The 60,948-nt window shown below is 43.5% G+C and overlaps 1 protein-coding gene across 1 annotated transcript; it reads left to right on the top strand.

Annotated features, from left to right (window-relative positions):
• The first annotated feature begins 41,773 nt into the window (after nucleotides 1-41,773).
• Nucleotides 41,774-59,779, top strand: LAPTM4A (lysosomal protein transmembrane 4 alpha). The gene is made up of 7 exons (XM_061433234.1): nucleotides 41,774-42,060; nucleotides 52,235-52,355; nucleotides 55,734-55,810; nucleotides 55,906-56,028; nucleotides 56,860-56,955; nucleotides 57,788-57,886; nucleotides 59,158-59,779. The coding sequence occupies exons 1-7, from the start codon at nucleotides 41,950-41,952 to the stop codon at nucleotides 59,230-59,232; spliced, it is 702 nt and encodes a 233-aa protein (XP_061289218.1). The 5' UTR covers nucleotides 41,774-41,949; the 3' UTR covers nucleotides 59,233-59,779.
• Nucleotides 59,780-60,948: the final 1,169 nt, after the last annotated feature.

Genomic DNA, 60,948 nt, shown 5'->3' on the forward strand with positions numbered 1-60,948 from the left:
CTTTCCACTATTTTCCCATATATTTGCCATGCAGAGATGGGACTGGATGCCATGATCTTAGTTTTCTGAATGTTGAGCTTTAAGCCAACTTTTTCACTCTCCTCTTTCACTTTCATCAAGAGGCTCTTTAGTTCTTCTTCACTTTCTGCCAAAAGGGTGGTGTCATCTGCATATCTGAGGTTATGGATATTTCTCCTGGCAATCTTGATTCCAGCTTGTGCTTCCTCCAGCCCAGTGTTTCTCATGATGTAGTCTGCATATAGGTTAAATAAGCAGGGTGACAATATACAGCCTTGACGTACTCTTTTTCCTATTTGGAACCAGTCTGTTGCTCCATGTCCCGTTCTAACTGTTGCTTCCTGACCTGCATACAAATTTCTCAAGAGGCAGGTCAAGTGGTCTGGTGTTCCCATCTCTTTCAGAATTTTCCACAGTTTATTGTGATCCACACAGTCAAAGGCTTTGGAATAGTCAATAAAGCAGAAGTAGATGTTTTTCTGGAACTCTCTTGCTTTTTCGATGCTCCATTGGATTCCTCTGCCTTTTCTAAAACCAGCTTGAACATCTGGAATTTCATGGTTCACGTATCGCTGAAGCCTGGCTTGGAGAATTTTGAGCATTATTTTACTAGCATGTGAGATGAGTGCAATTGTGCGGTAGTTTGAGCATTCTTTGGCATTGCCTTTCTTTGGGATTGGAATGAAAACTGCCCTTTTCCAGTCCTGTGGCCACTGCTGAGTTTTCCCAATTTGCTGGCATATTGTGTGCAACACTTTCACAGCATCATCTTTCAGGATTTGAAATAGCTCCACTGGAATTCCATCACCTCCACTAGCTTTGTTCATAGTGATGAACAAAGGCCCACTTGACTTCACATTCCAGGATGTCTGGCTCTTGGTGAGTGATCACACCATTGTGATTATCTGGGTCGTGAAGACCTTTTTTGTACAGTTCTTCTTTGTATTCTTGCCACCTCTTCTTAATATCTTCTGGCAACCCACTCCAGTACTCTTGCCTGGAGAATCCCATGGAGGGAGGAGCCTGGTAGGCTACAGTCCCTGGGGTTGCAAAGAGTCGGACTCGACTGAGCGACTTCACTTTCACTTTCTGTTAGGTCCATACTGTTTCTGTCCTTTATCAAGCCCATCTTTGCATGGAATGTTCCCTTGGTATCTCTAATTTTCTTGAAGAGATCTCTAGTCTTTCCAATTCTGTTGTTTTCCTCTATTTCTTTGCATTGATTGCTAAGGAAGGCTTTCTTATCTCTCCTTGCTATTCTTTGGAACTCTGCATTCAGATGCTTATATCTTTCCTTTTCTTCTTTTCACAGCTATTTGTAAGTTTGAAAGTGAAAGTGAAGTTGTTCAGTCGTGTCCAACTCTTTTCGACCCTGTGGACTGTAGCCCTCCGGGCTCCTCCGTCCATGGGATTCTCCAGGCAAGAATACTGGAGTGGGTTGCCATTTCCTTCTCCAGGGGATCTTCCCGACCCAGGGATCAAACCCAGGTCTCCCGCATTGCAGGCAGACGCTTTAACCTCAAATTTGTAAGTCTGGCCCCAGATAAATAGCAGGGAGGGAACACAACTCCACCCATCAACAGAAAATTGAATTAAAGATTTACTGAGCATGGCCCCGCTCATCAGAACAAGACCCAGTTTCCCCCTCAGTAGGTCTGTCCCATCAGGAAGCTTTCATAAGCCTCTTATCCTTCTCCATCAGAGGGCAGACAGACTGAAAACCACAATCACAGAAAACTAACCAGTCTAATCACATGGACCACAACCTTGTCTAACTCAGTGAAATGATGAGCTATGCCGTGCAGGGCCACCCAAGACGGATGGGTCATGGTGGAGAGATCTGAGAAAACGTGGTCCACTGGAGAAGGGAATGGCAAACCACTTCAGTATTCCTGCCTTGAGAACCCCATGTGTTCATGAAAAGGTATGAAAAGGTATGAAAAGGCAAAAAGATAGGACACTGAAAGATGAACTCCCCAGGTCGGTAGGTGCTCAATATGCTACTGGAGATCAGTGGAGAAATAACTCCAGAAAGAATGAAGGGATGGAACCAAAGCAAAAACAGCACCCAGATGTGGATGTGACTGGTGATGGAAGCAAGGTCTGATGCTGTAAAGAGCAATATTGCATAGGAACCTGGAATGTTAGGTCCATGAATCAAGGCAAGTTGGAAGTGATTAAACAGGAAATGGCAAGAGTGAATATTGACATTTTAGGAATCCAGGAACTAAAATGGACTGGAATGGACTGGAATGTGATTTAAGGAAGAATATAAAAACTGCTGTAAGTCCCACCCGGGGGATACTCTACCAGATCTCAGGGTCTATGCTGAGAGCTTTGTACTTTAGACTCTGATGCTGGGAGGGATTGGGGGCAGGAGGAGAAGGGGACGACAGAGGATGAGATGGCTGGATGGCATCACTGACTCGATGGACGTGAGTCTGAGTAAACTCCGGGAGTTGGTGATGGACAGGGAGGCCTGGCGTGCTGCGATTCATGGGGTCGAAAGGAGTCGGACACGACTGAGCGACTGATCTGATCTGATTCGCTTGAGTGTTTGTTTGTGTGTTCATGGATTCCATTCTTTGGCTGTGGACAAGAACTCAGATTCCCCTCTCATCAGTAGCTCCAAAAACTTGGCCTTCAAGGCTAGCTGACTGTGATTTCTTCCTGTCCCACCTTCCCCTGCTGGACTGGCCAACAAGCTCCAGGCAAGATGCCCCCTACTCATTGGCCAGTCGCTGCATTCGAGCTCACAGCCCCATCCCTCCACTTCTGTAAACTTCTAAGGCAAGTTGGTACAGGAGGAGGCAGATTTACTAGAAAAAGGTGGGGGATGATTCATTGAGCTATTACTACATGTTCTCCCAGTGTTTTCTCCTCCCATTATAAGCCTGAGGGAATTTTACTAAGCAGACCTGAAATGCCTTTAACAAAAGTCCAAAGTCAAGAACAGTAAAAAATCCGCCTATAATGCAGGAGACCCGAGTTCTATCCCTGGGTTGGGAAGATCCCCTGGAGAAGGGAATGGCAACCTACTCCAATATTCTTGCCTGGAGAATCTCATGGAGAGAGCAACCTGGCGGGCTACAAATACTCGGACATTACTGCATGACTAACACTTTCACTTTCAAGCTCAAGGAAGAGCTTTGCTGGTGTCCTGCAGAGGGTGCCTTCGAGAGAAGGGCTGAAGAGAGGTTCTTCGCCCAGGCTGAAGGAGATCCCAGCCAGGCCTGTGAACACAAGGCCAGCCCCGTGGTGCACCTGGGCCTCCTGGACTCTGGGGCCTGGGCCTTTCTGCCCTGCCAGACAGTCCTGCGCTGGGAGCAGAGAACACACAGCGCCCCCCCGACCTGAAGGCTCGCTGCCTGAGCGAGTGGGTGTCCCAGCCCTCAACAGTGCCAGAAGCTTCCAGAAGTTTCCACACTTTCTCATCTCCAACAACGGAGTTAATCACATAGTAAAGTTAACACGTGGCTTCAGTACAGCTTTCCCTGGTGCTCGGATGGTAAAGGATCGGCCTGCAACATGAAGACCCAGGTTTGATCCCTGGGTCGCAAAGATCTCCTGGAGAAGGGCATGACAACCCACTCCAGTATCCTTGCCTAGCTAATTCCATGGTCAGAGGAGCCTGGTGGACTACAGTCCATGGGGTCAAAAAGAGTCAGATACGAATGAGTGACTAACTCTTTCACTTTTTCTTTCTTTCATACAGCTCTGTGTGACTGGGGCTTTGAAGCCATGTGACAATGTGTAGCAGTTTTCCCTGCATGATGTGGTTGTGAGGGTCTCAGAGAAAGCAGTGCCACGGTGTATCTCCAGAAGGAATTATCTTCTGATGGTGTATCACTCACCGTCATGGTGGTGTCCTGGTTGATGGCTATGCCTCCAGCTATGGCAGGAGGGCGCCTGCAAAGGCGGCCGAGTCCCACTGGGGTCTGACAGCACACAGTGGTGGGTATCGTTGTCCAGACTCGCTCCCCGGGGAATGTCAGCCTGGCCTTGACCAGCACACACAGTACCTTTGAGAGAATCAGAAACAGGCGCCCTGTCTGGGCAGATGAACTGTGAAAAGGCACCCCTCCCCCGCTCAGGAGCAGGGCTTGACAGATGGGACCTAGGTTGAATTTCAGCCTTGCTCCATGGCCAGGCACTTTTGAACAATGGCCCTGGATGTGAGTGAAACACTGTAGGAGAGCCAGAAGTGCAGAGAAGAGAATGGAATTGTCATGGCAAAGCAACTTGATCAGAGCAAGATGTTTTTAAAATCTAAGAAAGTATGAAGAAGAAAATTGACATCACTCATATTCTCAGGATTTGATGTTGAAGCCTTAGAAAATTTGATGCAGAGAGAAGTCAGATCCAAAGTGTGTTTTGGGCTTCCCTGGTGGCTCAGATGTTAAAAAATCTGCCTGCAATGCAGGAGACTTGGGCTTGATCCCTAGGTTGGGAAGATCCCCTGGAGAAGGGAATGGCTACCCACTCCAGTATTCTTGGGCTTCCCTGGTGGCTCAGCTGGTAAATTATCTGCCTGCAATGCGGGAGACCTGGGTTCGATTCCTGGGTTGGAGAGATCCTCTGGAGAAGGGAATGGCTACCCACTCCAGTATTCTTGCTTGAAGAATTCCATGGACAGTGGAGCCTGACAGGTTAGAGTCTGTGCGGTCACAAGAGTTGGACACAACTGAGTGACTAACACTTTCACTGTCTTCACAGCATCCTTTAACATCCTTTCATTGGATGACGACCTGATCTCAAAGTTCAAAAGAAAAAAAAAAAAAAAGACTATTTCTTGGACATCCTCTCTGCTCCATTATTACCCCTGAGGAAGAAAAGTCTCAGTGTGTAGACATGGACAGTTGTTTCTGCCCCTCTGTCCATGCAGCTGCTGCCCTAATCCCCCCGTCAGCCCTCTGCTCAGAGACCTGCCTGCCTTTGGCAGCATCCTCATGAGCTGCTTCTGCAGCTCCGATGAGAGCTGCTATATGTTATTTCTCTCTGACAGTTGCTCCTGATATAGGTCCCATGATACCCCTTCCCAGTAGCCTAACTTTTTCAACATCCTTTTGACTGGCTCAAGACTTTGAGCTCAAGACTGGCTCAGATCAGATCAGTCACTCAGTCGTGTCTGACATTTTGCGACCCCATGGACTGCAGCACGACAGGCCTCCCTGTCCATCACCAACTCCCGGAGTTTACTCAAACTCATGTACATTGAGTTGGTGATGCCATCCAACCATCTCATTCTCTGTCGACCCCTTTTCCTCCCACCTTCAACCTTTCCCAACATCAGTGTCTTTTCAAATGAGTCAGCTCTTTGCATCAGGTGGCCAAAGTATTGGAGTTTCAGCTTCAACATCAGTCCTTCCAATGAACACTCAGGACTGATCTCCTTTAGAATGGACTGGTTGGATCTCCTTGCAATCCAAGGGACTCTCAAGTGTCTTCTCCAACACCACAGTTCAAAAGCATCAATGCTTCGGCATTCAGCTTTCTTCACAGTCCAACTCTCACATCCATACAGGACTACTGGAAAAACCATAGCTTTGACTAGACAGACCTTTGTTGGCAAAGTAATGTCTCTGCTTTTGAATACGCTATCTAGGTTGATCATAACTTTCCTTCCAAGGAGTAAGTGTCTTTTAATTTCATGGCTGCAGTCACCATCTGCAGTGATTTTTGCATTACTTTAATTATCAAAAAATTAAAGTCAGCCACTGTTTCCACTGTTTCTCCATGTATTTGCCATGAAGTGATAGGACCAGATGCCATAATCTTAGTTTTCTGAATGTTGAGCTTTAAGCCAACTTTTTCACTCTCCTCTTTCCCTTTCATCAAGAGGCTCTTTAGTTCTTCTTCACTTTCTGCCATAATGAAGACTGGCTCAAGACTTTTTTTAATGGCCCTGCCATTATTTTAAAGGTCTTAGCTGATGTCAGAAAGTGATCACAATAGAGGAAGGAAAAATATCACACACGGAGGAGGGTTTGAAGGACTGTGAGGTTCTCAAGAAGTGGAAATGGCAGAAGAAGGATATTTCAGCCTGAGCAGTGGAGAGGGACCCTGGGGACAGGCTGAGGGAGCCCTGAGCAGAGGTTCAACACAGCCAGCCTCACCTGCATGCAAAGGTCACACAGCTGCTCGCCCCACCTGTGGACAGGATTGTACCTGAGGCTGGTGCCCAAGAACATTAATCCTTCCATGGTGGGGGAGTGTTTGCATGCGGCTTCTGACACCAGTGGTGACAGCTTCTACTCACCTTTAGGGGTCCTTCCTTCCGCTCTCATCCCTTTCTTCCTTGCTTCCCTTCCTCCCTCCCTCCTTTCTCTCTCCTTTCTTTCTTTCTGTCTTTCTTTCCTTCATCACCAGAAGGGGCCCTTGAATCCCACAAATATAATATGACTATTGTTCTTGGGGAAAACGGTAAAGTTATTAACTAGTAAAGGACTATGTATGGATGCGCTGAACTGTATCACCAAAGTTCCGGTGATGTGTGTATGTGTGCGTGTTGGGGGAATGAGCCCAGAAAGAAGGGGTGAGAAAAGCCTGGAAGCTTGTAGCATAGATGACAACACTGTATCTTGACTGTCTCTTGTTGTGAGGAAAAGCGTGATTGCTGAAACAGGAAATATTGCACCAGAACTTCTGTGATTTTTTTTTTTTAAAGCTTTTTCTTCAGGAAGACAAAAATTCAACATACATACAAAACCACAGCCTTGCTAACAGATAATTGCACAACTTTGCTTTGAGCTACAAGACTGATTCTGGAAAAATACAAATATTATACAAGCTACTCTATCAGCAAGCATAAATTAATTATAAATGAATAGTTGATATGTGTAAGTTGATATGTTCACTACACTGTGTCCATTTGACTACTGCCCAGGCTGGTGCTCTGCATTTGTGGGGTGACAGCTGGCCACCCCTCATGGAGAGGGCTCTTGGGGGCAGGGAAGGCAGGATGAGGGCACAGAAGAGGCTGAGGGGGCTGCTCTGAGCACCAAAGCACAACGTTCGCTACACTGTTTAAAAATTTAAAAGAATTCATAGACTTCTTGAAACTCATCCAGGGACCCCACGTTAAGAAAAACAAAAGCCAGAGAAAACTCTTTCTTCCATGGAAAACAGCATCATAAATCATTCACATCAACAAGTCTTTACAAGAAAAAAATATGAAAATGATGTTTGGTAATTTTGGTTTTAATTAAAAAATTAAACTTGGTTATGTTGAAAAGTTAATCTTTTTCAAATGCTATCACATCCTAGGAGAAGTGGTGAAGAAAGCAGGAGTTTAAACATCCATCAGAAAGGTTCTCAGGACTGCCCTGGTGGTCCAGTGTTAAGAGTCCTCCTTCCAGTGCAGGGGACTCAAGTTTGATCCCTGGTCAGGAAGCTAAGATCCCACATGCCGTGGGGCTCTACTCGACTCTGTGGAGCCTGCTGTCTCTAGAGCCCACTGTCTCTAGAGCCCATGTGCCACAACTAAGACCCAATGCAGCCAAATGAATAAATATTAAAAAAGAAAGAAATGACATTTAAAAAAACAAGAAAGGTTCTCATTCTACCAGGACAAGAGACTGGATCCCCAGTTCCGTGTTGTGTGACAGTGCCAGCTGCAATCAGAATTTTTTTCACCAGAGTAAATCAGCAAAGATTTATTGAAAAAAAAAAAAAAGTAAACAAACCCAGGTTATCTGATTCCAAAGCCTGCTTTTATATTTTTTCAGTTTACCACAAGTACCAAATTAGGCAGATCTTTTAGTTGTTTAATAACTATAATTAAATTGTTGAACTATAATCAAGGGGTATAATTTAAAAACAAAATCATTGCATTCACATTCTCAGAACTGTGCTGAAGGGAAGGCTTAGGAGGAGAAAAAAAAAACATTCTGGTCACAGAAAAGGGACACAGACAGGCAGCGAGTAGGACAGAGCGGTCTGTGATGAAAGGGAGAGAGCTGTAGCTACATGTTCAAGTGTGCAGACCTGGCAACCCTTGATGGCTTCCTGGAAGAGGCCATGATAGGACCTTAAAGGCCAAGGAGGGTTTGTTGGCTGGAAAAGAAGTGGCTTTAAGTGTGTCCTTTCTCTTTGCCAAGCCTAAGGCTTCTTGTCTGACACATAAAGGGGTGATAACAGATTCCTCTGAGGGCCATTCCAGCTCTAAACTCTAAGACTGATCAACAGAAGAATGGATAAAGAAGACGTGGTGCATATATACAATGGAATACTACTCAGCCACGAAAATGGACAAAATCACGCTACTTGCAGCAACATGGTTGGACCTAGAGATTATCATACTGAGTGAAGTAAGTCAGAGAAAGATAAAAATCATATGGTATCACTTACATGTGGAATCAAAAAAATGGTACAAAAGAATTTATTTACAAAACAGAAATAGCCACAGGTATAGAAAATGAACTTATGACTGGGGTAAACTTAAGTTGGGGGAAGGATAAATTGGGAGACTGGGACTGACATATACACACTGCTACATATAAATTAGATGACTAATAAGGGGCTACATGGGAACGTTACTCAGTACTCTGTCATGGCCTATATGGGAAAAGAAGCAAAAAAAGTGGGTCTGTGTATAACTGACTCACTTTGGTTGCACCTGAAACTAACACAGCATTGTAAATCAACTATGTGTGTGTGAGTTGCTCAGTTGTGTTTCTTGCGACCCCATGGACTGTAGCTCACCAGGCTCCTCTGTCCATGGAATTCACCAGGCAAGAGTACTGGAGTGAATAGCCATTCCCTTGTTCAGGGCATCTTCCCAACCCAAGGCTCAAACTTGGGTCTTCTACATGGCAAGCAGATTTTTTTACTGTCTGAGCCACCAGGGAAGCCTATGCTGCTGCTGCTAAGTCGCTTCAGTAGTGTCCGACTCTGTGCGACCCCATAGACGGCGGCCCACCAGGCTCCCCCGTCCCTGGGATTCTCCAGGCAAGAACACTGGAGTGGGTTGCCATTTCCTTCTCCAATGCATGAAAGGGAAAAGTGAAAGTGAAGTCGCTCAGTCGTATCCGACTCTTTGCGACCCCATGGTCTGCAGCCTACCAGGCTCCTCCGTCCGTGGGATTTTCCAGGCAAGAGTACTGGAGTGGGGTGACATTGCCTTCTCCAAGGGAAGCCTATACTTCAATAAAAATTTTAAAATTCCAAGACTGCCCAAAGGAACAGCATAAGCAGAGGCCCTGAGACTGGATTGAGCCACAATGAATTGATGGCTCACCCAGCTCAGGGCCATGGGTATGTCTCAGGAAATTAGAGGGAAGACTACGTAAATGTTAAAGCAACTGAACTCGATGCTCTAGGCAGTGGGAGCCAGTGTAGGTCCTAGAGGAGGGGGATAGTCACACGTTTAATTACTCCGCCTCTCACCACTCCTTCTGCCCATTCCTTTTTGCCTTGCTGAGCTCTGGCGCTGAGCCGGTCATGTTCATCTGCCCCTGGGCACCTCCAGCTCCACCAGGTTCCTGAGGTTTCCCCTCCTACTGTCTCTCCTATTGCCCTCCAGGTCCAGTTGCCTGCTGCAGCTAGTCTTCGGATGTCCTTAACTTTATATTGCCAGGAAAACAAAGCAAAACATGATTCCCCATTAGATTTGAGCTTTAGAGAAATAACTATTACCTGGAAACTGTGGTTTGCCTCTTGGTGGGCATCGAACCAAAAAACAACTAAGTCAAAGATCAGGAGAAGGAAAGATTTATTACTACTTGCAGCAAGCAAGGAGAATATGGAAATCTTTCCCAAAGCAATGGTTCCCTGAACAGTAAAATCGGGGAAGTTTTAAGCTAAGGGTACATGTATATTCATGAAGGAGCTTGGGCAGTAGCAAGAGTCCAAGCTTTAGTTGATTGAGGTCCTGAGGGTCAGAAAATGCCGACATCACCACCCTTTTGGTTGCTGTTGATCTGGTGGTTGAGTGACCAAGTGGGGATTGAAATTCTTCAAAACAGCTCAAGACAGTCCTTCAGGCTAGTTTTCATCATTAAAACAGAACTGAGAGTCCTTACAAATGATTTATCTTTGCTACTGTTACTTCTCTCACCTGATAAATTTGTCGTTTTGTTCTCCTCCCCTGGTGGCTCAGATGGTAAAGAATCTGCCTGCAATGTGGGAGACCCAGGTTCGATTCCTAGGTGGGGAAGATCTCCTGGAGAAGGGCCTGGCAACCCATTCCACTAGGTGGGAAATATCACTAGGTATTCTTGCCTAGGGAATCCCATGGACAGAGGAATCTGGTGGGCTACTGTCCATGGGGTCACAAAGAGTCGGACACGACTCAGAGACTGAGCATGCAGGCATACACACACGCACACTGACCTGTACACATATCCACCGGCTTTCCTGAGGTTCTGGGCGTTGCAGCAGCAGCAGGCCCTGCCCCTTACAGACAGCGAGGCTTTGCCCCCAGCCCAGGTCAGTCAGCACACACTACCTCCTGCTGCTGCTGCTTCTGGCAATACATGATCCCTGGAGGCCCCAGGGGAGCCTCATGTCAGTCAAGATGCTGGGTTACCTGCATGGGGCCAGACTCATTCAGCCTGTGCCCAAGAAGGACAGCTGAACAGACTCAGCCTCCCCATAGGCCTGGATGTCTAGGAGGAGACCTTCTTGATGCCCGAAGCATCGTGCCTAGAGGCAGCTTCGGACAGTGGAGCATCCCTGAATCCCTAGATGTGAATCTCAGCTCTGCCCACCCCTTGGCTGGGTAGCCTTAACTGCTCTGAGTTTATCTCCCCATCAGTAACTTGGAGATATTCTCAGCCCCAAACTCCCTGGGGAAGAATATGTATGTAAAAATTTTGAAGGTATTTAAAAAATAGAATTTATTTGTAAATGTTTCATCATATATGCCTGTCTCCCCCTGTGAGACTATGAATCCTTGAGGCCAGAAATTGTATCTGCCCAGGGCCCCACAGAGGGCAGGGCTCGGAAACATCAAAGGAGCAGCGGGTGTTGGGCTGCACGGGTGTTGGGCTGCGTTCACCCCCAACAAAGATTGCAGAATCAGCAAGAGTGTTCTTTCCCTGAGTTAAGCTTCTGGGAGGGAGAGGGGCCAGATGCAGACCTTTATCAGCCCTGAACCCTAAGGGTGAAGAATGAGAGAGTTAGCACCACCCTTTGGATGATCTTTTCCAGCTGTCAGTATTCCCCGCCCCTATCTTTTGTGTGGATGTGAGCCAGCTTGGGTGATGCATTAAATGTAAGCTTTATCTATGTATTACACGACCCAGTGCTGGGAGATGGGGCTGGGACAGCGCATTTCTGGGGCAGGAGAGCTCCTCCCAGACAGCAGTCAGGCCTGCCCGCAGCCCTCTGGCACTTTCTGCCCCTCGAAGAGCCAGGACTGCTCCTCCAGGGCCGCAACTTGGCAGAACCCTCCCGATTGTGGCTGGTTTCCTCTGGTCTCAGACCACTCACCAGTTCTAGGATGCCCCGGGCCAGAACCCCAGGAGTTTTAAGCTGGGTTATAGAAAGGGTAGAGGTGAAGGAGCACCCATTCAGGGAGCCCAGAGGGACAGCTCAGACACCCCTCCTCCCTGGTGACTGTGGGGCTTCTGAAGCCCCTGGTTCTACTGCTGGGCCAGCTGACTCCTGGTTTTACGTCAGGCTGGGTATGGGCTCCATCACTGGCCACCCAGCACAGGCCCCCCTGGTCTTGGCAAAATAAACATAGTCAGTGACACCTGGCCACACAAGGCCAGACCCCTCCTGGCCTCAGACCTCCGGGGCTCCCCAGGCCCACATCTCACTGAATTCAATGTCTGAAGCCAGTTCAGGCCAGGACACTGGCAAACCGGTGTAAACCAGGGAGGGTCAGAAACACCTTGAAAATCACAGGGTCCATCCCTCTGCCGCATGATCACCAGCCAGAGACAAATCCCCGTCCGTATCCCAGATAAGCTGCCCAGGTGACATCATCTAGAGGAATAACTTAAACTAATGCAACAGAGGAAGTTTCTGGAATGTATGAAAGGTGTTTTACTTTTCTTTCTATTAATATTTCACAGATAGTAGCTTATTATTGGGAAGATTGGATCTATCCTCTATGAAATTTAAAAAGCTGAATTGTGCTGTGGATCAACTCAGATCTTGCGGCAAATGGAGAAAGTGTTTCGATAAAGTCAAGAATTACGGGCATTGAGAGAGTGAAGTTTGAGTGTGTCTTCAAGCTGGAGGGGCCACCCACCACTCCATCTTGGTGGTTCCTCTAGAGTTGAGCAGCCTGACCATTACCTTGGTAAGAACAGAAGAGACTCCTCTTATTATTAATACTATAATAATGATATCCAATTTACAATGGCATCAATTTATTGTTAATACAATTTATAAGTTATGGTAATATTAATATAATAAAGATAGATGCTGAGCCAAAAAAAAAAAAAAAGAATTCTGGACTCATATAGAGGGAACCAGGGGTGTTTTGAGGACACTTCCGAGGCTGGTGTCCAGGGCAGCATACTTTCACATCTGTTGTTAAGTGGACTTGAGCCATGACATAGAGATATTCTGCATTCTCTCTGTTTGGTTGTTTTAGCAACGAGTTGTCTTTCTGCGGCCACACGTCAGGGCCCTGAGGATCTGTGCTCAGCGTGGGCCTTCAGGGGGCCATAGCTCTGAGGGCAGCTGTGTGTGGTTGTAGCCCTGCTGGAGGGCTGGAGGGGTCCCACTGACGATGGCTGAAACAGTCCCTGGAGTGTGTCATCCTGGACTCATTCAGGTGTCTGGTGGGACTTTCGAGTGACATGTCTCATAGGATGGCGAGGTCCCTCCCACAGACTCCTAGGCTTGTTTCGGGAAGGCCGCTGGGGATCACGCAGTCTTTCTTTCCCCTGAAATTTGGGGGCTCTCTCGTTCAGCAGTAGCTGCTCATCCCCGGCCCCCATTCTCTTGCATCAGGGGGGCTGGTTTTATTAGTTGACATGAAATAAACAGAGAACTACAGAGAACTGGCAGAGAACTTACAATTGGAGGTCTGCAACCAGACCAGTCATGTTCAAGTCCCCATATGTCAAGGGAAGGAGAGCGTTTTTCTAGAAGGAAAAGGAAATTGGGAGGGCTCTAGTAAGTAAGGAGTCAATGGCTTTTCATGGGCTGAGTCCTTACTAGGAAAAAAGAGCAGTCTTTCTTCTTCCTGTTCAGCTGTGCTATGGTTGCAGAACCAGAGAGCTGTCCCTTCTGGTCTCCAAACTCAGTTAATTGAAATGTCTGTTTATTAATTTTTTTTACCTATTCTGTTGCCACCCCTTCTCTACCCTCATCTTCCCCGGGGGGCTGACAGATACTGACTGCGCCGCTCATGTGTCCCTGCTCCCTGGCTTCTCCTTGCTTTGGGGCGGCGCTCACAGAAGACAGCAGAGCAGGAGGAGAGAAAGGACTAGGTATTCACCCCCATCTTTACACACACATCCACACACACACTCTTTTGCAGGTGACACAGTTCCCTGCCCTGATCCCTTCAGCCTAGAACTACTCGTACTTCCTCTGATGGTAGGTCTACGGGCTTAAAGATTTTTTTTTTTCATTAGAGTATGGTTGATTTACAATGTTGTGTTAGTTTCAGGTGTACAACAAAGTGATTCAGTTACAAGTTATACATATACAAGTATCTATTCTTTTTCAGATTCTTCTCCCATTTAGGTTATTATAGAACATCGAGTAGAGTTCCCTGCGCTATCCAGGAGGTCCTGTTGCTTATCTGTTTTATATATAGTAATTTGTATGGCTCTAGGCGCTTTGACATCCCTTTGGCTCCCTTGATTCCATCCACACTGCTGACCAGTCTTTTAATTCTTTGCTGTTAAACCTTTGTGAATTCCAGCCAGGAAGGCAGCCTCAGAGAGGCCTCACTGCCCTCATAACACACTGGACACCTCAGGGCCTCCACAGTGGTTCAGGAAAAGCCCTAGGCTGAAGGCTGGGTCTCAACTGTTGGGCAGTGTTGATGCTATCAATTGCATTTCTCAGATTTCCCTTCCCCCTGGAACTCTGGTGTCTGATAATCTGAGAAGTTTTGGAAGCTGCTTTTTCTGCCTGGGCCTGTCTGCACACAGTGGTCATCGTCCCTCTAATTCTAAGACCTTTCTAGTCACTAGATGTTTTGGCAAAATCATCATAATCTTTCCAAGAGACAAGACCACCGGATGTATGTCAGGACCCTGGGAAGTTATGGCACCACCTTGACCATCATCATCATCACCATCACTTCAAAAACATGACCAGCATAGCATGGGTGGTTTAATTTGTGTCACATGCAGCAGAGGCTGGGGTAAACTACCAATGGAACTCTAAACCTTGGGCTCCTGCAAACTGGAAGCTGAGAGTTGGCTCACTTTCCACCAGACTGAATTGTTCTAGACCCGACTCCATTCTCAAATGCCATTTTCTCTGTGAGGTGTCCCTTCCTTGGCAGAATCAATTATAGATTGTGACCCCACGGTGTCTGGGGACAGATCACACTGTGTTAGTCACTGACTTTCCTGCGGATCCCCATTCTCTCAGTCAGCACTTGGATCAGGCAAGTCCACATTTTCTAGATGTTCACTGAGTGTGTGTTACAAAACGTGCCTCAGATTTAGTTTGTTCAGGATCAAGGCCGAGAAATTCATCCAGACCGTTTCATTTGCCTTTCCTGAAGACCAGTGGGAAGCAGAAACACTGTAGAACTTTATTATCTTTCTTTCTTTTTTCCTTCTTTCCTTTCTTTCTTTCTATTTTTGGCCATGCCAGGAGGCTTGAGAGATCTCAGTTCCCTGACCAGGGGTGGAACCCATGCCTCCTACAGTTAAAAGTGTGGAGTTCTAACCACTGGACCACCAGGGAATCCCCCCCAGGATTTTCAATGGTTGGAAAACGAGCCCACGTCACAGGAATGTCCTTTGCTGAGATTAGTAAGCAAAAGAAACACCTGGCCTCAAGTCAGGGGGTGTTGGCTGAAATCCAGGCTCCACTGCTTATCGCTGGGCAACCCTCAGCAACTGACTTAAGCTCTCACCTCTCAGTCTCTTCATCTGCAATAAGAACTGAATGCAAGAATGGATGCAGAGAGCATGGCCCCACAAGGAAGTATGGTAAGAACAGGAGTCCCCTAGGTGAGTCCTAGGATTGCAAATCCTGCAGAAGCTGCACAGTTAGAAGGGATGGCGTGCCCCCCTCCCCACCCAGGAATATGTTTGGCAAAATGAGAGATGGACTGTTTGGTTGGGCTTTGGATTTTCCAAGTAAAGTACACAGACAGCCCCCAGTTTAGAAGAGGGAGGAATTGGAGAGAGAGCTCGCTGGAGCTGATTGGTTGGAGAGGCAAAGGAGGAGATTTGGGAGGCAGAGAGAAGGAAGAGGAACTGCTCTGGGGAGAAGAGCTTAGTGAGGAATAGATTTATAGCAGGCATTTCTGAGTGAGTGCAGGATAACATCTCTTCACTTTGAAAGCCTCAGTTAGACTTATTCTGGGCACCAGTGTCTTGGTGGTGGATATGCCATTTAAGGGGCTCCAGAGATGAGCTGAGACTGGCCACAAGGGAAATGAGATGAAGAACATGAGACTGTCCCCAAAGCTCTGGTCACACTGGACTACACAGGGGCTAGGCTGGACTGATTTGGCAGGCATGTAACAAAGGAGCATAACAGCCCTCATCCCCATGGATTCAAAGCCCATTTGACCCCCTCTCTCCCTGGAGCACAGGTATCGAGTAGGGGGTCAGAGCTTGAGTCTTCTTGCAGACACTTAGACTCATGTCCATGGAAGATTCCGGCCAGTCAATGAAAGAGTGAGCTTCTAAGTACTGAGTCCTAACACTTGCAATTCCTCTGTATCTGAGTGTATGGGTGGCAAAGTTTCCTACAGGAAGAAAAGCCAGTTTTAGGAAGAAAAAATAGAGCTCATCCAAGATGAAGTAGGTTTTTGTAGCTCTGAGAGAAGGAAGGATGATGAAACTCACATTCTCAGAAGGCCTTTAAAAACATGAGTTCATCATGGTTTAATAAGCCAGGTTATTAATGATCTGAGTTATAAGAAAATGGTTAATATAGATTTCATTTCCATAGGCCCTTGGGATAGTGTCTTGATGTGTGAATATAAATATACAGCGTTTGCCGTCCTGGGAATGGTCTTACCACCAATCAATAATGAAGTCACAGTGTAGGGCCAATGTAGAAGGGGCTGTTCTACATCATAGCTCCCTGTGCCCCCACTTGCCTCCATCTCTGATGGTTTGAACACTCTTTTATGGTTTCTGTTCACCTGACTCATTCCTTCCCTTTGCCTGCTGACTGCTCACCGAAGTAAGAGGAGCAGGAGTACTGGATGCCAGTGAGAACTAACATTCACTGACATTCATAGTCTTTCATAACATTCGTAGTCTTTCATGCGGCAGGCACTGTGCTAAGTGATCTGTGCACGGTCCATGCGTATTGCTTGAGGAAGGTGGTGTGTTGTCCACGGTTAGGTGCAAGGATCCACATATCAAGAATTGTGAAGGGGATCATATTTTATCCACTTGCAGTCTTGTAACTTAGCCTGCTACAGTTTCATGGATGCTGACAGGAGATATGAGACTTTTGGATTAGAGACAAAGACATTATTTCTCAGCACAGCAGGCAACCTAAGTTTTGGGCTTATACCAATTCTCCTTACCCCTCAAATCCCACGAGGCGATATGGAGGGGATCCTATGGATGCTGGACATGCATAGTTGAGGAACCACAAGTTTAAGAAGCTCTAATTCTTTATTATGGGCTGCAAGCAAACCCACTCAAATCTTGTCTTAGAGGGAGACATTTATCTTTATTGTACTAGACAGTGAACTACTCTGGAGGGAGACACTGTATTCCAAGGCTCTTCATTACATAAGCATCCTTGAACAGATGTGCAGGACAAAATCTGCACCCACAAGGCTTGTAGAAGCATGAGAGATCAATGAAGAATCCTCACCTGATGCTAGTGTGTGTGTGTTAGTGGATCAGTTGTGTCCAACTCTTTGCGATCCCATGGACTGCAGTAATCCAGGCTCTTCTGTCCATGAAATTCTCCAGGCAAGAATACTGGAGTGGGTTGCCATTCCCTTCTCTAAGGGATCTTCCTGACCTAGGGATCAAACCCAGATCTCTTGCACTGAAGGCAGATTCTTTAGCATCTGAACCACCACTTGCATGTATATCAAATCACATTTGTTAATTGCTTTTTAAAATTTATAACTTTTTTTGTGCCTGACGTATCAATACTTGACAGAGGTATGTCAAAACCCCTCACCATCAATGATGAGTTTGTTCATTTCTCCCTGTACTTCTCTCATTTTTTTCTTTATATATTTTGAGGCTAATTAAATAGATGGTATACAAATAGTGTTGAGGTATGCAGGTTTAGAACTGTTATGTCCTCCTGGTGAATTGGACATTTTGCCACTATGTTGTGATCTTCTTTATCCCTAATAATATTTTTGGTTTAAAAATTCTATTTTGTCTGATGTCAGCTTTCTTTCAGTAACAATTTGCTGAAAATTTCTTTTCCCATTCTTTGATTTTGAACTTTTTCATACTGTTTTCCCCAGACATATCCGATGTAAAGAGCATACAGCTAATTTTTTTTTTATACAAGTAGATAATCACAATCTTTTAAATGGAAAATTAAGAATAGTTAAATTTATTGTGCTTTTGATACATTTGCATTTTTTAACCATCTTACTTTGAGTTATCGGATCCATTGTTTTGATTTTTTTCCCCCTCTTCCTGTGTTACTTATGCAGGTCAAGAAGCAACAGTTAGAACTGGACATGGAACAACAGACTGGTTCCAAATTGGGAAAGGAGTATGTCAAGGCCATATATTGTCACCCTGCTTATTTAACTTATATGCAGAATTGGACACGACTGAGCGACTTCACTTTCATGCATTGGAGAAGGAAATGGCAACACACTCCAGTGTTTTTGCCTGGAGAATCCCAGGGACGGATAAGCCTGGTGGGCTGCCGTCTATGGGATTGCACAGAGTCTGACATGACTGACGTGACTTAGCAGCAGCAGCAGCAGCAGAGTATATCATGAGAAATGCTGGGCTGGATGAAGCACAAGTTGGAATCAAGATTGCCGGGAGAAATATCAATAATCTCAGACATGCAGACGACACCACCCTTATGGGAGAAAGCAAAGAAGAACTAAAGAGGCTCTTGATGAAAGTGAAAGAGGAGAGTGAGAAAGTTGGCTTAAAGCTCAACATTCAGAAACTAAGATCATGGCATCCAGTCCCATCACTTCATGGCAAATAGATGGGGAAACAATGGAAACAGTGGCTGACTTTATTTTTGGGGGCTCCAGGATCACTGCAGATGGTGATTGCAACCATGAAATTAAAAGATGCTTGCTCCTTGGAAGAAAAGTTATGACCAACTTAGACAGCATATTGAAAAGTAGAGACATTACTTTGCCAACAAAGGTCCGACTAGTCAAGGCTATGGTTTTTCCAGTAGTCATGTATGAATGTGAGAGTTGGACTATAAAGAAAGCTGAGCGCTGAAGAATTGATGCTTTTGAACTGTGGTGTTGGAGAAGAGTCCCTTGGACAGCAAGAAGATCCAACCAGTCCATCCTAAAGCAGATCAGTCTTGAATATTCACTGTAACAATTGATGCTAAAGCTGAAACTCTAATACTTTGGCCCCCTGATGCAAAGAATTGACTCATTGGGAAAGATCCTGATGCTGGGAAAGATGGAAGGTGGGAGGAGAAGGGGACAAAAGAGGATGAGATCGTTAAATGGCATCACCAACTCAATGGACATGAGTTTAAGTAAACTCCGGGAGTTGGTGATGGACAGGGAAGCCTGGTGTGCTGCAGTCCGTGGAGTCACAAAAAGTCGGACATGACTGAGCAACTGAACTGAACTCAACTGTGTTACTTTTGACGGCTTATTTATATACGTTATAGAGAATAGAAAGACAATCCCAAAGGAGTATTGAAGTAACTGAAAATAGCTTACAATGTTCGCCAGAGAAAACAATGGTTATTCTAATAAACCTAAACACTAAGGAGGATGAATGACTGGTTTTCATCTGATCCACCAAAATAAATGTTAGCTGCAACAAAATGAATCTGCTTATTTACTGCTTATGATTATGTTCTTTGCAGCCAAAGATGGAGAAGCTCCATACAGTCAACAAAAACAAGACCAGGAGCTGACTGTGGCTCAGACCATGAACTCCTTATTGCCAAATTCAGACTTAAATTGAAGAAAGTAGGGAAAACCACTAGACCATTCAGGTATGACCTAAATCAAATCCCATATGATTATGTTCTCAGTGGAAGTGAGAAATAGATTTAAGGGCCTAGATCTGATAGATAGAGTGCCTGATGAACTATGGACAGAGGTTCGTGACATTGTACAGGAGAAAGGGATCAAGACCATCTCCATGGAAAAGAAATGCAGAAAAGCAAAATGGCTGCCTGGGGAGGCCTTACAAATAGCTGTGAAAAGAAGAGAAGCCAAAAGGAGAAAAGGAAAGATATAAGCACCTGAATGCAGAGTTCCAAAGAATAGCAAGAAGAGATAAGAAAGCCTTCCTCAGTGATCAATGCAAAGAAATAGAGGAAAACAACAGAATGGAAAAGACTAGAGATCTCTTCAAGAAAATTAGAGATACCAAGGGAACATTTCATGCAAAGATGGGCTCGATAAAGGACAGAAATGGTATGGACCTAACAGAAGCAGAAGATATTAAGAAGAGGTGGCAAGAATACACAGAAGAACTGTACAAAAAAGATCTTCACAACCCAGATAATCATGATGGTGTGATCACTGACCTAGAGCCAGACATCCTGGAATGTGAAGTCAAGTGGGCCTTAGGAAGCATCACTACGAACAAAGCTAGTGGAGGTGATGGAATTCCAGTGGAGCTATTTCAAATCCTGAAAGATGATGCTGTGAAAATGCTGCACTCAATATGCCAGCACATTTGGAAAACTCAGCAGTGGCCACAGGACTGGAAAAGGTCCGTTTTCATTCCAATCCCAAAGAAAGACAATGCCAAAGAATGCTCAAACTACCACACAATTGCACTCATCTCACATGCTAGTAAAGTAATGCTCAAAATTCTGCAAGCCAGGCTTCAGCAATATGTGAACCATGAACTTCCTGATGTTCAAGCTGGTTTTAGAAAAGGCAGAGGAACCAGAGATCAAATTGCCAACATCCTCTGGATCATGGAAAAAGCAAAAGAGTTCCAGAAAAACATCTATTTCTGCTTTATTGACTATGCCAAAGCCTTTGACTGTGTGGATCACAATAAACTGTGGAAAATTCTGAAAGAGATGGGAATACCAGACCATCTGACCTGCCTCTTGAGAAATTTGTATGCAGGTCAGGAAGCAACAGTTAGAACTGGACATGGAACAACAGACTGGTTCCAAATAGGAAAAGGAGTATGTCAAGGCTGTATACTGTCACCCTGCTTATTTAACTTATATGCAGAGTACATCATGAGAAATGCTGGACGGGAAGAAGCACAAGCTGGAATCAAGATTGCCGGGAGAAATATCAATAACCTCAGATATGCAGATGACACCACCCTTATGGCAGAAAGTGAAGAAGAAGTAAAGAGCCTCTTGATGAAAGGGAAAGAGGAGAGTGAAAAAGTTGGCTTGAAGCTCAACATTCAGAAAACGAAGATCATGGCATCTGGTCCCATCACTTCATGGGAAATAGATGGGGAAACAGTGGAAACAGTGTCAGACTTTATTTTTGGGGCTCCAAAATCACTGCAGATGGTGACTGCAGCCATGAAATTAAAAGACGCTTACTCCTTGGAAGGAAAGTTATGACCAACCTAGATAGCATTGAAAAGCAGAGACATTACTTTGCCAACAAAAGTCTGTCTAGTCAAGGCTATGGTTTTTCCTGTGGTCATGTATGGATGTGAGAGTTGGACTGTGAAGAAAGCTGAGCACCAAAGAATTGATGCTTTTGAACTGTGTGTTGGAGAAGACTCTTGAGAGTCCCTTGGACTGCAAGGAGATCCAACCAGTCCATTCTGAAGGAGATCAGCCCTGGGATTTCTTTGGAAGGAATGATGCTAAAGCTGAAACTCCAGTACTTTGGCCACCTCATGCGAAGAGTTGACTCATTGGAAAGAGCTCTGATGCTGGGAGGGATTGGGGGCAGAAGGAAAAGGGGACGACAGAGGATGAGATGGCTGGATGGCATCACTGACTCGATGGACATGAATCTGAGTGAACTCCGGGAGTTGGTGATGGACAGGGAGGCCTGGCGTGCTGCAATTCATGGGGTCACAAAGAGTCGGACAGGACTGAGCAACTGAACTGAACTGAATAAAATAATAAAAAGAGAAAAAATCAAAATTGTAAAAAATTTCAGTCAGCCAGGCAACACGTATTCATTGAGCCCTGGCTATGTGTAACGCTCTGAGCCAGAGTTTGGGAGCTTTGGTGCTGAGGGGGAGATAGATAATAGACAAGGGTGCAGACCCGCTTGTTTCCACATGTGATCAGCACCATGAGTAGATTTGAGAAGGTGTGTATGCTCAGTTTTGTTTGATTCTTTCAGGCTCCCATGGACAGAGCCTGCAAGAATATTGGAGTGGGTTGCCATTTCCTCCTTCTGAGGATGTTCCCACCCAGGGACCAAACCTGCATCTCTTGCGTCTCCTGCATCGGCAGGTGGATTCTTTACCACTAGCATCACCTGGGAAGCCCAAATGAGTAGACTGAAGAGAGTGATTTAGTGAGAAGGACTGGGGCCAGGGTGGGGAAGCTTCTTGAAAGGAGATAGTGGGAAACAGTTTCTCTGGGCTGAGATATGCAGGAGGGGAGAAGGCAGCCTTAGTAAGGTCAGGAGGAAGAGGTGACGATGGTCCAGGCAGTAGGAACAACAGGTCACAGGTTGAGAAAAAAAAGTAAGCTTGGGCTGTTGAAGACAGAACAGAGGCAGGCTGGCTGATGAGAAGGAGAGGCCAGGAGCAGTCTAGGAGCGCGAGGAGACGACAAGATGACTTGGGAGGGAGGTGGTTCCCGCTCACGGAATGCTCAGAGGCTGTGGTGAGGAACCTGGATTTGAACAAGAGATGTAACATAACCTGATCTTTAAAAAGTTTACCGTTCTGTAGAAGGAGTTTTGAACAGGGTGAACAACTCATCCTAGGCTAACTTTTTGGACTAGGAACTCTGTCAGGACAGAGAGAACTGGGAAGACTGGTCACGTTAAGTATACAGTAGATGTCAATCTGGGTTCACATTCAGATCTTCAAGAATTATTGTTCCTAGTTGCCCAGCCTGATTCTGCCTTAAGGCCCTTCCATCCTAACAGGTCATTACTGACACTTCTTCCCTTTTCAGGACCATGAGGGAACCCTTATTAGGCACTCAGAAAACCGGCCAAGGGCCTCCAGTTGGCCTGGTTACAGCACATGATCGTTCAAGACAAGGATAGTCCCTTTGAAGACTCTGCCCCGAAGAAAGTCCCCCTTGGCACCTCAGGCCCCCAAGTTATCTGATCTGGTGACCCCCTCTTCCCTGGAGCCTTGTCTGGGCTGCTCACTGCTCTCAGCTGCCACCAAACTGTCTTTTACTTCCCAGTCTGGAAAAACCTCATCTCTGGCTCTGCTACTGGATCCAGACATATTCTCTAGCCTCCAGAGCCTCCAGCAAAGAAGCATCTGTGATTCAGGCTCCCACAGATACAGACATTGTCAGGCTGCTTTACAGCTTCCCTTTAATTCCAGGACCATGGGATTATAAATCCTATCTACCAGCTTGAAAAATGATACGCCAGGCAGGGGAGTGAAGCAAAGAAGGGGAACATAGAGAACTTATTGGTAAAATTTTCTGCCACGTGTGAAAACAGAGAAAGTTAGGAAGTTATCACATGTTCCAGGCAACAGAAGATGGTAGCTTCAGTTAGACTGATGGCAGTGCGGTTGGGGACCCTTGTAAGGGACCCTTATAAAACATATTTTGATGATAGGACCGACGATACATACTACTGGAGATGGAAGCTGAGGGGACAGAAGGACTTAAGGATCACAGCTTAAGTAACCCTTTTGGTTTGAGCATTTGGTATCAATCACTTCCGATTTGGAGACTCGGGGCACGTGACCACACACTAAACAAGAGTGGAGAGCAGGTCCCGTATTTCTGCCACAAGTGGGAAAGCTCTGGAAGAGGGGTGGGAAATGGAAGTCCATCCAAGGGACGGCTCTGTCACATGACGGGGGCGGTTACAGCCAAGTGAATGAGCTGCCACTGGCAATTTTCTAGCTTGGAAGCTCTAAGAGGCCTTGGTTATATTTGTCTTCTGGAATGTGTGCCGGACACATGATGCAAGATAATGAAGACACAAGCTGCACTTTTCTCAGAAACACACCAAATGCACTCAGATCTCTTCAAAGAGTTCAGGAAATAAACACGATTTTAATTACCCATTACAACAACAAAAAAGAAAGTTTCATTGTAAAAGACAGGGCAGTGGGAAACTTTCTTTTGAAATTTTTTCCTTCTGATTTTAATAGGACTTAGCCGTTGGTTCTTTACTGAGTCCTGAACCGTTGACATGCTGGTTTTCTGGAAAGAAGGGAAAGGAAAAGAAGGAAACAAAAAACCTATTAAAGAATTCCTTTCCCCCCTCCTCCCTGAAGAAAATTCAACACAACCGAACAACAGAAAAATCAAAGTTCTGTTTTAAAATGTGTCCATGGCCCTGGGGCTGGGATTCTGGTCATTGCTTGGAGAACATCCCACAGAGTTGGGCTTGGGGTCATCAGTGCGAGATGGGGAAGTAGGGAATTAAGTCAGCCAAGGGTTTGGGGGGAAATAGAGGACTTGGGAGAAGGGAATAGGGAGGGAGGAGCATGGGAAAGTGGGAAGAGGGCTGGAGGAGTCTCAAATCTCACAGCACGTGATAGCACGCATTAATCACTACCATATGCAGACCATCAGCTTGCAGCACAGGCTGGAGGCTGGCTTTTTTTTTTTTTTCCCCAGCGAAGCCCTATTATCGTGGAGTCCAAACTTCAAAGTGCTGGCAAAACAGAGGGGTGTTTATCAGTCTTTCCTGAACAAGGATTTCCTCTGCAGGGCCCCTGTCAGGAGGGAGAGTCTCTTTACAGTGATTTGTAAGCCCAAAATATCAGGGCGAGGAATTCCCTGGTGGTCCAGTGGTTAAGACGTGCTTCCACTGCAGGAGGCCCAGGGTTCAGTCCCTGGTTGGAGAGCCTCATCTTGGCTCTCACAGCGCCATGTCCCTTTCTGCTCCAAGCTCCAGCCCCATCTCCCCCAGTCCCTGGCCTGGGCTGTCCACCCCACAGCAGCCAATGGGTGAGCAGCCTTATGGATCCTGGCCACGCTACTCTGGAGCATACTCTGGTCTCCATCCCCACCCATCCCCACCTTGTCATCACTTCTGCTTTAAAGTGTCTCCCCTGTGCCTGCAGGAGAGAAGGCTGGGACGCATGTCTAATCCACGGAGCTGGACTTTAAAGTAAAGGCTCTGTACACACCATAAAATTTTAAAATATGTAAGATGTAGAGTTAAATTTAAAAACTGGTCTATTTCTTTCCTACTCCATAACCACTCAGTTCTTCTCTTTGGAGGCAACCGCCTTCTCCCCCATAATAATGTCTTGTGTGTCCCTTAAGATATATATTACATATCTACAATCATAACCACATACATTATTTTAAAATCGTTTTATAATAGTAGCATATTGTACTGTCTGTAGCTGTTGTTATTTTTCCCACTTAGTAATGTGTCTTGGAGATATACTCATTTTAGTACATATAGACCTGTGTTTTCTTTTAATGGCTTCATAGTATTCCATTCATACCTCTGATGGTTAATTTTATGTGTCAATTTGTATGGCCTATGGGGTGACCTCATATTTGGTCAAACATTATTCAGGATGTTTCTCTGAGGGTGGTTTTGGATGGGATTTATATTTAAATTGGTATACTTTGAGAAAGCAGATTGCCTTCCATAATGTGGGCGGGCCTCCTGCAATCACTTGAAGGTCTGAATAGAACAAAAAACTGACCTCTCTTGAGCAAGAGAGAATCTACCAGCAGACTGCTTTGGAACTTGAACTGCAGCATCAGCTCCTTCCTGGGTCTCCAGCCTGACCGCCTTTGGACTTGAGCTGCAACTTCCCAGTTGCAGGCAACTTTTTCAGGCGTGCCAGCCTTCTTCATCAAATTCTGGACTCATCAAACCTCCACAATCATATGAGCCAATTCCTTAAAATTTAAATCTCTTTTTATATGTATCCATATCCTATGGTTCTGCTTCTCTGGAAGACCTGACTAATATGACACTATGATCTATATAACCAGGCCTCTATTAATGTATAACTATTACGGTACACTTAGCTTTTTCATTGTTCTGCTATTACAAAGAATGCTGCAATGAATATCCTTGTATGTATGACATTATGCACATGCCACACCCATGTTTTAACCACTGTGGTATTTTGTTTCAGCATAAAGGAATTTAGAAAATCTTCCCCAAGCAATAGCCGGGCTAGCTGGAATAATATCTCACTAAAAATCTTATTCTGAATGTCATTAGTCACTCAGTTCAGTTCAGTCGCTCAGTCGTGTCTGACTCTTTGCAACCCCGTGAAGCGCAGCACGCCATGCCTCCCTGTCCATCACCAACTCCCGGAGTTCACTCAGACTCAAGTCCATCGAGTCAGTGATGCCATCCAGCCATCTCATCCTCTGGCGTCCCCTTCTCTTCCTGCCCCCAATCCCTCCCAGCATCAGAGTCTTTTCCAATGAGTCAGCTCTTGGCATGAGGTGGCCAAAGTACTGGAGTTTCAGCTTCAGCATCATTCCCTCCAAAGAAATCCCAGGGCTGATCTCCTTCAGAATGGACTGGTTGGATCTCCTTGCAGTCCAAGGGACTCTCAAGAGTCTTCTCCAACACCACAGTTCAAAAGCATCAATTCTTTGGCACTCAGCCTTCTTCACAGTCCAACTCTCACATCCATACATGACCACAGGAAAAACCATAGCCTTGACTAGACGGACCTTTGTTGGCAAAGTAATGTCTCTGCTTTTGAATATGCTATCTAGATTGGTCATAACTTTCCTTCCAAGGAGTAAGCATCTGTTAATTTCATGGCTGCAATCACCATCTGCAGTGATTTTGGAGCCCCAAAAAATAAAGTCTGACACTGTTTCCACTGTTACTCCATCTATTTCCCATGAAGTGATGGGACCGGATGCCATGATCTTCATTTTCTGAATGTTGAGCTTCAAGCCAACTTTTTCACTCTCCTCTTTCACTTTCATCAAGAGGCTTTTGAGTTCCTCTTCACTTTCTGCCATAAGGGTGGTGTCATCTGCATATCTGAGGTTATTGATATTTCTCCCGGCAATCTTGATTCCAGCTTGTGCTTCTTCCCGTCCAGCCTTTCTCATGATGTACTCTGCATATAAGTTAAAGAAGCAGGGTGACAATATACAACTTTGACATACTCCTTTTCCTATTTGGAACCAGTCTGTTGTTCCATATCCAGTTCTAACTGTTGCTTCCTGACTTGCATACAGATTTCTCAAGAGGTGGATCAGGTGGTCTGGTATTCCCATCTCTTTCAGAATTTTCCACAGTTTATTGTGATCCACACAGTCAAAGGCTTTGGCATAGTCAATAAAGCAGAAATAGATGTTTTTCTGGAACTCTCTTGCTTTTTCCATGATCCAGTGGATGTTGGCAATTTGATCTCTGGTTCCTCTGCCTTTTCTAAAACCAGCTTGAACATCAGGAAGTTCACAGTTTACATATTGCTGAAGCCTGGCTTGGAGAATTTTGAGCATACATTAGTCACCAGGGAAGTGCACATTTCAAGCGTAATTAAATATCCCCTTATACCGACTAGAATGGACTAGAATGGTTAATTTAAAATTATAAAGATTGACCAGAGTAAGTGTTGGTGAGAATGTGAAGCACTGGACCCTCCATACCCTGTCGGTAAGAACAGAAAAAATTTACAACTGCTTGGTAAAATAGTTTAGTAGTTTCTTAAAAGGATAAAAATATACTGATGATACGACCCAGCTACTCCATTCCTAGGAATTTTCCCAAGAGATAAGCAAGAATATATCTATACAAGGACTTATACACAAATGTTTGCAGAAGCTCTATTTGTAATAGCTACACACTGGAAACAATCAAATGTTCATCAGTGGGTAAATAAACATATTGTGGGATAGCCACACAATGGATATTACTGAGCAATAAAAAAGAATGCCCTACTGATTTATACAACAACAGGGATGAGTTCCCTCAAAATTATGAAGAGTGACAGCAAACAGACAAACATGTGTAAGTACTATTACCCCATGTATACAAATTTCTAGAAAATGCCAATTAATCTATACTGACTGAAAGAAATCGCTGGTTGCCTGGGACCTGGAGGGGAAGTAAGGAAACTTCTGGAAGTTATGAATAAGTTTGCTGTCTTTTCTTTTTCCTCCAGCAACATTGGGTCTTCGTTGTGGCATGTAGGACCTAGTTCCCTGACCAGGGATGGAATTCAGGGACCCCTGCATTGGGAGGTCAGAGTCTTAGCCACTGGGAAATTCCAAGTTCACTATCTTGATTGTGATGATGGTTTCACAGATGTATACAAAGGTCAAAAGTCATCAAACTGTATACTTGAATATGAACATGTATAGTTATTATATTTCAATTATATTTTAACAAAGCTATAAAAATCTGGAGTGTCAAAAGGTAAATAGTAATGTTTCCTTCCTTTCCGTATTGCTTCTAGAACTTCTTCTCTCTCATGTAAATGAATGCCTCAGGGAAACTAGAAAATGTTACATACTCAGAAAGGCAAAAGGGAAAACACATTCAGGTGTTTCCAAATGATCATGCCCAGTGCGTTCCATGTTTATACTGTGAGTAAGCCCCCAACCCACACCCTGCTCATTTCCCAAGAGACCTAAAAGTCCGGGTGAGCCACACCATGCTGTGGTCACTGTGAGCTGTCGAGCTGGCAGAGCTGAGACCAGCTGCAGAATCTCCAGAGCAGAAGCTCATTGCCAGCTGGGAGGGCAGAAAGGATGCCCGAGGAGCTGCAGCCCCTCCTTACTCCAAGCTGAGTTCTCTTTGCCTGGCTGCAAGATGTGGGAGGAGACACATGAGTCAGTGCCCCAGTGCAGGCTGCAAGAAGAGGCCAGCTGAGTGGCCGGGGCATGCCTCATGCTTGGCAGCCAGTGCGGTTGCCCTCCTGCCTGGCCCAGACAGGCCCCCAGCAGCTGCCCCAGGTACAGGGCTGGGTGCCAGCTGAGCAACTAGAAGCTCCTCTTGCGAAGCAGCTGGTCCCTCCTGCATGTCAGCACAGCCAGAAGCAAGAAGCAAACAGATGCTCTGAATGAAGGAGGAGGAGCAGCAGGCTCATCTTCGAGGCGGCACACTGGGGAGGAAAGTGTTAGTCGTTCAGTCTTGTCCGACTCTTGGCAACCCCATGGACTGTAGCCCACCAGGCTCCCCTGTCCATGGAATTCTTCAGGCAAGAATATTGGAGTGGGTTGCCATTTCCATCTCCAGGGGATCTTCCTGACCCAGGGATTGAGCCCAAGTCTGTTGCATTGCAGACAGATTCTTTACCATCTGAACCACCAGGGAAGACCCACACCAGAGAGGGCCAGGAGCTTTTTCAAAGTCTTCTGCTCACTGTAGCTCAGTAAGGCCATGCCCCCATGGCCTAGGATTGTCCGAGAGCAGAAGAAGATGCCGGGAAACTTAGCTTGTCTTATATGTAATTTTCACTGACACTCGCTGGGGACCCCTCACTGCTTATCCCGGCTCACTCCTAGCCCCTCATTCTCTAACAGAAGGATCTGCTGGGTTCACCGTGTTTCTATTGGATTTCAGAGGACAATATTCTCTGTTTCATAAACTGTACAAAAAAAGTTGACCTGTCCTGCTCACCCAACAGGGACAAACAGTAATGGAATCTGCATTGTTGGCTACTCTTTAAAATTACAGTACTTAGCAAGTTTATATTTAATCAAATAAAGAGAAAGATGCTTATAAACTCAGATCTTGAAAATAAAAAGGCAATAGACTCTGCATTCTTCAGTTTCATTTGCCCAAGACCCCTTTCCAGTCCCTGACTCCATGGTGGTGGTGGTTTAGTTGCTACATTGTGTCCAACTCTTGCAAATTGGACTCTCAAGGATGGTATAGCCCGCCAGGCACCTCTGTCCTTGGGATTTTCCAGGCAAGAATACTGGAGTGGATTGCTTTTTCCTTCTCCAGGGGATCTTCCTGACCCAGGAATCTAACCTGGGTCTCCCGCATTGCAGGCAGATTCTTTACCGACTGGTCTATGCGGGAACTCCCTAGATTTCATAGATTCTCCTAATTTGCCGGATTGTTTTAGCTCACAGACCCAGGAGCCTTGTGTTCGCTGGAGCCTCACATACTTGGCTTGTTGTTGCTGTTTAGTCACTAAATTGTGTCTGACTCTTTGAGACTCCATTGACTGTAGCTGGCCAGGCTGCTCTGTCCATGGGATTTCCCAGGCAAGAATACTGGTGAATGCATGCATGCTAAAGTCGCTTCAGTTTTGTCTGACTCTTTGTGACCCCATGGACTGTAGCCCACCAGTTTCCTCTGTCCATGGGATTCTCCAGGCAAGAATACTGGAGAGGAATGCCATTTCTGTCTCCAGGGGATCTTCCCGACCCAGGAATAGAACTCGAGTCTCCTGCATTGGCAGGTAGAGTCTTTACCCCTGAGCCACCAGGGAAGCCCACAAGCTTGGCTATGCTTGGCTATTCGTCTTCACTGTAGGTGTTCAAGAATAGCTGTTAAACTGAGTGGTGAAAGTGGCCAAACACTCCATTCTCAGTAAGATATATTTAGAACCTGAATTTAATCTACCATTAAACATAACATCTGGTGAATGAAACGTGCAAAAAGTCCCAAGATCAAGTACTGGATCAGGCACAAATACAAGTGAGGGACTGAAGAAGCAGCTACAAGTTACTGACCAAAACACCACTCTTCGCATTCTCAATTCGGCATCTTTGCGTTTTTCTTTCTTTTCCCCCGTTGTTTTTCATCAACTTGCAATTGATTCCAGCAGGGCAGTCCAGCACACAGACAATGCTGTGAAAGTGTCTGAAAAGCATTTTTTACTGCATGTTTTAGTTGCCAGATGGAAGGCATGCAGGCTTGAGGGGGCCCAATAAGGAATCATTTAGCTACTCAAACTCTTACATTACAGGAGAAGTATTCTAGTATGGTTTTGAGGTCTCATGCTTCAAAAAAAAAAAGAAAGAAATCACAGAGAAAAATACCGTGGGCCTCTGGGAGAAATGTGAGCCTGGGTCTGCTCTGAGGCTGCATAAACGGTGGTTATGACCATGACTAATCCGAACCCCACACAGGGCTTTGTAGAGTGCGTCAGCTCTCCTTGCAGCTTGTGAAATCCTTGCTTAGAACTGAACCCTTTAGGGAAGTGGAAACTGACCTGAGCGGGAGCAGAAAGCTGCTGTGGGTCAAGCCACACTCCTGCTTAGAGACACCCCGTGTCATGAAAGGTCACGGTTCTGGACAACTCATACTCATACCAGATGCCAAAGCTGGGCAGAATCAGGTTTGCAGAGCTTCACAATAGATGCTTTTACAAGACTAAACAGTCCATTTATATATAATTCAAGGTTGATGACCCTGTTGCTGGATTGCCCATCCATCAGCAAACGTTTATCAGGCTGGGCTTAATGCTAGGTGGTTTGGCATATGAAAAGATTTACAGATCTGTCCTGGCCTGCCAGGAGCTGTCTAGCTGAGGTGGTAAGATAAACTTGTACAGGGATACTGGACAAAACCAGACTGGGTATGCACGTGAGTGGAGCCCTTTGGAATTGTGCAGCCATGGCCACTGTGGTCAAGATGGGGGAGCCCAGAGGAGAAGATCCCAGTGGTCTGGGCCAGTCTGGGAGGGTGGTTGATCAATGCCCACATCCCTCCTCGTCCTCTCTGTTGCTGGCAGTCACTGACAGTCACAGAGGGTACGAAGCCTGGTGATAGGCCTGGTGAAGCACCTTAAGAAGAAGGGCACCAGCGTGACAGGCAAGCCGCCTCCACATTCATGCAGATTTCCTTGGGCTCTTCACTGCATTGTCCCATCATGACCGGCTGGGCCGTTGGCAAATGCCTACCAGCGGGCTTACCAGGGCCAACTCTCCATCATGCTCAGTGAGGCCTCTCACCACTTTCCATTTCTCCAAACAACTATGTGATATGAGGAACAAAAGTAATGCTAGCTTTTCAAGCACCTCCTTTGATGATTGATGCTTCTGAACTGTGGTGTTGGAGAAGACTCTTGAGAGTCCCTTGGACTGCAAGGAGATCAAACCAGTCAATCCTAAATATTCATTGGAAGGACTGATGTTAAGGCTGAAGCTCTGATACTTTGGCCACCTGATGCAAAGAGCTGACTCATTTGAAAAGACCCTGTTTCTGGGAAAGATTGAAGGCGGGAGAAGGTGATGACAGAGGTCAAGATGGTTGGATGGCATCACTGACTCGATGGACATGAGTCTGCGCAAGCTCTGGGAGATGGTGATGGACAGGGAAACCTGGCGTGCTGCAGTCCATGGGGTCGCAAAGAGTCGGACACAACTGAGTGATTGAACTACAACCCCTGATGATGCCTTTCCAGAGAGGAAGATTCATCTAACAATTGTGCTAAAATTTTACCATGATAGCTTAATTCCAAAGGAGTTAAGTGACACCCTCCTTGGCTCCCTTTTAAGGAATGCCAATAAGGAGGTAGGGATGCTTAAGTAGCTATCACCTTGGTGTGAATTTTTTGTTCAGTTTTGCTGCATCGGTAGAAACTCAGTCTCTAGGAAAGGCTGATGGGCCTCTCCTCAGGTCTGCCTGCCCCGGATTTTATTGGAAACTGTGTCCCCTGAGAAGCCCTCTGCTCTATGTTTGAAAGATCGCTAGCAGTCACCAGCAACAGGGCAAAAGGCATGGGACAAATTCTCCCTCACAGCCCTCAGAAGAAACCAGCCCTGCAGACACTTCAGTTGCAGACTTCTGGCCACTAGAGCCATAAGACAATCCGTTTCTGTTGTGTAAGCCCCTTGGTTTGTGGTTCTGTGTTACAGCAGCCTTAGCAGACTACATGGCTCCTCTGCTTAATTTGTGTAGACCCCTTCTTCTGCTACTCTGAAATTAATCAGTTTCCAGGAGGACTGCTGCCTTTAGTCCTGCTCACCCAAGTCTACCACCTCCTCCTTTCTGGCTTCTGTCCGATTTTAGCTATTCCTAGAAGCCCTGATTCATGTCTTGGAGGCTGTGGATCTGCTTCCAATTTTGCTGAACGTCAAGTTCATTGATTTGGTCATCTCTGATGCTCTTGTATGACTCAAAGGAGGAAAAACAGCCAGTTGCTAAACCTATGTCACCATGTTCATCCCAGAAGTCCTGAAGCTGCAGATTTAACTCCACAAGTCCAAGTAATGAGTTCGCCAAGCACATGGAAAGTTATTTTCCCACTGTGATAATTACATAGCACTTCTCATCTTCCTGGCACTTGGGCACCACTTAACAATGACTCCTTCTAATATGTTGGAGCAATTCAGAATAAAAATCACACATTTTTATTTGCCTAAATGAGATAATTACCAATATTAGGAGACAAGAAATACTTGAGGGATGGAAGCGAATAATTAAATTGTGGTATAAATATTTCGAGACCTGATGTGCCTTTGTTTTTATGAGAGTGAAGAAGTTAAAGCTTCATTAGGAAGCAAATTTTATTTCTCTTTTACAGGTGAAAAACAGATTCTGACAAGAAGGTTCTTGTTCAGGCAAACAGTTATTAGCCAATAATCTATACTGAAATTAATGTGAGAACTGTATAAACTCAGAGTATTAACAATTTTGAAAATTCTTAAATCTACTTTCCTTCTCTATTAAAAAAAAAATTGCTGATAGCAGCACTTGGTACCTCAAAGGCATCATTCCAAATACCAGTAACCATTGTCCACTGTGCTGGATAAAAGGCCTAGGTCAGTGGTTCTCAAACTTACTGGTTCCAGATCCCTTTATGCTCCTAAAAATTATAGGGGACCCCACAGGGTTTTTGTTTATCTGGTTATAGCTAGTGATAGTTACCATATTGGAATTAAAATTGAGAAAAATTCAAAATATTTATAAATTGATTTAAAAGTAACAATAATAAATCCATAAGATGTTAACAACATAGACAAAATAATTTTATGAAAAATAACTATATTTTCCAAAATTAAAAAGAAATAGCAAGAATAGTGGCATGTTTTATATTTACTTACGTATTTCTCTCGTATATTTAGATAGCAAAGATATCGTACAATTTTCTATATATTATTTTCTAATGATATCTATAAATATCATTATTTATCACTCAATTTGCCCTTAGTTTATTCAACTTCTTTGCAACTATTACTTATTCCAAAGCTCAGTTTTGTTTGGGGTGGAGGGGAAATGAAATTGATTCATCACATAGCTTAAATGTTCTACTGACTTTTACTTATAGTCTATGAAGCAGAATTCAAATTTCCAGATTTGTTCTTGCAGGTATATAATAAATTCCTTAAGTAGTACACAGATTAATATACAAGGAAATAACAGTTCTATTGAACTGCAGTCTTTGGGCAGACCACTATTTCTTTAAAGTAGTCGTGTTGTTTTAAAGACTCCGTCCTCTGTGATTTCAACAAAACCACAAAATGTGCCATGTGGGACTTTTTAAAGATTCGAATGCCATCCAGAATTTATAAGAAAAAACCATTTGAAGTGATGGTTATGGGAGTCTTTTGAACAAATGAAGTTCGTTTTGCAATATTTCAAGAGAATATTAAAGGAAAGCAGCTGGGTTCTATTTTATTAAGGAGTGCTTCCAGCCAAAAATTTTTGCCCATGAAGGGGGTGCGGGGACAGACAAATTTGAGTATTCCATCCATATTTTTCAGATGTCTCACAACTGATAAAACAGTCTAATGAGGAGACTAGTAGGGATTTGAACTGATGTTTCACTAATCCTTTTATTTCTGGGATGTAATGAATACGTCATATTACAGATTCATTCATCTGCTATGAATGCTTTTATTTACAGTCAGATTTTTCTTGGTAGAAGTCTTTAAAAATTGTTCCCTTCAATAGTGCTAAGATAAGAAACACAAACTGGAATCAAGATTGCCGGGAGAAATATCAGTAACCTCAGATATGCAGATGACACCACCCTTACGGCAGAAAGTGAAGAGGAACTCAAAAGCCTCTTGATGACAGTGAGAGTGGAGAGTGAAAAAGTTGGCTTAAAGCTCAACATTCAGAAAACAAAGATCATGGCATCCGGTCCCATCACTTCATGGGAAATAGATGGGGAAACAGTGGAAACAGTGTCAGACTTTATTTTGGGGGCTCCAAAATCACTACAGATGGTGATTGCAGCCATGAAATTAAAAGATGCTTACTCCTTGGAAGGAAAGTTATGACCAACCTAGATAGCATATTCAAAAGCAGAGACATTACTTTGCCAACAAAGGTCCGTCTAGTCAAGACTATGGTTTTTCCTGTGGTCATGTATGGATGTGAGAGTTGGACTGTGAAGAAGGCTGAGCGCCGAAGAGTTGATGCTTTTGAACTGTGGTGTTGGAGAAGACTCTTGAGAGTCCCTTGGACTGCAAGGAGATCCAACCAGTCCATTCTGAAGGAGATCAGCCCTGGGATTTCTTTGGAAGGAATGATGCTAATGCTGAAACTCCAATTCTTTGGCCACCTCATGCGAAGAGTTGACTCATTGGAAAAAACTCTGATGCTGGGAGGGATTGGGGGCAGGAGGAGAAGGGGACGCCAGAGGATGAGATGGCTGGATGGCATCGCTGACTCGATGGACTTGAGTCTGAGTGAACTCCGGGAGTTGGTGATGGACAGGGAGGCCTGGTGTGCTGCGATTCATGGGGTTGCAAAGAGTCGGACATGACTGAGCGACTGATTTGATCTGATCTGAAAAAAAGTATAACATAGAAGAGCACATTTTAACCAGAAATTGTGGTGTGAAAGGTCAAATTAAAATAGCATGTAATGAAATAATATCAGTTGGGGTGGGAGTAGGGATGAAGTAGACATAGGCTTATAAAATCTTCAGGGAAGCTTAGAGCAGATGTAGAAAATCCTTTCCAGGGAATTAATATAATTTAAACAGCATCTATTAAAAATGTAATTAGTGTGACTTCCCTGGTGGTCCAGTGGTTTAGATTCTGCACTTCCAGTGCACGGGGGCAGGGGTTCCATCCCTGGTATGGGAAACTCAGATCCCGAATGTTGCATGATGGAGCCAAAAAACAAAAAAAATAATAATAAAATAAATTGGGGTTTGCTTTTAAAAATGAAAATATATAATTAGCTCTTTATCTCATACTACTTTACAAATAAATTTCTAATCAATTATAGCTAGTACTTGGGCTTCCCTGGTGGCTTAGCAGTAAAGAATTCGCTGGCAATGCAGGAGACACCGGTTCGATTCCTGGGTGAGGAAGATCCCCTGGAGAAGGAAATGGCAACCCATTCCAGTATTCTTGCCTGGAGAATCCCATGGACAAAGAGCCTGGTGGGCTACATTACAGTTCATGGGGTTGCAAGAACTGGACTTGACTTGGCGACTAAACCACCACCACTATAGCTAATATTCACTGACGGCTGACCCTAGGCCCTGTTGAAAGGCTTAATGTGAATAAAGCCATGAAATCCTCACAATATTCCACTAGAAAAGTATTATTATCTTCTCCATTTCATAGTCGAGGGCAGGGTTGGGTCCTCAAATCCCTGGGCCACGGACCAGTACCAGTCTGTGGACTGTTGGGAACAGGGACTCACAGCAGGAGGTGAGTAGCGCACAAGTCAGTGAGCAAAGCTTCATCTCACAATACTGCCTGAGCTCCACCTCCTGTCAGATCAGCAGTGGCATTAGTCTCATAGGAGCACAAACCCTACTGTGAACTGCACATGCGAGGGATCTAGGTTGCATGCTCCTTGTGAGAATCTAAAGCCTGATGATCTGAGGTGGATCTGAGATGGTAATGCTAGCACTAAGAGACTGCAAATACAGATTACCATTAGCAAAGAGGTTTGACTGCACAGAGACCATAATAAATCAGATGCTTGCAGACTCATATCAAAACCCTATTAGGGAGAGGCAAGTGACAATTAAGCTGCATCTGGTGGCAGGCTTGACAGTGGAAAGTGAGTTGCTGTACTTCAATTGTACAGCTGCACGTGGTTGGCAGGCTTAAGAATCCAACACTTTTTTAGTCCATGTGTGGCCCACCCATTATTTTGTTTACCACTTCCATCCATGCCTCTCCAGCACTGTGTACTTGTCTCAGTCACAGTTTTGGTAAGTCCATAAGCTAACCCTAGCCAAAATGAGTAAAAGACAAACATTGCTGAAGAGGTTCTTTGAAAAGGAGGAAAGACCCAATGGTGAGACAGCAGAAGAGTCTAAAACTGCCAACAAAAAGAAAGCTGCAGTTTAAAAGAAAATATCCAGAGTCCTACTTAAATTATGGCTTCATTGCAACAGGTGATTCACATTCTCTAAGTCCACTTTATACAATATGTGGTGACTGGCTATCCAATGAAGCCATGAAATCTTCACAACTGCTTTGCCACATGAAGACCAAGCACACTGTATTAGAAGACAAGCCTTTGGAGATTTTCAAAAGGAAAAGGGGAAAAAAAAAAGGTGAACATGAAGAACGGAAGCAATTATTGAAGGCCACCATGGTAAAGAATCCACCTGCAATGCAGGAGACCAGGGTTCAAAATCTGGGTCGGGAAGATCCTCTGGAGAAGGGAATGGCAATCCACTCCAGTATTCCTGCCTGGAGAATCCCATGGACAGAGGAGCCTGGCAGACTATAGTCAGTGGGGTTGGAAAGAGTCGAACGCCACTGACACACACACACACACACACACACACACACACACACCACTTCATTAGATGTGTCTGTATGGAGAGCATCATTCTTAGTGGCGAACTATATGGCTAAAACTAAGAAACCTTTTATTATTGGTGAAAAGCTAATCCTGCCTGCTGCTAAGGACATTTGTTGTGAACTTCTGGGAGAGACTGCAGTTCAAAAGATGACATGTGCTCCTCTTTTGGCTAGCACCAGAGCTTCCCTGGTGGCTCGGATGGTAAAGAATCTGCCTGCAATGCAGAAGAGCTGGGTTTGATCCCTGGGTGGTGAAGATCCCCTGGAGAAGGGAATGGCAATCCACTCCAGTATTCTTGCCTGGAGAATCCCATGAACAGAGGAGCCTGGCAAGCTATAGTCCATGGGGTTGCAGAGAGTCAGGCATGACTGAGCGTGCACACATAGCTAGATGAATTGATGAAATAGCAGAGGATATTGAGGCACAACTGTTGGGATTAACGAGTCACCGTGGTATGGAATCCAGGTTAATGAGTCTACAGGTGTTGATAAGAAGGCAACAATACTTGTTTTTATGTGACATATTTTTCAAGAGAATGTGCATGAAAATATGTCATGTGGGCTTTTGTTGCCACCAACCCTACAGCTGCAGAACTATTCAAGTCTTTGAATGATTACCTATCAGGAAAACTGCACTGTTCATTTTGTGTTGGAGCAGATGGAGCGCTGGCTATGACTGGACAGCTTTCTGGTTTCACTACGTGCTTCAAAGAGGTCACTTCTGAATATGAGTGTACACACTGTGTCATCCACAGAGAAATGCTGGCTAGCCATAAAATGTCACCTGACCTTAACAACTGTTTGCAGGATGTGGTTAACATTATCAACCACATTAGAGTGTATGCACTTGGGCTTCCCTGGTGGCTCAGTGGTAGAGAATCTGCCTGCCAATGCAGGAGACACAGGTTCGATCCCTGGTCCGGGAGGATACCACATGCCATGGAGTGACTAAGCCTGTGCGCCACAACTATTGAGCCTGTGCTCTAGAGCCTGGGAATCACAACTGCAGAAGCTAGCATGCCCTAGAGTCTGTGCTCCACAACAAGAGAAGCCACTGCAATGAAAAGACGGAGCACCAAAACTAGAGTAGCCCAGGCTTCCCGCAACTAGAGAAAAGCCTGCACAGCAACAAAGACCCGGCACAGCCAAAAGTAAATAAATAAAATAATAAAAAGTACATACCCTTAACTCATGTCTCTGTTCATGCAGCTCTGTGAGGAGATGGACACAGAGTACACATGTCTTCTCTGATACAGAGAAGTGAGAGAGCTTTCTAAAGGTAGATCACTGGCCAGTTTTTGAGTGACAAAGGCTAATCCAGAGATTTCTTTTAGAAAAACAGTCACCACTGGCAGCACATTTCAGTGACACAGAATGGGTTGCAAAACTTGCTCCCTTGTGTGACATATTCACCCTGCTCAGGAAACTCATTCTGTCACTTCAGGGAAGAGTGACAACTGCCTTCAAACTGGCAGATAAAGTGGCTGCATTCAAAGCCAATTTGGAATTATGGGGCTAATGAGTGAGCATTGGGATTTTTAACACGTTTCAAACATTAGCAGAGATTTTTGGAAGACACTGAGCCAGGGCCTTCTTTCTCCCAGCTGGTGCATGATCATCTATCATGGCATTCCAAAGAATTGGAGCTTTACTATTCAGCCTCAACAGACCCCTGAACTGGGAAGGAACGGGTCTGTGACCCACTTGTGAATGTCAGGTGAATCGACTTTGTCTGTGCTAGAAAAGGATCAACAGTGTGCAATTGCAAATAACAGTGGCCTTGAAAGTATGTTTGAGACAACTTCAAATCTCCAGACATTCTGGATTAAAGTCAAGGTGGAATATCCTGCTGCTGCTGCTAAGTCGCTTCAGTTTTGTCCGACTCTGTGCGACCCCAGAAACGCAGCCCACCAGGTTCCCCCGTCCCTGGGATTCTCCAGGCAAGAACACTGGAGTGGGTTGCCATTTCCTTCTCTGATGCGTGAAAGTGGAAAGTGAAAGTGAAGTCGCTCAGTCGTGTCCGACTCTTTTCGGCCCCATGGACTGCAGCCTACCAGGCTCCTCCGTCCATGGGATTTTCCAGGCAAGAGTACCGGAGTGGGTTGCCATGGCAACGTACTCCAGTATTCTTGCCTGGAGAATTCCAGGGACAGAGGAACCTGGTGGGCTACAGTCCATAGAGTCACACAGAGTCGGGCATGACTGAAATGACTTAGTATGCATGCATGCATCTTTCTGAGCCTGGGTTATGTGCAGTAACAGCAACCAAAACAAGATTATGGAGTAGACTGGACTTGAGCAATACACTTTGGGTGTCACTGTCTCCCATTATCCCCAGATGGGAGCATCTAGTTGCAGGAAAAGAAACTCAGGGCTCCCACTGATTCTGAATTATAGTGAGTTGTACAGTTATTTCATTATATATCACAATGTAACAATAATAGAAGTAAAGTGCACAATAAATATGCGCTTGCTGCTGCTGCTAAGTCGCTTCAGTCGTGTCCGACTCTGTGAGACCCCGTAGATGGCAGCCCACCAGGTTCCCCCATCCCTGGGATTCTCCAGGCAAGAACACTGGAGTGGGGTGCCATTGCCTTCTCTGAAATATGCACGTGAATCATCCCAAAACCACCCCCTCACCTCTGCACTATTGGTCTCTGGAAATATTTCCTTCACAAAACCCGTCCCTGGTGCCAAAAAGGTTGAGGACCACTGGTTTTAAGGATGAAATGATTGAAAAAAAAGTGATTAAATCCATGCATAGAACACAGTTAGGGTTATGGAATTTTTTTTTTTTTTGGAGCATGTGGAATTATTATTACTCCTTAGTAAGTGGAGAAATGTCATAATTTATTCTGAGTTAAATTGCTACCGCTGCATTCCATTCTTCACTGTAGCTTGGCTTTAGTATGGCCTCCGAGAGAGTTTGAGAGTATTATCCGAACTAGGATAATTGTCTGCAGACAATGCTTTCAGTGTCACAGAAGTAAACAAGCCTCTGCTCTTCTAGAATTTATATTTAGTGAGGGAAATAAGTAATCAACAAATCAATAAATAATTTCAGGCAGTGTTCATTGAAACCTTGCCCATGTAATAAACTTTACACTAAATTTACTCTGGTTTTCAGCTAAGAAAGGCAGAAGGGAAGGCATTTCTGTTTCCTAAAAGGAAGTGTATTTTCCAAAGAATAAAACAACATCTTTTCATAAAAAGATAAAAGTCCTAAGTCTCATACAGACAAAAAATGAACAGTGTAAAACATTTTATTTACTCATTAACGAGGGGATCAGTGAAATTTTATAGAGTCGGTTTAAAGGACAATGTAAAGTACCCACTTACATCATTCAAATCAGGATTGGGAAATGAATTTACAAATATTTTTTCCAAGGAGGGGGATTCAATATGAAGTTTAAAGGACAACAGTTTCTCTTGCTATCACTTAAAAACATTTAGAGTTGAATAGATGTTGCTTGAGAAAAATACACACAACCTAAAAGCTGAGAATTATCTTTTATTTGTTGGACTTAGCTGAGGATTGAAGCCCAGGAGACATTCTCTCAGACAGCTCTGAGGGCCTTTTCCAAAATGCAAACGGAGGAGCCAAGATACACAGGGGTTTGTTTTTTTTTTTTGGGGGGGGGGGGTAGGGGGCGGCGGGAATCACTGATAGCAGAACACCAATAGATTACTGCTAGTTAAAGATAAATCAGATAGCCCAGGCCAATGAATTAAGTGTTTTTCCATGTATGGGAAGATGCAAGAGTCTGGACTTACTAAAACTACTCCCTTACATCTAAGCCCAATAGCTTATTTTCCTCCATCCTGAATCCTGCATCACTGGTTGTGGCTGCAAAGGCCACACTTGGTTTGAGGGCCGCACTTCACCGCCACAATAGCCTCTGTTTACTTAAATGACAATTATGCTCTCTTGCCATACTTGACTGCACAAAAATGGAGAGCTCCCCTAGATTCAGAATACCCAGAAAGGTGAGCCAGACTATGGCTTGTTTTTCATGGAAGACACCCAGGAACCTCAGTGCATTTCATTATGTTTCACAATTTTTCCTTATAAAAGTCACTCTATCTGTAAACACCCAGCAGCTAAACAGTTTTGCCTTATGTTTTCTTCAATTCTTTTCTTCTCTGGCAGAGTAGCATGGTATTTCTTTGCTCCCAACAAAGAGGTGTCAAAGAGAGACAAAGGGGTAGGCTAACATTTGATCCCTCTAAATAAAGTTCAATTTACGCAGCCAGGAGGGCCCCAGAGCAGGGTTTAGCCCCACCCCCTTCTCCACAGGCACCTCTCCTGGCCAGCCCCATAATTGAGCTATGACGCAAAGGTCACGTGAGCAGCCGCGGTCCCGTGATGCGTTCGAGCTGTACGTGGCAGATTCACTCAGACAAGTCCTCCCTGCCCGGTTTCTTCCACCTACTCCATCTAGACTTTCTTTTTTCCCATTAAATGCCTCTCACCTCCTCGCTTTCACTTCGGGGTGGGTGAATTACCAGGCTCCCTCTCCAACCCGAACTACCCTAAGCCCAGGAACCAGCCCTCGCCGTCTAGTAAGAGGAGGGGAATCTATTAGCGCCGAGGCGAGTTGCGGCTCTGATTGGGTGTGAGATCCTGTCAATCTTCAGGCTTTTCCAATCAAAACCCGCTTCCGCCTAGCTGCCCGTTCTTCCATTGGCCTGAGTGCGAGGAAGGCGAGGAAAAGCGTAAATCGAGCTCTCGCGGGAACAGCGCTTTGCCCTCAGTGCGCAGGTGCGAAGGCTCTTGGCTTGGGGGCCCTGGCAGGGGGGCGGTCTTGAAGACGCGTCGTTTGGTTTGACCTCAGTGACGGAGTTCTCCGTCTTCAACCGCTGGGCGGAAGGCGTTTGTTAGGGGCCCGGCCAAGAAAGAGGCCCTCGAGGTTCCTAATGGTGTCCATGACTTTCAAGCGGAGCCGCAGCGACCGGTTCTACAGCACCCGGTGCTGCGGCTGTTGCCATGTTCGCACCGGGACGATCATCCTGGGGACCTGGTACATGGTAAGGGCGGGCGAGGAGGGAGGGAAGGGGCCATGGTGGGGGGAGGATACGCCGGAGGGGGAAGCGGGAGAGACTCATATTTGACCGGGAGGATCCACTGGGAGGGAATGGGGCGGGAAGGCCTCGGGAACCTTCTTTTTAGTGGCCTCTTAAGTTTGGAGGGGGGAGACTTGTGTCTGGGAATCGGCGTGGGGGTGGGAGGGACCAGGGAAATTGTGGGGTTTTTTTTAGGCGAGAATAAGAGGAGAAAAGTGGGGGTTGGGGAAGGCACAGGCGTTGCGGCGTAGTGTGGAGGGGGCCTGCGGGAGGAGAGAGCTCGACTTTGGTGTGGTCAGTTCTGGAAATGACCAGGCTGCGGGATCTTTATGTGTGCTTCCGTGATCTGAAGGAACTGCCCCCCACCTCCCCACCCTCCGTCAGTGCTTCCTGGGATTTTTTTCTTTTTACCCCCCTAAAGGAAAGAATTAGGAACGCACCTTCCGAGATGCAGCCTGGTTTTAAACATTATTGTTTTACCTGAAGGGAAGGCAAGAGATCCAGTTGAACACAGTTGTCTCTTGTTTCTGGAGCTTATTTGTTACAGTGTGTTTGGGATGTAGGCAGACAGGTCTCTGTTGTGAGTCTGGAAATTCTCTTGGAGGTAATACCTTTGGCCAGTATTTACTTACTATCTGCCTTTTTCCAAATGCAGTAGGTTTTCTCCTGCCCGCTGGTGAGAAGCTTTTCACCACAGACCCATTCAGGTTTTTGAGACCTTTGTCTAGAACCTGCTGTGTTTTGGTAACGTGCTAACGTTCCCGGGGGGGTGGGGGCAGGATTTGTGTGATTCTGTGTCATAACCAGGTTGACAGTGTTACTGATTGGTGGTTCACTAGCAATGCTGTTGTGATTTCTTAGCACCATCTCCACTACTATTCATTTTCACTAAAGCTCATGATTTGTAAATACAAGATTCCATTTAGGTAGTCTGGGGTTATGATGACTTCACAGAAGTTTTGAAAAACTACTCATATTGTCGGCTTGGTCATCTTCGCTAATGACTTTGTGATTTTTAAAGTTTTTATTTGTTTTTGTTTTGAGAGGTTGTGGCATAAGTGATAATGCAGTTTCTGATAACTTTGTGAACTGCAAAAAAGGAAGAACTTTATCAGATTTTTTTTTTTTTTTTGCCTTTTTCTGTTCTCATTTCTTCTGAACCCAGAGGTTCCATTGAAATTATTACTGTTTGGTAAACAGCTGATGAGAATCATCTTCAGTTAGGCAGATACAGTTTCATGCCCACTCACAGGGGACCTGAACTCCACGTTACTCCTTATTTACATTTTTTTTTTTTTTTAACCATCTTGCTTCATTAATGTGCATTAAAAACAAAACTTGAATGGGTGGGCTTATTTGCTTATTTCTAAGCTTATTTTAATATTTCCTCTACTTTTATCTTCAGAAACATTGCTATAATTATGTCACCTTTCCCCACAAAGACCCTCACCCCTTTTGTATTTTAACTGATTTGTAATACTGGACATGCATTATATTTCTAATTTTGTTCTTCATTTTTTTAAAGGGCTGGGTCTTATGTTTCTTTTGTTTGTCCTTAGCTCTGCCTTCCCTAAATGAATAATTCAGATCTTTAGGGTCCTCAAGCCTCTTATTCAGCCCTGTTTCCCCCATCCCTGGAAGATGACCTTCCCTTTTACTTAATTGAGAGAGAGTCCAGCAACCTGGGACTCTTCCATGCAAACTTAATCTTCCTGTTTCTTCTCAGATCCTTCCCTCCATTCACAGAACAAAGGATTTCTAACTCCTTGAAAAGAAAATAAGCACCATCTCAGTTTCAGCCATCTGAATGTAATTGGCTGTGTTTCTTTCCAAGGCAGGTATTTTTTTGATGCTCTGGTCTCTGTTCATAAAAAAGAAAGGAATAGCAAGCAAAAATGGGAGTTATAAACCATGAAACTCAAAATGCAGAGAGAAGGATTTTAGTAAGGGCATTTATTCTCTCAAAATAGGGAACAGGGAGTTTTACATCTGTTTCCCACTGGAGGGACTTGATGTGAAAACATTTTGCACAGAGCTCTGTTTTTCCATGCTTTAGTTTCATAAAAAGATCCCATAAACTATTCTTTCTTTGCATGAATTTTTCTAGTTCATGGAATATAATATGCTGCTTACATCAGTTCATCTGCTTTAAGAGATCTGTTGCTCATCTACAGTGCAAATGGCTGTGGTGCACATAGAAACGAAGTTACAGGGACGTGTGTTACTCATCTTTTGTCTTCCTATCAGCTGCTACACAGAGGCTCTCAAGTGTTTTCTTATCTTGACCGTGGCATCTGCCCTTAAGATACTGATGGCATAGCAATGAAGTTTGGAGCAAAGATATGAAAGTGCAGTGTTAAGGAACGAGAAGCTAATCAGTAATAACAGATTCAAATTAGGTTAAGGGTTCGAAAAGGCCATTGGTTTTGTTGATTATAGTATTGCTGGTGATGTTCAAAACTGTGGCTTCGGGATCCTGGCAACATAAAGACATAATTTCTGCCTAGTTGGGGAGACAACATTTAAAAACCAAGACCACCAAGACACAAAGAGGACTTGTCCAAACAGAGCACTTTTGTTTTTTTTTGTTTTTTTTTTTTGCCAGAAGCTTCTTTACTAAGAGTGAGTGAAGTCCAAGTACCTTGTCAGGATACTCTTCTTCCTGTATTCCAGGTGGGAGAATATTTATGATTCTCCTTGAGGTTGCCCGGTGCTGTTTAGAACCTTGGGTGCAGTCCTCAAGCTCCTGTTGGTTGCAGATGCTGTAGCAGTAACTTTCTGTTGGATACAGTGTCACTGCTTTCTAGCATCTGCTTCTGCTGAGGTCATGTTAGGTGATTGCACACTGTGTACCAAAGGGTTAATTAGTGAAGTGAAGTCGCTCAGTTGTGTCCGACTCTTTGCAACCCCGTGGACTGTAGCCCACCAGGCTCCTCCGTCCATGGGATTCTCCAGGCAAGAATACTGGAGTGGGTTGCCATTTCCTTCTCCAAAGGGTTAATTATATGGTAGTAAATAGTGCAGAAGACACAGAGAAGCCAGAGCCAGTTACTATATGTACCAGCCCTGAAATGCTAGCCTTTGGCATTTAGATTTAAAGAAGCATGTTTAGCTTAATACTTAGTTTAAATAATAGGGAATTTCAGAATGAGTTCCAGATTAAAGTCTGGCGTTCATAAATTGTTTTTTCTATCATTTAGTGAAAAATTTGAAGCCAGATGATTTTTAAACAACATTTTCTTAGGTTGGAAAAGGCCATTGGTTTTGTCGATTATAGTATTGTTGGTGATGTTCAGAAGTGTGGCTTTGGGATCCTGGCAATCGAAGGAGATACAAGTTCAGATGTTTATTGAATGGTTGAAAATGAGCTTTAAAGTCTACAGCAGCAGTGTCCTCCTTCATGGTTGATGGTGTACTACAAGAAGGCATTTAGAGCACTGGTTAAAATTGTAGGTCTTGGAAAGGTGTAATAATATATGGCTAATTTTTTATGAATATCTTCACCATAAACAGTCTAAAAGTGAGGTAGCTAGGGAAGAAGTGAAGACAGGCTCCTCAAGCTGTATTCCTTCCCAGTCCTCACTCCTGACTCCTTTAAATCAGTATGGCTTATTTATATTTCAGAGTTAGTATGTTTCCCCAAACTTTTTAAAACCTTCATTGACAGAAATCTCAAATATACAAAAATAGTGAAATAGTATAAAAGGCTTTCTTTTACTTATACAACTTCAACTACTAACAGCCATTTTGCCAATTACAGTTAGTTTTGTAATAGTTCAGTAGTTTCCTTGGCGAAGCTTCCTTGCTTCCCTGCCAGAAGAAGCTGGTTTCCTCACTGTTTATCTGGAAGAATTACTGCATACCTCTTGTGTGTGCTTATTAAAAATACTAATTACACATTTGAATTTTTCTCCCTACAACATGATATCCTCTTTGAGGGAGAAAGATGCTATGTCTTTCTCTATAAAATGTGTGTGTAATAGTAACTTATTAGAGCATTTGAAGTATTCATTAGACCATTGTTAAATGAATTGTCTCCTCCAAAAATAGTAGGAATATCTCATTCGTAACCGCACAAAAGGGTAAACAACTGTATGTGTACATTTAACTACATATACATTTAACACCATTTTTAAAGACAGTCAGTTTTGGTTTTTATGTGATGACAGCTGTCTGCTGACTTGCCTGAGACCCTTATCAAGATGCCCTAAGACATTGTTCTAATTATAGTCTGAGCATAAGTTGGGTTGTGGCAGAATATACTGTGGGAAAACTAAAGAATAAGGATTAAAGGAAAAAAAAAAAAAAACCAGTCCTCAGGAATCTTCTAGGATGGGTGTGGCTGTGAAATGAGAAGCAAAGAGGAATTACTCTCCTGGGGCTGTGTGCTTCCAAGGATCTGATCCTACTCCTTTGAAACAAGTGAAATGTGACACATCTGTTCTTTGTGATTGTTTGTTTACTTAAATAAAGTGTGTAAAAGTCTTATAACGCAGACCATATTGTTTATCCCAGTAAATGCAGTACCCCTTCTGCATGGATATGTCCATTGCCCTGGCTGTTGACATATGTGCATATTGGCTGCATTCTGTACCACTCCGTGTGACTAGATTTAGAAGTCAGTCATTATTTTAATTACATTTTCGCAAATTTTCTTTCCTGAATGCAGTAAAAGGGAAAAATGAATCAGGAATAAATATGCTGGAGTTGTTTGTATGTAGTTGTTCTATTCAGATTTTATATTACAAGATCACAAAGTTCATCTTATGTATGTTTTGAAAAATGCTGCATGGAACTTAGAAATACCAGTGGTAATCAGAAGTAAATAGAATGGAGTCTGTGAGCATAGGATAGGTGCTCAGGGGTGAAAATAAGATCACAGGATGAGTTTTCCAGTTGAGTGCTTTAAAATGTTACATTGAGGTGCTAATGAAATATAATTAATCAGTGAAGAGTTGAAAAATCCTTTGAGCTTGTAATGAAATAGTGCTGAAATTTATCATTTCTTCTTTTGATTAGACCTATGATTTATTTTGTTTAATATTCAGAGAATGACTCACAATGAAAAGACACTTGAAGTGTCACTAATACTAGAAGATAATAGTGGGTGAGTCTGTGACTTACCCATGAAAGAGAAGAAAAGATTTCTATAAATCCTATATGTGATGCAAATATTTAAGAAAGGAAAAATAAACTTCTGAATATTTTTGATGTGTCATTTCCTTCATTTAGTAATTGAGTTTGCATGTTATTTTTCACATAAATATTTTTCATTCCCGTACAGAGCTTTTAAACTATGACAGTATTGTGCTTAGTAAAGAAGGGTTTGCTGAATTGATTTTGAACTGATTTCCATGCACAGAATATACGGTGTCTTAGTAGAGATATATGTTCAATAGTTAATTCACCTAATTATATTAGCTCATAAACCACCTACCCTGTCCAAAACCCACTGCAATAAAAATGGGCAGTTAAAACATCAGCTATCAACTGGGGAGTCACCTTGAAAATATGATTGTCTCTTACAAGATCTTTCAAGTGTTGAAGGATGAAATACCTTGCTTTTGAGCAGTGCAAGGAAAAAGCATGTACCTGAATGTATTTAGAGAGTAACAAACATTTTGTGGCCTTCAGTTCAGTTCAGTTGCTCAGTCGTGTCCAACTCTTTGCGACCCCATGCCAGGCCTCCCTGTCCATCACCAACTCCCGGAGTTCACTCAAACTCACATCCATCGAGTCAGTGATGCCATCCAGCCATCTCATCCTCTGGCGTCCCCTTCTCCTCCTGCCCCCAATCCCTCCGAGCATCAGAGTCTTTTCCAGTGAGTCAACTCTTCGCATGAGGTGGCCAAAGTACTGGAGTTTCAGCTTTAGCATCATTCCTTCCAAAGATATCCCAGGGCTGATCTCCTTCAGAATGGACTGGTTGGATCTCCTTACAGTCCAAGGGACTCTCGAGTCTTCTCCAACACCACAGTTCAAAAGCATCAATTCTTTGGCGCTCAGCTTTCTTCACAGTCCAACTCTCACATCCATACATGACCACTGGAAAAACCGTAGCCTTGACTAGCCGGACCTTTGTTGGCAAAGTAACGTCTCTGCTTTTGAATATGGTATCTAGGTTGGTCATAACTTTCCTTCCAAGGAGTAAGCGTCTTTTAATTTCATGGCTGCATTCATCATCTGCAGTGATTTTGGAGCCCCCAAAAATAAAGTCTGACACTGTTTCCACTGTTTCCCCATCTATTTCCCATGAAGTGATGGGACCAGATGCCATGATCTTCGTTTTCTGAATGTTGAGCTTCAAGCCAACTTTTTCACTCTCCTCTTTCACTTTCATCAAGAGGCTTTTTAGTTCCTCTTCTCTTTTCTGCCATAAGGGTGGTGTCATCTGCATATCTGAGGTTATTGGTATTTCTCCCGGCAATCTTGATTCCAGCTTGTGTTCCAGTCCAACGTTTCTCATGATGTACTCTGCATATAAGTTAAAGAAGCAGGGTAACAATATACAGCCTTGACGTACTCCTTTTCCTATTTGGAACCAGTCTGTTGTTCCATGTCCAGTTCTAACTGTTGCTTCCTGACCTGCATACAGATTTCTCAAGAGGCCGGTCAGGTGGTCTGGTATTCCCATCTTTTTCAGAATTTTCCACAGTTTATTGTGATCCACACAGTCAAAGGCTTTGGCATAGTCAATAAAGCAGAAATAGATGTTTTTCTGGAACTCTCTTGTTTTTTCCATGATCCAGCAGATGTTGGCAATTTGATCTCTGGTTCCTCTGCCTTTTCTAAAACTAGCTTGAACATCAGGAAGTTCACGGTTCACGTATTGCTGAAGCCTGACTTGAAGAATTTTGAGCATTACTTTACTAGCATGTGAGATGAGTGCAATTGTGCAGTAGTTTGAGCATTCTTTGGCATTGCCTTTCTTTGGGATTGGAATGAAAACGGACCTTTTCCAGTCCTGTGGCCACTGCTGAGTTTTCCAAATGTGCTGGCATATTGAGTGCAGCACTTTCACAGCATCATCTTTCAGGATTTGAAATAGCTCCACTGGAATTCCATCACCTCCACTAGCTTTGTTCGTAGTGATGCTTTCTAAGGCCCACTTGACTTCACATTCCAGGATGTCTGGCTCTAGGTGAGTGATCACACCATCGTGATTATCTGGGTCGTGAAGATCTTTTCTGTACAGTTCTTCTGTGTATTCTTGCCACCTCTTCTTAATATCTTCTGCTTCTGTTAGGTCCATACCATTTCTGTCCTTTATCGAGCCCATCTTTGCATGAAATGTTCCCTTGGTATCTCTAATTTTCTTGAAGAGATCTCTAGTCTTTCCCATTCTGTTGTTTTCCTCTATTTCTTTGCATTGATTGCTGAGGAAGGCTTTCTTATCTCTTCTTGCTATTCTTTGGAACTCTGCATTCAGAGTTTCCTTTTCTCCTTTGCTTTTCACTTCTCTTCTTTTCACAGCTATTTGTAGCCTTAGATAATGGTTTATTTTGGAAAGATCTCAAAACAAGAGTTGCTTAGGAATGGTTGTAAGTGATCCTGTAGTAGTAAGAAGAAAGATGTTTTTAAAAGAACCAGATTGGTGTCCTAACTCTGTCCTGTTATCACCTCAGTGAGCTTAACACATGGTATTTCACTTTGCTGAACCTTAGTTTAACCGTCAGCAAATGAGCATAAGTCATACTTTCTTCACAAGGTTGTTGTGAAGAATAAAGTCAAATAATATATGTAAATTTACTTGATTTATAGTGTGTCTTTAGAAATCTCAATTGATTCCGAATTAGGTATTGTGACATTTATCTTATTTAAAAACCTTGGGCTGCTTGTCTTCGAGAATGTGAAATGCCTTTAGCTGATAAACGTATTTATCATTCAGGGTGGACAGGAGAGAGCTCCATGATAGAGATTGTTTAAAACACTATTGATAAAGAAGCTCAGATGTCCCTTGAAAGTATCCCATGTTCACGAAGGGAAGGAAGGCAGATGCTGTGGACTTTAGATAGGGAAGCCTACTCCAGTTCTTAAATCATTAGCAGGGTTGTTTTGAGCACTTAAAGGAAGTGGTGCCTCTTGGGATAACTGTGTAATTCACTAACAACTAGAGGCATAAAGAATCTCCTTTTTGAATTGGAGTTACACCCTGGTAGACCAGGGAAATTCATCAGATACTGGTGATGGGATTTCAGCAAGATGTTTGACAAAGTCTCTAGATGTTACTTTGGACCAGATAAAGACTTTATTTGAAAGCTGCTGACCAATGGGAAGAGAAGAGCCTCTATCTGGCAGCTTGTCCTCAGCCCTGTTCTCTTGCTAGTGACTTAGGTGGAGAATCTCATTAAATGATAATCATATTTTCAAATGCAGGAAGCTGAGAGAGTGTAAATCTATCCATAGGGTGTCAGAATTCAAACGGAGAAAATATTGATATGCAAGAATGTTATAAGATGAAATTTGCAGATAATGTATAAGGGCTTACGCTTAGGCCCTGAATCCAGCTCTACAGGTAGATATAGGTGGTAGCTTAGCAGGATCAAGTGTGAAAAAGAATTGGGAGTTTTAGGAAGTCACTCATGTGACATTCCAGTGTTCTTGCCTGGAGAATCCCAGGGATGGGGAGACTGGTGGGCTGCCGTCCATGGGGTCACATAGAGTCGGACACGACTGAAGAGACTTAGCAGCAGCAGCAGCATGTGACATTTAAAAGATTTATGCAGCCAGTGCATAAAAGAACCAGACTGTGTTAATTGAAATTTGTTTCAGACACGTTGATTGAAATTTGTTAGTTAGGATGTGGGAACTGAGATCCTGATGTGCTGTGATCAGATTGCTCTTCTCTCATTTTACTAGTTTGTTGAGCAAAGTTGGCTTAAAACTCGGCATTCAGAAAACTAAGATCATGGCATCCAGTCCCATCTCTTCATGGCAAATAGATGGGGAAACAATGGAAACAGTGAGAGGCTTTATTTTGGGGGGCTCCAAAATCACTGCAGATGGTGACTGCAGTCATGAAATTAAAAGACACTTGCTCCTTGGAAGAAAAGCTGTGATCAACCTAGTAGCATATTAAAAAGCAGGGACATTACTTTGCTGACAAAGGTCCATCTAGTCAAAGCTATGGTTTTTCCAGTAGTCATTTATGGATGTAAGAGTTGGACTATAAAGAAAGCTGAGTGCCGAAGAATTGATGCTTTTGAACTGTGGTGTTGGAGAAGACTCTTGAGAGTCCCTTGGACTGCAGGGAGATCCAACCTGGATCCTACAGGAAATCAGTCCTGAATAGTCATTGGAAGGACTGATGCTGAAGCTGAAACTCCCAATACTTTGGCCACCTGATTTGAAGAACTGACTCACTGGCAAAGACCTGATGCTGGGAAAGACTGAAGGCAGGAGGAGAAGGGGACGACAGAGGACAAGATGGTTGGATGGCATCACTGACTCGAGAGATGTGAGTTTGAGCAAGCTTTGGGATTTCGTGATGGACAGGGAAGCCTGGCGTGCTGCAGTCCACGGGGTCGCAAAGAGTTGGACACGATTGAGCGACTGAACTGAACTGAGGTGTTAGAGGAGTACTTATTCAGAAGGGATAACAAAATATCTCAAACCATAGACTAAGACCAGCAGGCGGAAGTTAAGTGATGTAGTCAAAGTCTTTTTAAGCGTTTGAGTGTAGCTCAAGAGGAAATAATTCCTTACCACTGTACAGGAGATACTGTGGAGAGGCCTTAGACTTACCTGATGGATCATTAACATAGCTAGACATGGAAATTATATTTATCTGATAGATCAGCTTCTTCAAATCCAGAAATTCTGAGATAGGAGTATGAATAAATATGTGATTCAAATGAGCAATTTGTGATCTCTCATTTTTCATTTTGGTGTCTTTTTATTCTGTTTTATTAATATAGGATCAGTCCAACATCTTTTCTCTGAAATGATTAAGTTTATACTTTATGAAATATTTAAAGTATTCTTAAAGTCATATTGTGTATTTTATCTCATAGGTAGTCCCCATTTTATGTCTTTATTACTTCAGGGAAGATGTTAGTTAAACAGAGGACGTCTGAAGATTGTGTTGGGTTCTGCTTCCTGATTAATAATATAGTCGATAAAATGTTATCTTTCATAGGTGGTCAACCTGTTGATGGCAATTCTGCTGACTGTGGAGGTAACACACCCAAACTCAATGCCAGCTGTCAACATTCAGTATGAAGTCATTGGCAATTACTATTCGTCTGAGAGAATGGCTGGTATGTTTTTGGTTGAAACTTTAGCCTGCTAATCACACACACACACCTGTTAGGTAGAGGATTGATTGTTGTTATACTTGCTGAGGCACAAAATGTGTTTGCAGGCTTTTCAAAAATACTCAGAATTAAATTTGAGCATTTGTAGCCAGAAGATCTAGTGGACTGCTAGGAGATTTCTGAGAAATATGCATTGTCCGCATTGAAATACTGTGGAAAGAGGAGGGGAGAAGAAATTAGAAGAAGACTGAGTCTTTGAGGGTCAGCTGGTAAGTGTAGTAGAGAATGAGACATTTGCTCATGGAGCACAATCCTACAGTAAAATATAGAATACGAATTATTTGAATATTTGGTGGTATCTTTTGCTCAGGGTCTCAATTCTTAATATATTTTTATTGTTTAGATGAAGATTTGACATTGGACTTTATTTAGAGTATTCCTAGAACATTCATGGAAATTACTTTTTTAAAATTATTTGTTCCCAATAGTATTTTTATTATTTATCTTTCTCTAAAATGCAAGTTTAATTTTATGTTAAAAATTTAATATTTGAATAGAAAATTATGCTTCAGACTTTTCGGTGTGAACAGTTTCTTCAGAAAAATGTTCCCAGTTCACATGTGTTTTATATTTGTAATATTACAGGATCTTAATTATATTTTTAGATTAGCTTTTGTTATAAACTCTACACAGTTTTACATTATGATCCTCTCTTATCTGTTAATGAAGTGTTTGTTTTTTTTTTTTAAATGGTTATTAATTCAAATGATTACTGTCCTCAGGCCTAACCTATTTCTTACAGCAGGTAGAGTTTTGTGGCCATCAATAATACATTATAGTATGATGACACTAACAGTTGTTCATATTGTGTTTTTTAAAGTGTTTTTGTTTTGTTTTTACATGAGTGTCCTAGTTTTACTTTCAAACATATATAATCTTTCAATTTTGTTGTCAAATTGATAACAGAAATAGCAAGAATATATGGAAACATCCCTTCTGGCATTTGATTTTTTTTTTTTCCTGAATAAATCTGTTTTTAATTAAAAACCAGAATAGAACAATAAATGTTAGCTTCTGATGTTGATATTTTTTTTTGTATTTATAAACTTTAGGCTGTAAAATTTTACTGAATCTGCTAATGTCAGCATTTTCCTTTGTCATGTATATTGCTCTTAAAATTGAGGTGTAGAAAAGATTTATGGTTACTGAGATTTTTGTAGGTCTGTGCAACTGGCTCTTTAGTCTCAAGTTTATTGTGTGTTGCATGAGTGTTGTCGCTGCTGCATAGAAAATCACATTATTCATTATATCTTTGTTGACCATATTCTACTGAAGCCCTCAGTTCAGTTCAGTCACTCAGTCGTGTCCGACTCTTTGTGACCCCATGGACTGCAGCACGCCAGGCTTCCCTGTCCATCACCAACTCCCGGAGCTTACTCAAACTTATGTCCATCAAGTTGGTGATGCCATCCAACCATCCCATCCTCTGTCGTCCCCTTCTCCTCCCACCTTCAATCTTTCCCAACATCAGGGTCTTTCAGATGAGTCAGTTCTTTGTATCAGGTAGCCAAAGTATTGGAGTTTCAGCTTCAGCATCAGTCCTTCCAATGAATGTAAGCAAATATAAAAATACATAGTTCTTGGTGATACAGTAGTTGGTATTTCTTTGGAAGGTAAAATTTGACCTTCCCACAGACCTGGTGTTGCAAAGGTAAGTTAATTTCTGATCACTGGCCTGATAACCAATTTTTTAAAAAATGAAGTTTGTGATTAATTATTTTTAATCAGCCAAACAGGCTGTAACACTCAGTTTATACTGCAGCATATGCAAACTGTTTTTCAAATAGGAATTTATCATTACTTATACTTACCTGGGGTCGCGAAGAGTCGGACACGACTGAGCGACTTCACTTTCACTTTTCACTTTCATGCATTGGAGGAGGAAATGGCAACCCACTCCAGTGTTCTTGCCTGGAGAATCCCAGGGATGGGGGAGCCTGGTGGGCTGCCATCTGTGGGGTCGCACAGAGTTGGACACGACTGAAGTGACTTAGCTTAGCATAGCATAGCATAGCATACACACCTGGGAGATGGGTAAACACTTGGGATCTCCCAGAGGAGGTTCTGAATATGGTGCAAATCTGAGGTTCTTTGGGCATTGAGTCCCTCATGTTTTGCTTGCTTTATTGATTCACACCTACTGGAGTATCCCTTGTTCCTGGCATTAAATGTGTTTTGCACCCACCACTCCATCTCTCCTCGGTTTTGCTATTTGTTGCTCCAGTGGAAGACCTTGAGCTTCACTTTAATTATTTCAGTATTTCAAGAAGTTTAAATCAACTCGTAGTCTTCCAGTAACGGATTTTTGAAAGCTAATTGTTTGAATTACACATTTTGCTTTCAAGTTTGTTTATATCTGAATTCTTCCCTTTGAGAACCATTGTGTGCTGCAGCAGGGAAGTTCTTTAAGTCTTTAACATTTAGTTGTCCTATATCCTCTAGGAAAATTTAGAGAGCTCTTCTTAGATCAGTGCCAGATACTGATGCTGTTTGTATTGCCAAGTGACACAGTGATACGTAACACTTACCCACTAGTGCGAACACTGAGCAGGTAGTCTAATCATTCGTTATTAGTGCCTTTCTGGTTCTTGATATCTAGCCAGAGCCAGAGAATCAACTTTAGACTCTTACAGTGCTAAGAAGCTCATCAGGTCAAGTGTGGGTGCTTTTTGGTTTGTTTTGTTTGAGATTACATGAGCACTTTGTGAAAAAGTTTAGTGGACGTGGATTAATGTAGAGAAAGGCAGCAACTCAAGGACGGATTGAGGACCAGAGAAGAAAATAGACCTGGATGTAGCAGAGAAGCCACGGTGAAGGGATTTGGCGCAGGGAGTTTGGGTGTTGAGGTGGGAAAGGGGCATTGAGGGAGAACTTGACTTTCAGGTGATTTATTTTATCTTAGGCAAGAGGGGGTATCTGTACAACTACGTGTTTAAACAAATACCAGCCTTTTGCTCCAGCTGAACCCTGCTTATCTCACAAGACTCAACTTGTGTTATTTCATTTATATTTTTTCCCTGATGCTAAAGGCAAAACTAATTGTTTTTTTGCTTCTGTTGTAGCACTTGCCACATTGCATCATAATTATCTGTTTGCCCATATTCAAAACTTAGACCCTGGGCAGGGATCTGTCTCTGGCAGAGTACCAGGTTCACGTGCTGTCCTAAATCAGTGGCCATGAGTCGTAGCAGTTTAACAAATAAGAAAGAGCAAAGGCATGAATTTCATAAGCTTCATTACTTAATAACATTTTGTCATAAAGAGTCTTATGCTTTTTGTTATATAAGTAGCTTAATTAGATTTTTGCTTCTGTTTTCATAGATAATGCCTGTGTTCTTTTTGCCGTCTCTGTTCTTATGTTTATAATCAGTTCAATGCTGGTATACGGAGCAATTTCTGTAAGTATTCTATACTTTTCGAGTTTTGACTTCACTGCGTGGTCCTTAGTCATTCCGTATATGTGATGTGATGTTGTGGTTATTTTTTCCTTCAGTATCAAGTGGGTTGGCTGATTCCGTTCTTCTGTTACCGGCTTTTTGACTTTGTTCTCAGCTGCCTGGTTGCTATCAGTTCTCTGACTTATTTGCCAAGAATCAAAGAATATCTGGATCAGTTAGTAAGTGTGTATGCTAATAAAACTTAAAAAAATTTTTCTTTTGTTGAAAACCAAAGTCAGCTTTTGGGTACTATTTTTATTTAATCTACTATGTTTTATTTATTTATTTTTAAGCGTTTTAAAGTATCATTACTACTGTTACTGACCATATTGAAACCAAAAAGATGAAAATAGAATATCTTCTTACATACCATGTGAATAATGAAATATTAAAAGTCCCTAAAGATGGATATCATAGAACTTCAGGAGTAGTTCAACTTTTGGGTGTATGAAAAGTAAATAAATAATTGGACTGTGTTTGGCAGTCGTTGGAGTTGTGCTCATTGGCACTCATTGGCACTGTCAAAGACAGTACCTTCTCTCTGTAGCAAATATGTGAGTGCCTCCTGTATTCTTCACTCTATTCTAGGCAAACTGTTGGTGTATGGTGTATAAACATAACTTCTTCTCTTCAAGGAGCAAACCATGTATTTGGGGAATCAAGACATGAAGATCTTATTTGTAATAATAAAGTAGGGCTGTCTCGTGACAGCAGGCAGTGAGCAGAGGTTAATGCTGTGGGATGGAGGGGCGGGGAATGCTGTGGCCCGAAATAAGGTCTGGTGGATGGAGGTGTGGGATCCAGATAAATGAAAATTAATTTCAAAAATGCGTCTTGTAGGAATTTTATTGAAACCTACTGTAGAGAGTCCATTTTGCATACTGCAAACTTATTGTTCGTTCATTCGAAAAAACATTTATATTGATTGCTTCCTGTGTGCAAGGCACTCTGCTTGAGGGCTCTAAAACTCCCTTCTGCTCTGCCTATTTGTCCCTGCCTTTTTTTTATAGCCTGATTTTCCCTATAAAGATGACCTCCTGGCATTGGACTCCAGCTGCCTCTTGTTCATTGTTCTTGTGTTCTTTGCCTTGTTCATCATTTTTAAGGTGAGTTACCGACTATTTGGTGGGGAAGGGGGGCATTTGGATTGTGAGAGTGTCCTTCCAGACCTTCTTGTTGCCCGTGTCTCCTCATAGCTCTCCTTATTCTAATATGGTAGAGATAGCTCCAGGGAATGTCTTCTGTCCTTTTTAGGCAGTGGTTGGAGATAACCAGGATTCTTCTTGTCTAGGAACATCATGTTTTTGGACATGGTTCATGGTTGGGATTGAAAATCTCTTAAAATTCCCAAAGTTCAGAAATAGAATTCCTTCTGCAGCATCGTGGTTGTCACACGTGAATTGGAATCCCAGACTTGGGTTTCTCTGTAAAACAGTGGTAATAAAGCTTGTGACATTTAAGTGAGGGCACGTAGGGAAAACTCCTGGCCTGTACTTGGTCCAAGTGGATGCTGGTTCCCTTCTCTGGAGAAAATGCAGGGAGAGCATTATAAGACTCCTTAATTTTAGAGCAGGTAAATTTAAATTAAATTTATAAGTTAAAAAATAAAGTTAGTTGCTCAGTTGTGTCTCACTCTGTTCAACCCTATGGACTATAGCCCCCTAGGCTCCTCTGTCCATGGAATTTTTCAGACAAGAATACTGGAGTGGGTTGCCATTTCCTTCTCTAGGGGATCGTCCCAACCCAGGGATCGAACCTGGGTCTTTTACATCTCCTGCACTGGCAGGCAGGTTCTATACCAGTAGAGCCACCTGGGAAGCCTTAAAAGAAGAAAAAGGCAATCGCTGCCAGTGGCTTCACAGTGCAGCCGCATTAAAACTATAATTTTACATACAGTTGAGTTTGGAGTATATGTAAATTTTGTTTGTATTCCTTTAGGCTTATCTGATTAACTGTGTTTGGAACTGTTATAAATACATCAACAACAGAAACATGCCGGAGATTGCTGTGTACCCAGCCTTTGAGGCGCCTCCACAGGTGAATGATCTTTTATGATATTAAAGCTTCACTAGCCATTATTGAGAATTCCCAAAAGAATAATCTGAACCTTGATTTTCTCTTCAGTGCTGTAACTGTGGTTTAGGGCACGAATAGCTTAAATCTGCAAGTTTCAGCATTTCCCAGTTGGAATCCTGGGTATGTGAGCTGGAGACACTCTGTACTGCTCATCTCATTCCATCTGGCCAATGGTTTTGACTCATGATCAGTCTCCAAGTGTTGCATTTTGAGGGGGAGACCAGTCAGTGAACAGCAGTATGAGCGATGCCAGGCTCTTGGTTTCTGGAACTTCTGAGGATAGGGTACCATCAGCTGAAGCTTGTGGTGTTTTCCAAAAACATCCATAGGATCCAAAGGGGAAGCTGACTTTCCTGTAGGGAGAAGAATGCAGTATGTTCCGTGAGTCTGTTGGCAGGCCTCCTTCTTAGACCCTCTAGTTGCTGCTGTACTGTCTTCCAGGCTTCCAGCATGTAGAGTGTATATGGCCCATGTAGCGTCAGCCTGTCACGTTGGAGTCACTTAGCTTAAAAATGCCACTCTTTACCTAGGTATGCCCTTCACCTTAGAGCAGGCGATACAAGTGCTTGATGCTTTGACTATAGATTCTGATAAAATACAGCCTCGTACTGGAGGGTTCCTGTAGCAGGGTTCAGCGGGCCCTTCACCGAGATCCTCCATTCTTGAGGTGACTTGGCCTGGCTGCTTTATCAGTCACAGTGGAGCGAGGGGAGGGCAGTACATACTGCCTATCAGGGTATCCTGGTGGCCTCAGGGTCTGTTCAGAAGCAAAATTGTCTCTGCCTTCCCTTCTTAACTTCCTCTTCTGTTATCCTCTGTAGTGATCTTGGATCAGACACATCCCCTGCAGGTAAAGCTCCGGGTTATTAGTTATCTCTACTCCAAAGAACTATAGTTGACCCTTGGACACCATGGCTTTTAACTAGAGAGTCCACTAATACACAGATGTTTCTCAGTAGTAAATACTACAATACTACCCAGTCTGCATTGAGTCCATAGATGTGGAACCACAGATACGGAGGGCTGACTGTGCAGTGTTGGCACCTCTAATGTTCTCATTACTTAAGGGTCAGGTATCCTGAAGAGTCAGGTGTACTTAGCTAACAGTTTCTTTAGCTCTCCTCTGTGGGTTGGTATACCCCTATTTAAGGTATTAAATCTGAAAACAGTTATTAAGGTAGAAATTTAAAGGAGAATTAAGTCCAATATAATTTTTTCTTGTCTCTTTTCAGTATGTTTTGCCAACCTATGAAATGGCAGTGAAGATGCCTGAGAAAGAACCACCACCTCCTTACATACCTGCCTGAAGAAATTCTGCCTTTTTCAATAAACCCTATACCAGCTTTTTGTCTTGTTCATTTTACAGAATGCTGCAACACAGGGCTCATCATACTTGTTTGATACAAAGTTCATTTTCCTTTGTTTAAGCATTTATTTTCAAACACTAACAAGCTTTTTGGATAGTATTAAAAGTCAGATTTTGTTGTTAAGTATGTTACATTTTAGTAGTTTTTGAAGACAATCTAGGTTAAGCAAGAGCAAAGTACCATTGTTTGCCTTTGATTGGGGGTGGGTGGGAAGGGGGCATTCTCTACACATATTCTTTTTTAACTTTGCACTTTCTTTATATAATAGTTTGCATTTTGGTTATTTGCTGCCCTGGATACTTTCAGGAAGAATGAATTAAATATTCAGGGTGAATGAGTTCAGTTTAAGATCTGAAGTTTTCAGCTATGAAAATACGAAAAATATATAACATTTTAACTTGACTGTGGAAGATGATGGTTGCATGTTTCTAATTTGTATGTGTTTCCATCTTTGAGATAAGATGCTTTAATAAATCTCTTAAATATTTATTGTTGTTTTTAATCTATTACCCTTTTTTTTGTTGAAACCCAGCATTTTCCATTATAAGCAACTCAGACTGCTGCAGATTTTTGGCACTTTGAGAACAGCCATAGCCAAGCTTGGTGGACCCAACCTGGCGTTGTTTTTCTCCTTGGAATGGGAATGGTGGACCATTATGGCCTGTGATCACTACTTCATTCAAGGCACATTTGTCTTTTGGGAAAGGACAGGGCTTAGACTTTATGTAGAGAACAGTCATAATATTAATCCTAATTATTGCCCCCAGGAAGGGGAGTCCTATGAGATCTGTGTTCCAAAGACTGAGCTCACCAGAATGTACATTCTCTGTGCATTGTAAGCACATTTGCTGTAATGAAAGAGCATGGACTGTAGCATACCAGGCTCCTCTGCCCATGGAATTCTCTAGGCATTCCACTGGAGTGGATAGTCATTCCCTTCTCCAGGGGGTCTTCCCAACCCAGGGATTGAACCCTGGTCTCCCACATTGCAGGCAGATTCTTTACCATCTGAAAAAAGATAAGCCCAGGGAAGCCCATAAAAGATTTATTAGTACATGGAAAATTCTGTGAATTGGCCATTTTCTCTGCTGCTGCTGCTAAGTCGCTTGTGTCTGACTCTGGGCGACCCCATAGACCGCAGCCCACCAGATTCCCCCGTCCCTGGGATTCTCCAGACAAGAACACTGGAGTGGGTTGTCATTTCCTTCTCCAGTGCGTGAAAGTGAAAAGTGAAAGTGAAGTCACTCAGTTGTGTCTGACTCTTAGCAACCCTATGGACTTCAGCCTACCAGGCTCCGTCCATGGGATTTTCCAGTCAAGAGTACTGGAGTGGGTTGCCATGGCCTTCTCCCATTCTCTGATCATCTGACAAATGAACTTCCAGTAAACTGGCTTTGGAGAATGACTTGTTGAGTTGGCCTGCCTCCTTTCCTGGAGTACTTACCTCCATTACAGTTCATGTGAAGTGTATCTGAGTCTCTGTTAATGAACAGCTTGGCAATAAGGCCTTATTTTGTTCCATCTATAGCACTTAATTCAATGACCTACACAAACCGGAGGTGTGGAGGGTGGGGTGCAGTGGGATGTTCACTGAATGAAACAATTCGTCTCCACAAAATTTTCACTGGTAATAGGTTATTTTTAGTATAAATTTCT

The sequence above is a fragment of the Bos javanicus genome, chromosome 11, assembly GCF_032452875.1.
Source record: "Bos javanicus breed banteng chromosome 11, ARS-OSU_banteng_1.0, whole genome shotgun sequence".
Classification (NCBI taxonomy): Eukaryota; Metazoa; Chordata; class Mammalia; order Artiodactyla; family Bovidae; genus Bos; species Bos javanicus.

Coding starts and splice junctions, on each gene's coding strand:
- LAPTM4A (XM_061433234.1), top strand. CDS start 41,950: ATGGTGTCCATGACTTTCAAGCGGAGCCGCAGCGACCGGTTCTACAGC. Junction 42,061..52,234: donor TCCTGGGGACCTGGTACATG/GTAAGGGCGGGC, acceptor TATCTTTCATAG/GTGGTCAACCTGTTGATGGC. Junction 52,356..55,733: donor TTCGTCTGAGAGAATGGCTG/GTATGTTTTTGG, acceptor CTGTTTTCATAG/ATAATGCCTGTGTTCTTTTT.